This window comes from Phyllobates terribilis, unplaced genomic scaffold (genome assembly GCF_046119375.1).
Source record: "Phyllobates terribilis strain yellow unplaced genomic scaffold, ASM4611937v1 Scaffold_12__6_contigs__length_324123572, whole genome shotgun sequence".
Lineage (NCBI taxonomy): Eukaryota > Metazoa > Chordata > Amphibia > Anura > Dendrobatidae > Phyllobates > Phyllobates terribilis.
Genome location: NW_027362772.1, coordinates 50,584,709 through 50,656,797, shown reverse-complemented (window position 1 = coordinate 50,656,797; position 72,089 = coordinate 50,584,709). Strand labels below are relative to the sequence as shown.

General features: G+C 42.9%; 2 protein-coding genes across 2 annotated transcripts; both read right to left on the bottom strand.

Moving 5' to 3' along the window:
- Window positions 1-16,135: 16,135 nt before the first annotated feature.
- LOC141172027 (ly6/PLAUR domain-containing protein 5-like) lies at window positions 16,136-27,389 on the bottom strand. The gene is made up of 5 exons (XM_073655806.1): window positions 27,199-27,389; window positions 23,951-24,076; window positions 23,015-23,188; window positions 18,519-18,656; window positions 16,136-16,860 (listed from the first exon to the last, which is right to left on the bottom strand). The coding sequence occupies exons 1-5, from the start codon at window positions 27,254-27,256 to the stop codon at window positions 16,475-16,477; spliced, it is 882 nt and encodes a 293-aa protein (XP_073511907.1). The 5' UTR covers window positions 27,257-27,389; the 3' UTR covers window positions 16,136-16,474.
- Window positions 27,390-31,477: 4,088 nt separating this feature from the next.
- Window positions 31,478-56,118, bottom strand: LOC141172026 (uncharacterized). Its single transcript, XM_073655805.1, has 7 exons — window positions 55,977-56,118; window positions 51,689-51,805; window positions 50,459-50,608; window positions 48,536-48,676; window positions 48,114-48,245; window positions 38,981-39,133; window positions 31,478-38,869 (listed from the first exon to the last, which is right to left on the bottom strand). Exons 1-7 carry the CDS (start codon window positions 56,104-56,106, stop codon window positions 32,235-32,237), a joined length of 7,458 nt encoding a protein of 2,485 aa, XP_073511906.1. The 5' UTR covers window positions 56,107-56,118; the 3' UTR covers window positions 31,478-32,234.
- Between the last annotated feature and the right edge of the window lie 15,971 nt (window positions 56,119-72,089).

Below are 72,089 nucleotides of genomic sequence, written 5' to 3'. Positions count from 1 at the left end.
CAGGCAATGTGTGTCAAAGGATCCTCTGTCCCAAATCAGTTTCTTCGGTGGTCAGCTCTGAAGCACGTGATGCCACACAAACTGGTGGGTGAGGAGACTTTACTGCTCCTGAAAGTTCTGGTTATGTTGGTGGCAAGTCTTATGTGTGGGCTTTTTGCGTTTTTTTGCATGTTGCCTTTAGAAAATTCTTTGGCAGTCTGCAGGCTCTGCAAGAGGAAAATAAGCTGAAGACTCCTTGCTCACATAGACTAGGAACTATGGCTCTACATCAGCACATGAAGCAACAACACCTGCTCATTTAGAAAAGTCAAGCCGGTCAGCAATCAGAGCAAGTCTCAAGCTTTCCTTTCTCCCTCCTGACCATGCTTGTCTTTCTGTCAGCCAAGCGATATCATTATGTGTTAACTGACCGGTGTCATCATCACCATTATTGTCATCCACCACTGCTGCATCTCGTAAAATGATCAGAGTTTGATCAGAGTTTGATTAGCATAATCGGACAGATTTTTTCAGCTGAGAAAAAGAACAGTAGTGTGATCCTAGCTGAAGGATGGTAATTCAGGTTACAAGACCCTTTTTTGGGCTGGGGGGTGTGGATTCAATGATACGGCCACTTTACGCTTGTGTGAATCAGCCCTTAAGAATGACTTCTATGTATATAGGTCCACTTGAGGACCACTAGTTCTAACATACCTAAGTCCAATGTTGTATGCATAAAAAAAATCTAAAAAGTTTGCCAAGAAAGATCTTGGTACAGTACATGCAGGCTTAGTGTCACGTCTGTCTGAGACCACAAGTTCGAAATTGCTACCTTGATCATACTTGGCACAAGCCACTGTGTGACAGATTCCAGAGGAACCCCAACCTTTACCCTTTAATCCTTGTACAGGGATCTGGTCTTACAAAGGGACCTCTGGATTGCTTCCACAGAAGGGCTGCTGTATGGAGGAGTGAACCAGAGGCAGGAAAGGTCATCAAGCAGCGTCAAAGCAAGGAGGTCATGTCAGGAACAGAATCATAAAAAAAGAGGATGGTCAAAATACACACCACGGTCAAAGAATGGGAATAATCAGAATAAACAAACAGGAGCACAGCAGTATATACCAGGACAGCAACGCTATTGACTGGCAGTGGGAGTCAGAAATTCAGGGGTTTAAATAGTTGACTGTCCAACCAGGGTTCTCAGGAAGGAATGATAAAACCTAGACGAAAATTTACCCCATAGCTCCCTTATATAGCAGCAACAAAAGTTCTAGGGAAAAATAGGACTGGCATTGTCATGCGTTGCAAGCAATAAAGATCCGCTGCTGCCAAAGTTGCTTAAAACTTCATAGACTCAATCCAGCTCAGCAATTATTTAACCAATATGGCACTGGCTTTGTAAACTTTGGAAGATCAGATAATCCTAGCTGGGCAACACAGCCATCAGAAAATTCCTTGTCTCAGTAAGATGAGGATTTTGCTAGTATGTCGTGATTAGTGTTGAGCCACCCCCGTAGTGTTCGAGTTCAGTTCAGTTCGTCGAACACCCGTGTGTTCGCCGAACTGTTCGTCGAACTGTTCGTCGAACACCTTCGAACACCGTTAAAACCAATGGCAGGCAAACAAAAACACATAGAAACACATAGAAAACACCTTCAAAGGTGTCCAAAAGCTGACAAACTGCTCAGAAGACACAACTAACACATGGAAAAGTGACAAGTACATATAGTCATGCGAAAAGAAAAGAGGTGGAGGAGTAAAAGGAGGGGGAGACACAGATATAGGCATGTCATGCCCTTCTAAAATCCAAAAAGTGAGAAGCCGACACGTTCAGTCCGCTCCTGCCCGTGCCACCTCCGTGTCACCGGGTTTGTGCCAGAGCCGCGGTGAACCCTGACGGCCAGCCCCCCTCTCCCAATACTGGTGCCTGTCCGCTGGTGGGTCGAGCGAGCCCCCCTGTGGTGGAGGCAGCTCTAAGCTTTTTAATTTAAATTGTCTCTCTAATTTGAATGAATACACTTTAAATCCATTTACAAGGATCTATTGGAGGGCAAGTCTCATGCCAGCAGCCGCGTAATTCCAGCTCCAGTAGCGTCCACTAAAGCTGCTGCAGTTAAAAAGCTTTTATAAGGATCGAGCTCGGCTGTCCACCGCAAGGCATCCTACTGCCAGTCCCAGCCCCTATGCCTTGGGGTGCCTCCTGATGCTCTTCACTGAGTATCCCGTGGTCCCGAAGCATTTCCTTTGAAAAAATTAAGTGTCCAAACTACAGGTGGTGTAGCTTGCTTAACAGCAGGGATAATCCGCTGACTAGCAGACACTGCTACTAGGCACAAAGTATTTCCTGGGCTAGATGCAGTTAAAAAATTTGTAATTAGATACTCTCGTTGGATGCTGAGAAAGCATTCCATAGAGTCTCCTGGCACGCCATATATGATTCTCTTAAAAAGCTTGGGGTAGGGGTCTATGGGACCCTTTTATCGCCAAAATCACGGCCCTGTATCACAATACGTCACCTAGGCTGAAGATAAATGGAACTGCAGCACCTTGAGGGCTCAGTTGCTACAGAGGTATTGCACCTCACCCAGAGGTGTGATATCTCACTCTCAGGTAAGGATGGAGTGTGGATCAGGACCCAACACCTGCATGCATTACACCATATTGCCTTGGGGCAGGGCGACCAATATGCCTCTGAGATGGGCACGACAGTCCCTGTCCCTGGCTGCAGTGGGGGGAGGGAACACTGAGGAAGGGGAACCCTGTAGTGCAGGAGCAGGGAGGAAGCAGTTCCTGGGTGCATTGAGAAGGGAGAATAAAAGGTGGGCACCATCTTAGTTCAGTGCAGAGAAGTCTGAGCAGAAGTGGCAGGGAGCAGGGCTCTGCATGAGCTCTGCTCCGGAGGCGGGCCGAGTAACAGAGGCCCAGGCCTGGAAGAGGGAGAAGGAAGGAAGAGGAGCGGAGAAGGCTCCAGGAACGAGGAATGAAGGGATCCCAGGGGTGCGGACGGGCGAGTCGCCACCGCACGCCCGAATCCACCTGCGTGGAGGGGTCAGGCCAAAGAGGGAGACCGGTCCCCGAAACTAGTGGAGGCAGGAAACGACCTTCAGCTAGAAACCGGAGGCTGTAACATTTTATGTGGCGCAGCCCCTCACTACACCCGCTAGGAAGGCACCACATAGGGTCAGGGAAACTGGCGCCAAGTTTACCAAGAGGAGGCCCGAGGCAGCCAGACAGAAGGGTTGGTAAGAAAGGCCAGACAAAGGACACACAAAGGGGGTCCTGTGAAGCGCTCCAAAGTTATCTGGGAGTTGTCTGAGCCCCTCACCTGGTGAGCACAGTACGACGTGGGCAGCCGTTACCTGCAGACGTGGTCTGGATAATAAGAACTGTGAGTAAAGGCCCTGGACTGCATGACTGACTCCGTGTCATTACTGCTGCTGCCCTGCACCATCACCCCCATCCTCCGCATACACTGCCCTGAGGCTATACTCCTCCCGTGGGGAGTTATGCTATGCTCTGCTGCACCCACAACACCAGCCTCAGCGGTCTGACCTGGAGCGGCGGTTCACTCTGACCGCAATCCACGGGTGGCGTAGTCGGACATTTAAACATCAAAACCACATAAATAGTTCCGCCACTGGTTTGACCACCCTGAGCCACGGAACCGGGTCGCCGCCACGAAGACTACAACCACCAGCATCCACCAAAAAGGGTCCGGCTCCGGGTGTCCCAAGGCCCAGGGGGTGCATCAGAACATTTTCATCACCTTTCACAATCACCAATGGGACAAGGCAGGGATGTCCTCTGTCCCCTCTCTTATACATCCTAGTGAAGGAGCACCTGCTCTCAGCAATTCTTCATAACCCCAATATTAGGTGGATTGAGGTGGGAGGCACCGAGTACAAGTGCTCTCTATTTGCTGATGATGTCCTAGTATATATCACTCAATCACATATATCCATCCATGCTGTTATGGCTGAAATAGATCACTTTGTTACATGGTCAAATTTTAAAATCAATGCAGCGAAGTCTGAGGCCCTCGATGTCTCCCTCCCCAAATCCATATAGGATTCCATCCAGTCCAACTTTCCCTTTGCCTGGCCCTCACAGGGTATCAAATACTTAGGAATTCCTATTCATAGAGACCTCTCCCATCTATGTTATCTTAATTTTGGGCCCTTTATTGAACAACTCCATACAGACCACGGTTGGCAAGTTAGAACTGTAAGATTCACTACGTGAACCACTGGTGTTTTGTGGAAAAGCACATGTACACTGTGTTCCAAATTATTATGCAAAAAGTGTTTAGGAGTGATAAGGGAAGAATTTGTTTGTTTGTCAGTTAAACTCATTGATGGTGATGTGTGTCAGGGCTCTTTATATCACTGTAAGCAATTGCAGACACCTGTGCTAATTAGTTTGGCAGGTGTGTCCAATGAAAGGCAAGACTACTTAAGAAGGCTGTCTCACATTATTAAGCAGCCTACATTTTCTGCCAAAATGGGAAAGAAAAAGGATGTGTCGGCTGCTGAGAAGCAACAAATTGTGGAGTGTTTAGGTCAAGGCATGACTACAATCAACATTGTGCGATGATCAGGATGAAGTGTCTTGGCAATCAAGAAGTATGTAGCTGATTCACAGTACACACGTGTGCGTGCTGATAAGGGCAAATTGAGGACTCTTTCCTACAGGCAATTACGTCAGGTTAAAAGAGCAGCGGCAAAAAAGCCTTGTCATAGCAGCAGACAAGTTCTTGAAGATGCTGGTGCCTCCAACGTCCCCCGAACAACAAGATGCAGGGTCCTTCAGAGGTTTGCAGCTGTGCATACGCCATCCTGTCGACCTCCTCTATCCACTTCACACAAGCAGAAACAGCTCCAGTGGGCCAAACATTACATGAAGACTGATTTCAAAACTGTTTTGTTCACAGTTGAGTGCCGTGCAGCGTCCGATGGTCCAGATGGATGGAGTGGAGGATGGCTGGTTGATGGACACCCCACGCAAACACGGCTACAGCACCAACAAGGAGGAAGTGGAGTAATGTTTTGGGCTGGAATCATGGGTAGAGAGATTGTCGGCCCCTTTAGGATCCCTGAAGGCGCTAAAGATGAACTCCATAATGTATGTGGATTTTCTCAAACAGCACTTCCTGCCATGGTTCAAGAAGAAGAACCGTGTATTTCACAGCAAGATCATTTTTTTGCATGATAATGCACCATCTCATGCTGCACATAAAACATCTGCATCTCTGGCTGATATGGGCATAAAAGGGGACAAACTTATGGTGTGACCCCCATGCTCCCCTGACCTCTACCCCATTCAGAACCTCTGGGGCATCATCAAAAGGAGTGTCTATGATGGCGGGAGGCAGTTCACATCTAAGCAACAGCTCTGGGAGGGTATTCTGTCCTCATGCAAAACAATTGAAGCAGAAACCATCCAAAACCTGACAAATTCAATGGACGAGAGAGTTCAGAAGCTCCTTTCGAACAAGGGGTCCTATGTGAAAATGTAACATCACCTAGAATAAAGTTTTGAGTTGAAAACTGTTTGATTTCAGTTTCTAATAACCTGCTAATGCTTATAATTTCAAAAATGACCATTTTTTTGGTCTTTATTAAAATGAAAAGGTTGATCGAAAAGTTTGGGGGATCTAAGAGTGTGGCAACCCAGTAGTCATGATTACTTCGAATTCTGACAATATGAGGGTCATGTTGCAGGTAGTGCAGCAAGAAGGTACTTATGTGCCTTGCGCATCTCGGAGCCCCAAAATTATTTTCCGGGCTAGATGCAGCTAAAAATTATTATTAATTTTAAATCTGGTGGAGCTTAGTATAGATGGCCTAATAGGATCAGTGCTGCACACTGCTACAAAGCCCAAATTATTTTCCAGTCAAGATACAGATAAACATGATTAGTAATTTTAAATCTGGTGGAGCTTATTATAGATGGCCTAATAGAATCAGTGCTGCACGCTGCTACAAAGCCCAAATTATTTTCCAGCCAAGATACAGATAAACATGATTAGTAATTTGAAAGCTTAAAACGGTTGGTAGGGTGATTTTAACCAATCATCAAGCTTTTACTCTCCCCAGGATGACACAGGGGTAGAAAAGTCGTTTCGGATCCATGATTTGTTCATCTTTATGAACGTGAGTCTGTCTACATTATCAGTGGAGAGCCGCGTGCGCTTATCTGTCAGCACACCACCAGCAGCGCTGAACACACATTCAGACAGATCGCTGGCTACGGGGCATGACAAGATCTCCAAGGTGTAAGTGGCTAGCTCCGGCCATTTATACAGATTGGAAGCCCAAAAAGAGCAAGGGTCCAGTGACACAGTCACGGCTTCAATGTTTACTTGGAGATACTCCTGTACCATCGTCTTTAGGCGTTGACTATGTGTCAGACTTCTTGTCTCCTGTGGCCTTGCAAAGGATGGGCTAAAAAAGTGGTGAAATGATTCCGCAAAATTGATGTTACCAGCAGATACTGTGGTTCTGTTACGGTTTGAGTGCTGAACACTTGACGGTCCCACGGTTGGCAAGTTGTAACTGTGAGATTCACTACGTGAACCACTGGTGTTTTGTGGAAAAGCACATGTAAGATTCTGCAACAGTCTCTGCTGATACTCCTGCATGCGTGCATCCCTTTCTATGGCAGGAATAATTTCTGCAAATTTACTTTTGTACCGGGGATCTAACAGTGTGGCAACCCAGTAGTCAGGATTATTTCTAATTCTCACAATTCGAGGGTCATGTTGCAGGTAGTGCAGCAAGGAGGCACTCATGTGTGTTGCGCATCCAGGAGCACCAAGTCCCTGTTGTGTTGGTGGCGAGGTAACAATCATGCTTCCTTCCTCTGTCCTCTCCCCCCAACCTCACACAACAGAAATGTGATCAAGGTCTCCCTCATCTGATGAGTCTTCCATCAGTTCGTCCTCCACTGCTTCCTGGGCTCCTGCACCTTCCTCACTAGTTTGGCTGCTACCATGCGCCCTGGTAAAACCATCTCCCCCACCCTCACATGCCTGCCGCCTTGGTGCTGCCGACCGTCTGGACCTTGCAGATGTTAGCCCTTCCGCATACAACTCCTCCTCCTCTACTTCCTCCACCTCCTCTTGTGCCACCACCTGACTCCGAATTCTGTTTAACATGTGCTCCAGCATGTAAATCACCGGAATAGTCATTCTGATAATGGCATCGTCAGCACTAAACATCTTCGTCGCCATTTCAAAACTGTGCAGAAGGGTGCATAGGTCCCTGATCTGAGACCACTCCTCCAGAGTGATTTGCCCCACCTCTGGATCTCGTTGGCCCAGACTATACGTCAGAACGTATTGCAAGAGGGCTTGTCGGTGCTGCCACAGTCGCTGCAACATGTGCAGAGTTGAATTCCACTGGGTAGGCACATCGCATTTTAGCCGGTGAAGTGGCAGGCCCAACGACTTCTGTAGAGATGTAAGTCGCTGAGCTGCGGGATGCGAACGGCGGAAGTGAGCACACAGCGACCGTGCCCTCTGCAGAAGGCCATCTAGTCTGGGATAGTGGGCTAAAAATTGCTGGACAACCAGGTTCAACACGTGAGCCATACAAGGCACGTGTGTGACATTGCCCCGGCGAAGGGCCGCACCCAGGTTTGCAGCATTGTCGCACACGGCCTTCCCTGGTTTCAGGTCCAGTGGAGACAGCCATTCATTAAATTGGTTCTCCAGAGCTGACCACAACTCCTCAGCTGTGTGACTCACATTTCCCAGACATTTCAAAGTAAAAACCGCCTGATGACGTTGAGCCCTACTGCCAGCATAGTAAGGAGGTGTGCAGGATCCCTTCTGCGCAGTTAGAAAGCTTGTGGCATGACCAGACAGGCTTTGGGTGCAGGTGGAAGACCGAGAGGAGGTTGAGGAGGCAGAAGCAGTGGAGGAACTTTGACATAAAGAGGATTGACGCACAACTCGTGGGGACAGCAAGACTTGGACAGCAGCCCCTTGTCCTGCTGTCACCATAGTTACCCAGTGCCCAGTCAGCGACATGTAACGCCTCTGTCCATGCCTACTCGTCCAAGTGTCTGTGGTGAAATGCACCCTGTCACACACAGAGTTTCTCAAAGAAGCGGTGATGTTGTGTGCGACATGCTGGTGGAGCGCAGGCACACCTTTCTTTGAGAAGTAGTGCCGACTGGGCATCTGGTACTGGGGCACTGCGACGGACATAAGGTCTCGAAAATCCTCTGTGTCCACCAGGCGGAAAGGCAGCATTTCTGTAGCCAAGAGCTTGCAGATGGTGAAATTCAACCTCTTAGCTTTCTCATGGCTAGGAGGAAATGGTCTTTTACTTGTCCACATCTGAGGGACCGAGGGCTGGCTATTGTGCTTAGACGGGGTTGATAAGGGTGTCCCTGGCAAACTGCCGGTCTGTGAGGAAGATGCAGGCGGACATGTTAGGTTGCCTTGATCCAAAGGTGGTGCTATCGATGTCGGACAGCGCTCAACACTAGCTGGTGTTACCACTTCCAAAGAAAATGATGACCTGCCAATCACGCTGGCTGTTGCGGGTAAAGAGGTGGCAGGTCTGCGCCCCAAAACAGGTGTGACTGCTGTCCCCCCAGTCACAGAGGATGAAGAGGCCGCGGATGCACAAGATATGGCAGACGGTGGTTGGCCCGGCCGGCTAGGCCGCATTGTAGCACACTGAGCTTCCCACTGCAACTTATGCTTCATGTCCATGTGCCGGTTCATGCATGAAGTACTCAAACTATGTATTTTTTGGCCTCTACTTAGCTTTTGCTGACAAATGTTACAGATAACACGAGTTGGGTCATCTTTATCGATCTGAAAAAATGCCCAGGCTATGCAAGGCTTAGCACCCATGCGACCTGAAGAGCCACCACGACTTGTGGTGAGAGGAAGAGTTGTGTTTGAGGATGCAGTTGTTGACGTGCTTCCAGTACTACGTCTCTGTCCAGGAAGGCGCAACCTGACCTCGTCGTCACTAGCATCTTCCTCCACCTCTTCTGCTGACCTCATCTCTTGGCTGACTGTGGGTTGACAGTAAGTGGGATCTCCAACCTCATCATCATCACCCTGTGCTTTATCACACCCGTCGTCCTCAGAGCCAACCTGTTCCTGCCCTGACAAAAAACTAAAGTTGTCGCTCCAATCAGGTATTTGAGTCTCATCATCGTCTTCCTCATTGTCTCCACCAACAGGAGTTAGAGTTTGGGAATGAGGGTCTACATTATAGTCAGAACCTTCTGCGTCTGGTCCTGGATCCGACTCATAAAGATTCTGGGCATCAGTGCAGATCATTTCCTCGTCTGGATTCACAGAAGCGCTGGAGTCGACCTCTGATTCCCAGGCTATAGTATGAGTAAACAGCTCTGCAGACTCAACCATCTGTTCTACCTCATACTCAGACGGGCAGCTGGAGATTTGGGAGCTGTGAGGAAGCAAGTGCGATTGGGGTGACACCTTTCAGGACTCGAGTATTTGTGATGTTGAAGTTGATGTGGAGGAGAGCCCACTTAAAGGAGCAATTGATATCCGTTGAAGCACCTGCTGTTTTTGTGCCTCATCTGGAATTTGTAGCAATTGGCGTGGCCGTAAGAAAGGGATCTTATCACATTGTCCGCTAAAAGAAGTAGACATTTTAGTTTGGCTGGAAGATGGTCTTTCTTCTGCAGATGATACTGTTGCTTTAACATCTACCCCACGGACACAACCTTTTTTCCCCTTCCCAACACGCCTATTCCCCTTTCCACCAGCAGCAGGCCTTTTTCCACTCATTTTGGTGGTTAACTAATTCACAACTCTGGAGTTGTTTGCACAAAAAAACAATGGATGGGAACCGAGCAGAGCTGAGTGGCCAAACTGTGGTATTAGGCCAAAACTATTGGCTGGGTTAGATGCAGAAAAAAATTATATTCAATTTGCAACCTGATGGAGGTCAGTATAGATGGACTAATAGAACAAGTCCCACACACAGCTAGAAGCCCAAATATTTTTTCAGAGGTAGATGTAGAAAAAAATTGTATTCAGTTTGCAACCTGATGGAGGTCAGTATAGATGGACTAATAGAACAAGTCCTACACACAGCTAGAAGCCGAAATATTTTTTCAGAGGTAGATGCAGAAAAAAAATATATTCAGTTTGCAACCTGATGGAGGTCAGTATAGATGGACTAATAGAGAAAGTCCCATACACTGCTAGAAGGCCAAATATTTTTTCAGAGCTAGATGCAGACAAAAAATTATTTTTAATTTGCAACCTGATGGAGGTCAGTATAGATGGACTAATAGAGAAAGTCCCACACACTGCTAGAAGGCCAAATATTTTTTCAGAGCAAGTTGCAGATATAAATTATTTTTAATTTGCAACCTGTTGGAGGTCAGTATAGATGGACTAATAGAGAAATTCCCACACACTGCTAGAAGGCCAAATATTTTTTCAGAGCTAGATGCAGAAAAAAATTATATTCAGTTTGCAACCTGACGGAGGTCAGTATAAATGGACTAATAGAACAAGTCACACACACAGCTAGAAGGCCAAATATTTTTTCAGAGGTAGATGCAGATAAAAATTATTTTTAATTTGCAGCCTGATGGAGGTCAGTATAGATGGACTAATAGAGAAAGTCCCACACACTGCTAGAAGGCCAAATATTTTTTCAGAGCTAGATGCAGACAAAAAATTATTTTTACTTTGCAACCTGATGGAGGTCAGTATAGATGGACTAATAGAGAAAGTCCCACACACTGCTAGAAGGCCAAATATTTTTCAGAGCTAGATGCAGATAAAAATTATTTTTAATTTGCAACCTGATGGAGGTCAGTATAGATGGACTAATAGAGAAAGTCCCACACACTGCTAGAAGGCCAAATATTTTTTCAGAGCTAGATGCAGAAAAAAATTATATTCAGTTTGCAACCTGATGGAGGTCAGTATAGATGGACTAATAGAACAAGTCCCACACACAGCTAGAAGCCCAAATATTTTTTCAGAGGTAGATGCAGAAAAAAATTATATTCAATTTGCAACCTCATGGAGGTCAGTACAGATGGACTAATAGAACAAGTCCCACACACAGCTAGAAGCCCAAATATTTTTTCAGAGGTAGATGCAGAAAAAAATTGTATTCAGTTTGCAACCTGATGGAGGTCAGTATAGATGGACTAATAGAGAAAGTCCCACACACTGCTAGAAGGCCAAATATTTTTTCAGAGCTAGATGCAGACAAAAAATTATTTTTAATTTGCAACCTGATGGAGGTCAGTATAGATGGACTAATAGAGAAAGTCCCACACACTGCTAGAAGGCCAAATATTTTTTCAGAGCAAGATGCAGATATAAATTATTTTTAATTTGCAACCTGATGGAGGTCAGTATAGATGGACTAATAGAGAAAGTCCCACACACTGCTAGAAGGCCAAATATTTTTTCAGAGCTAGATGCAGAAAAAAAATATATTCAGTTTGCAACCTGATGGAGGTCAGTATAGATGGACTAATAGAACAAGTCCCACACACAGCTAGAAGGCCAAATATTTTTTCAGAGGTAGATGCAGATAAAAATTATTTTTAATTTGCAGCCTGATGGAGGTCAGTATAGATGGACTAATAGAGAAAGTCCCACACACTGCTAGAAGGCCAAATATTTTTTCAGAGCTAGATGCAGACAAAAAATTATTTTTACTTTGCAACCTGATGGAGGTCAGTATAGATGGACTAATAGAGAAAGTCCCACACACTGCTAGAAGGCCAAATATTTTTCAGAGCTAGATGCAGATAAAAATTATTTTTAATTTGCAACCTGATGGAGGTCAGTATAGATGGACTAATAGAGAAAGTCCCACACACTGCTAGAAGGCCAAATATTTTTTCAGAGCTAGATGCAGAAAAAAATTATATTCAGTTTGCAACCTGATGGAGGTCAGTATAGATGGACTAATAGAACAAGTCCCACACACAGCTAGAAGCCCAAATATTTTTTCAGAGGTAGATGCAGAAAAAAATTATATTCAATTTGCAACCTCATGGAGGTCAGTACAGATGGACTAATAGAACAAGTCCCACACACAGCTAGAAGCCCAAATATTTTTTCAGAGGTAGATGCAGAAAAAAATTGTATTCAGTTTGCAACCTGATGGAGGTCAGTATAGATGGACTAATAGAGAAAGTCCCACACACTGCTAGAAGGCCAAATATTTTTTCAGAGCTAGATGCAGACAAAAAATTATTTTTAATTTGCAACCTGATGGAGGTCAGTATAGATGGACTAATAGAGAAAGTCCCACACACTGCTAGAAGGCCAAATATTTTTTCAGAGCAAGATGCAGATATAAATTATTTTTAATTTGCAACCTGATGGAGGTCAGTATAGATGGACTAATAGAGAAAGTCCCACACACTGCTAGAAGGCCAAATATTTTTTCAGAGCTAGATGCAGAAAAAAAATATATTCAGTTTGCAACCTGATGGAGGTCAGTATAGATGGACTAATAGAACAAGTCCCACACACAGCTAGAAGCCCAAATATTTTTTCAGAGGTAGATGCAGATAAAAATTATTTTTAATTTGCAGCCTGATGGAGGTCAGTATAGATGTACTAATAGAGAAAGTCCCACACACTGCTAGAAGGCCAAATATTTTTTCAGAGCTAGATGCAGACAAAAAATTATTTTTAATTTGCAACCTGATGGAGGTCAGTATAGATGGACTAATAGAGAAAGTCCCACACACTGCTAGAAGGCCAAATATTTTTTCAGAGCTAGATGCAGAAAAAAAATATATTCAGTTTGCAACCTGATGGAGGTCAGTATAGATGGACTAATAGAACAAGTCCCACACACAGCTAGAAGCCCAAATATTTTTTCAGAGGTAGATGCAGATAAAAATTATTTTTAATTTGCAGCCTGATGGAGGTCAGTATAGATGTACTAATAGAGAAAGTCCCACACACTGCTAGAAGGCCAAATATTTTTTCAGAGCTAGATGCAGACAAAAAATTATTTTTAATTTGCAACCTGATGGAGGTCAGTAAAGATGGACTAATAGAGAAAGTCCCACACACTGCTAGAAGGCCAAATATTTTTCAGAGCTAGATGCAGATAAAAATTATTTTTAATTTGCAACCTGATGGAGGTCAGTATAGATGGACTAATAGAGAAAGTCCCACACACTGCTAGAAGGCCAAATATTTTTTCAGAGCTAGATGCAGAAAAAAATTATATTCAGTTTCCAACCTGATGGAGGTCAGTATAGATGGACTAATACAACAAGTCCCACACACAGCTAGAAGCCCAAATATTTTTTCAGAGGTAGATGCAGAAAAAAATTATATTCAGTTTGCAACCTGATGGAGGTCAGTATAGATGGACTAATAGAACAAGTCCCACACACAGCTAGAAGCCCAATATTTTTTCAGAGGAAATGCAGAAAAAAATATATTCAGTTTGCAACCTGATGGAGGTCAGTATAGATGGACTAATAGAGAAAGTCCCACACACTGCTAGAAGGCCAAATATTTTTTCAGAGCTAGATGCAGACAAAAAATTATTTTTAATTTGCAACCTGATGGAGGTCAGTATAGATGGACTAATAGAGAAAGTCCCACACACTGCTAGAAGGCCAAATATTTTTTCAGAGCTAGATGCAGATATAAATTATTTTTAATTTGCAACCTGATGGAGGTCAGTATAGATGGACTAATAGAGATATTCCCACACACTGCTAGAAGGCCAAATATTTTTTCAGAGCTAGATGCAGATATAAATTATTTTTAATTTGCAACCTGATGGAGGTCAGTATAGATGGACTAATAGAGAAAGTCCCACACACTGCTAGAAGGCCAAATATTTTTTCAGAGCTAGATGCAGAAAAAAATTATATTCAGTTTGCAACCTGATGGAGGTCAGTATAGATGGACTAATAGAACAAGTCCCACACACAGCTAGAAGCCCAAATATTTTTTCAGAGGTAGATGCAGAAAAAAATTATATTCAGTTTGCAACCTGATGGAGGTCTGTATAGATGGATTAATAGAACAAGTCCCACACACAGCTAGAAGCCCAATATTTTTTCAGAGGTAGATGCAGAAAAAAAATATATTCAGTTTGCAACCTGATGGAGGTCAGTATAGATGGACTAATAGAGAAAGTCCCACACACTGCTTGAAGGCCAAATATTTTTTCAGAGCTAGATGCAGACAAAAAAATATTTTTAATTTGCAACCTGATGGAGGTCAGTATAGATGGACTAATAGAGAAAGTCCCACACACTGCTAGAAGGCCAAATATTTTTTCAGAGCTAGATGCAGATATAAATTATTTTTAATTTGCAACCTGATGGAGGTCAGTATAGATGGACTAATAGAGAAAGTCCCACACACTGCTAGAAGGCCAAATATTTTTTCAGAGCTAGATGCAGATATAAATTATTTTTAATTTGCAACCTGATGGAGGTCAGTATAGATGGACTAATAGAGAAAGTCCCACACACTGCTAGAAGGCCAAATATTTTTTCAGAGCTAGATGCAGACAAAAAATTATTTTGAATTTGCAGCGTGATGGAGGTCAGTATAGATGGACTAATAGAACAAGTCCCACACACTGCTAGAAGGCCAAATATTTTTTCAGAGCTAGATGCAGAAAAAAATTATATTCAGTTTGCAACCTGATGGAGGTCAGTATAGATGGACTAATAGAACAAGTCCCACACACTGCTAGAAGCCCAAATATTTTTTCAGAGCTAGATGCAGAAAAAAATTATATTCAATTTGCAACCTGATGGAGGTCAGTATAGATGGACTAGTAGAATGATGCTATGCCCAAAAGATTTTACTTCACTAGGTGCAGTAAAAAAATTGGTATTCTATACACAGGTGGTATATCTTGCAATACAGATAGGCTACTCCACTGACTAACACACTCTGCAATAGGCCAAAAAGGATTAGCTTTGCTAGATTCAGCCAAATGCTGTGAAAAAAACTTGCACAGCACTGGCACAGACCTGCCTGGCAAAAACTGATAGGAACTGATGTAACCTAGTCCTGAAAAGGACTGCAATTACAATTAGTCTTTACTCCCACAATCTATCTATTTAAGAGCACAGACCTGCCTGATAAAAGTCGTAGGAAATGCTGTAACCTAGTCCTTAAAAGGACTGCAATCACAACTATTCCCTACTCCCAAGCTATCTGTAGATTTGTGCGAAAATTGGCTTGAAATTAACAAGGTATAGCGCACACAGCAACAGCGGTGCCGTCTAACACGCAGCTGCAGCAGTGAGAAAATGGTGGCGACGGGGAAAATGGCTTGGTCTTATAGGGCAAGGACATGTGACATACACTGCCAATGACACATGCCCTTGCTTGTGTGAAAAAAAGCACTTCGCTCCGTGTGTGCGCTGCTGATAGGCTGACAGATTGCACCTCCCCACTGTAAATGCGGGAAAGAGAAAAAAAAATGGAGATCTTCATTATTCCTGCAGAGATCCATCCCCTGCCCCTCCCCCCACCCCGCTGTACACTCAAACTGCGTATTAACATAAATTTTCATCATTACTGAGAAAAAATCCAGTTATGATTTTGGTGCACGAACAGTTATCGAACATAACCTCGAACAGCCGAATTTTTCTCAAATCGTTCGTGTTCGCCGAACGGCTCGAACACCGCCCAAAACAGCTCGAATTTGAGATTGGCGAACAGTTCGAGTCGAACAATGCTCATCTCTAGTCGTGATATTGTATTTGATTTTTATTGTGAGAAATTGGTCTTCTTAACTAAATTTGGGAAAAATTAAGGGTCGATGCGTCTCAAAGGAATGCTTTACCATGTAATACATATCAAGGTCTTTGAAACTGATTCATTTCCGTGACGTTTTTAGAGCATGTTTGGCAAAATGTCGTAAAAATTTGCTCAAAAAATTCGGTTATACATAAAATCACTCAAGGGAAGGAGGATTGGAGTACATTGGCAACAAATTTTGCAAATTTTTTGATCAGTAGCAAATGATGAATTGGACAAGAACATCTGGAAACCTTTAACCCCAACCAAACTAAAAAAGAATCAGGAAATCCTATATAAAATAGACTTAAAAAAAAGGCACAAATGGAAAGATGAATTTGATGCAAACAAAAAAAGGCGCAAAACACCAAAAACTCGACAAAAAAAACAAAACAGGTAATAATTTATTATCCTTTGCTTAAATAATGCCATCATGTTCCATAGCGTCTTACATACATTGTCATCCCTGTCCTCATTGGGGCTCACAATGTGTTCTTTATCAGTATACCTGTGGATTGTAAGAAGAAAAACAGAGAAAACCCAGAAAATGGGCAGAACATACAAACTCCTTGCAGATGTTGTCCTTGGTGAGATTTGAACCCAGGACCCCGAGCTGTAAGGCTACAGTTCTACCCTACACAATGAGCAAATGTCCTATCATTAGGTCTACATTAGATCCTATCGTTAGGTTCATAGAATCACATTTAGTAGAAGTTACAAGATAAATTTCATAGTGATTAACATGAGCATGACCAAGTAGCACGGACATATTCTCCCAACGCCACTAGTAGTTTTCTTGGTGGTAGAGGTCACAGGCTTGGCTTTAGGAGTAGTGGCTTTGGAAGCTTCTGTTTCAGTTTCATTGGTGGAAGGGGTAGTGAAAGCTTCAGTTTCAGTTTCATTGGTGGAAGGGGTAGTGTACGTTTCAGTTTCAATGGGGGTAACCGTTGTTTTTGATACCAGAAGCTTCTCATTGCAGAGGTTTTCTGAACAAAATGCAACATCAAAGGATAGGCTATACACATCGATATCGATGTTGATGGTGGTGTCGTTAGTAAGAAAAGAACATTGCTTAATAAAGATGGGAAAAGAGATTTCTCCTGGAAGACAAGGAAGGAGAGAACACAAGTTTTTAATAACAGCCTAAAAGGGTCATCTGTTTTATCAATTAGGGTTTAAAAGAGGAACATGAGAACCTTGATATTAGACATAAAAATGTTTTCTAAGACTTAGGTTTATTTTAAGTGAAACAAAATGGCAGCTACTTACCAATCGAATCGCCCACTGTTGCACCACTAACACCCCTAACTACTGGAGCCACTGATTGGCTGATGAATTAAACGTCAGCCCATCTGAAGTGATGACATCCTGTCCATCAGTCATTTAACTGCTGCAGCCAATCAGTAATCTCAGCGGCCAGGTGCTTGATGGATGAGACGTTATTATCGCTTATGGTCCAATGGAGACCACCAAATTGACCATGCTGGCAGTGTGGGAAATTCAAATAATAGGCAAAAAAAAATTCTTCCAGGTCTTGTGAAACTAAAAGGACATGCTTGGTATATAGTTTCACAACAGCTGTGATTGAGAACCATTGAAAGCAGCTATAGAATGTGTCATCATCAGTCATTTAGCTATGGCTTTGAGTTTGAAACTGAACTGCTTAAAATAAATCTGTCAGGTTTTTTTGCCACATAATCTAAGAAAAGCTTAATGTAGAGACAGAGACCCCAATTCCAGTGATACATCACATGTAGGGCTGCTTGCTGTAGTTTTCATAAAATCAGCTTTATCTGCAGGAAATTATCACTAGAGGACTAGTAAACCTACTACCAAGTAGTCCAACCACACCCCAACATTGATTGGAAGCTTATACACAGTCTACACCATTCAGAGAACTGCTGAATACTTTTTCATCAAAACTGCAACCCCCAGTAAAGTTAGTGACACATCACTGTAATCAGGACCTCTGCACCTACATCATGCTGCTTTCAGATGGGATAGAGAAAAACATGACAGAAAAAGGGTCAGTGACCTTTAACAGATTTGTTTTTACTACAATGTAATAAAATATAAAGCATTATAGCAAAAATTATTGGCAAAAATTCTTCTGCAATTCTGTGTCTACAATCCCTACACTGACCTCCATGGTAACAGTCTACTAAAAAACCCTGTGTAGTCAGTTTTAGCAGTCAAACTGTACTTTTATTTGCCACTTATTCTTACTTTTTCTTACTAGCAAACTTTAGGTAAGTTTGATTTGCTAGGGCGTATAATTGAAAGATCAGACTACACGGGGTTTGTTTGTAGTCTGTTACCATGGAAGGAGATGTTGTATTTAGATTAATGTAGTACCAGCTTATTTTTTTTATTTCAGATGCATTTTTTTGGAAAAAATAAGGCTCCAAAGTGGAGCTGCCCTTTAATAAATTAGATATTAAGCAAGAAAAGGTGTCATCTGCTTATTACCATTATTTTATAATAACTATAAATTATTATCAAGTAAATCACTTGCTTAGTACCATTTTGGCTTCATTATATTAACATACTCTACATCTATTGATCTTTTTTCGTGAAATTTCCTGTACAGTAGTTCTGCAGTACCTGCTAATGCCAAAAGATAATAAGCAAGTTTCAGAAAAGTCACTCGCTAATTATCATCAGACACTCGTATAATAATTAACGGTAAGAAACAAATATCACATTGGCCAAAATTACATGTTTACAGCTCCATGACACAAAGTTAGAGGCTACTCACTTATAGTGATGGTTCCTGCAGCTTCGTAACAAGTATTGAGATCCAATGGACACCTCACTTTCTCAGCTGATTCCGCAGAGCATTGTGATTTATTTGTGCTGAGGCAAGAGTAACATTCCAGGTCACTGGTTTCATTGACTGAAAATATTAAGTATGAAAACATATGACACTAATAACATAATTATATTATACTTTAATAGGATGCAGTCACTTCTGAGCCCATCATATCCTTCTCGGCAAATCTTATAGTTCTCTGCGGAGGGCACTAGTGTTATATGTGGGTGTTCAATATGGAGAATTGTAATAGTTGAGGCTGATGTACACCCAAGAGCATTCATAGAAACTCATGACTGTCCTGTTGGCCAATTTCCAGACCTTTCTTCCAATAAAAATCAGCTTGTTGAGTAACTGAGGATCGATGGTTGGCTTAAAAAAAACATAGATAACCACATGGTCAGGCACCCAATGCTGTTGTAGATATCAAGAAGAAGATTATGACTTAGAACCCTGAGGTTCTCCTCAATGCTAGAATGATCCCAACAGGTGGACATCAGCAGAAGAACATTTCATCGTGTACTAAAATTGCTTCACCTGAAGCCACCGAAGGGCAAGAGTTAAAGAAGGGAGATAAAGAGAAGTGTGTATGGTAATCTGCCTATTGTTTATGATCATGGTGGCCCTTTTAACTCCTTTCAATTAGGGACACTTCTGGTGCCAAGTAGACCTCTGATATCACTGTGTGGCATCACGATGATAAAACGTATCATAGTCATATATCACCGAAACACCAACGGATAATACATATCTATCCTAGGTGTATTAAGAGATTCCAGAAGTAAGGTTAAAATATATTTTATTAAGGTAATGCATAAAAACATGTATGGAATTGAATGAAAGGGAAAGAAAAAACCTCCTAAAGAGAGACACAGAAATGACCACAAAAGTAGAAAAAACAAAAGAAAGGTCCATATAGATAGGAGAGAGAAGAGTATGGATTCGTAAAAGTGCCAGTGCTGTGGTTTTAGAATACGGTAAATTAATCTCACCTTACTTGCAGTGACCTAATATGTTGAGTTGTTTCAGGGTAGCATACATATAAGCAATTTTTAAACGGCATATTATCGGTAGCAAATGTGCCACCTAAGAGGTTCAAAGGCTCTGTGTCCCACCACCCCAACGCCATTTCGCCTCACTTCTTCCGGGGCATAATTGATTGAGTCATAGTCATCAGGGATGTCAGAGGTTTACTCGGCACCTGAAGCACCGACATAGAGTGAAGAAAGCCAAAGAGAAGGTGTCCAATGGGAAAAGGACAAAAAAAGAGATGTCGAGGACCAGATGGCGGGCTACTGGGGTAGCAGGACAGGTGAGCAGTAAGGTGAGTATTATTATTTTCTTTTTTCTACCATTTTCTGGCATTCTACGATTCAGCAAAATGGCAGCTGCCATTTTGCTGAATTTGTGTGAAGGAAACTGAAAAAAAATCCACATTCTGGAGAATATGATTTTTTGTAAAATTGGGGGAGAATTTAGTTCTACTCCAAAAAATTGCTACTTTCTAGCGGCAATACATCAGCAGTTCAGACCCACAAAGGAATTTGTTTTTTTTTAAGTGGTAACCCTTTAGAATTCAATGTAGTGGCATCCTAGGACACGATCTCACAGACACAAAAACAAAATATGGGATTTTAAGGAAACGTACATTTTTTTAAGGCTTAGGCAGTTGGCAGAGTTCCTATGATTCATCCTCTTCCTACCCATAAAACCTGTTTTGCTTCTTTCGCTCATTTGATGTGAGATCTGACATTTGTTACTGTGTCATGAGGCTGTTTGTCTTGATTTTTACTAGGGAACATTTACTTGGCTTTTTTCCATTCTCATTAACATTGCTTTATTGCTAAGATCAAGGTGACTTTTCTCATTTCAATAAATTCTATTACGTATCAGTCTATGGTCTTTGACACAAAGGTAGGCTACCATAAACGGCCACCAAAGCCAAGCCCAAATGTTGTGTCAACTGGCTTTCTATGGACCCTGGAAGGCCAGGCCTACTAATCAAAAGAAGACTCAAGGATGCCAGTAGGTAGGACAAAGTTTTCAGGGCCCCTGTCCATCAGACAAAGATTATTATCGGAGTGGCTGTTGAACTGAGACCTGCAAATTGACTCACACCATCTCTAGGAGGCACCTTTTCTTACTAAGTGTAATTTTGCCCTGGCTCTGTCGTAGTTCAAACCAACATCTTTTTGGGACATTGAACTCCTATCTGAGTAGTGTCAGCTGGGCTCATAAATGATGTGATGCCCCTTTTCCCAGAGCAAATGACTGGGAAGAGGCTACTTATGGTTTGCCCTCATACATGGCTTCTATTTATGAGCTGTATATGAGCCATGTGTGCATGTACAACTGTACTAATTTATCCATCCTTAATTTTCTATACATTTTTTTTCAATATTTTATCATGACATGCTAATAAAAAATTTTCCAGAGTGCAATTCACACCTTAACCACTAGGTGGCCACATAAAGATACATGCTGTATAGCATAGACATCTCTTGACAGAATATCAAAAAGTTATATTTTTTGTTTCACAGCTGATATTTATCTTGGCTGAGCTATAAGGAATGGTAAGGAAAGACACATATATGTGGAATATAACCCTAGGTAATAATGAGATCCCAATAGAATGTATTATTAAGTACAATAACGTGGACAGAGACAACTCTGGACTCTCCAGCGAAAACAAATGATTTCACTAAACCTTAGTGCCCCTGTAACTAGGAACCAGTATATGGCGAGGGGACATTTACAACAGTCAAAGTGAATCACCACCTTTTACTGCTTATAGGACCTAAATTCTGTCCTGATTATTTTTTTTCATATATAACTGTTAGTGATTTTGTTTTTCTCATGCAAAGCTCCAAATCCTCTGCATAAACATAAAGGGCCCAATTCATTATTGCATTTGCACCTGCTTTTTATCTATATTTTGGTATTTTGTGCCTTTTTTTATCCCTTGCACCAAATTCATATTTCCATTTGCACCCTTTTTTAAGTCTGTGTCACTGTGGGCGTGATTTAGGGTTTTTAGATATTTTTAGATATTTTCACCTGATTTGGAACTGTTCAAAAAGTTGCAAAATTTATTGCACTTTTACTTCAGTCCCCCAATGAAATGACTCTATGAACGTCAAAAAATTTGGTGTATATAGATTAGATCTGTGTATAAAGATTAGCACGCACTTACCCTGCTTCCTTCTCCATACACAGTGATCATGTGATCACTAAGTGTCATGAGGAAACAAGAGATGCTGGGTTCTAGGAAACTCAGGCAGCTCTATTATGCAGCCAAGAGGCTTAAATTCCATTGTAGCTGGGGCTAATATAACATCACTAGGTACAGGGGAAATCAGCAAAAAAAAAGAATGTATTGATGTGTTAAAATGTTCCCTCCCACCAAATTTTTTTTAACACTTTTAAGACCTTCTGGGTGGTGTAGGGGGTGCACAGTATATAAAATAAATGACAAAATAAATAGGAATAGCAAAAATAAAATAGTAAAAAAGCAAAAAGAAAAAAAAAAAAAAAACACTGCCAGTCTAAATCCATTTTTCTGGTCCCGCCCTCAAAATACGTCTAATATCTAAAAATAATTTCTATAGATGGGTATCACAATTTAAATTTTTTTTTAGCAGTCCTTTATCGTCGTAATTAAAAATAAAGAAGTGAAAAATAGACACGCATTTCCTATTTTCTCCCAATATCAGCAAAAAAATAAAAGAAATATAAAAATAGCATAAAACGAAGCCCCATGTGTTGCAAAAAAAAAGAGGCAAAAATTATTTGGATACCTTGATTAGAAAAAAAATGATGCAGCCATGAAAAACGCATATGCGATAAAATGTGAAAATTTACTTAAGAAGGAGTAAATTGCATGGTTAAAGACAATAAAAAAAGACAATTTTTGACTTTGCACAAAATTCCTGAACAACATGATGACTTTGGCACAAAAAATTTAACCGAATATCACCAAGCAAAAAAAAAAAGGAAAAGTAACTTAAAAAATGCACAAATGACGAATTGGGCCAAAAAGTGATATGTCAGCCGGCAGCCACAAATACAGAGAGCTCACGAGCTTACCGCATACAATTTATGTATTGAAGTCAGGAAAATATTAAGCTCTCATCCCCTGATGAAGCTTGATGCGAAACGCACTTCAGGTGCATTTTCTTTAATAGGTAAAGTATACTCCATACCATTGTACAATACTATCATTATGTGATATCACTCTCCCTGTTTATTTGTATGTACGTCATGTAACAGAAGGGTCCCCAATAGAGAAAGATAAAGTTTCTTTGTTCTACTTTTGGTATTCAGCTCATAGCGGGTGGCCTCGAGTGTAATTTTTTAAGAAGAAGTCTTTAAGGTTTATGCTCATTTTATCCCAACACCATAATGAATGCCCAAATGTTTCTACTCAATGACAGCAATATTACCTTCAACATCAGGGAATTTGCTACTTAAGTCAAGGATATCTTCATTGCATTTTGGCAAGTCACAGAGAATCCTCGAAGCAAGGATTTGTACGCCAAAAGGATTTGATGAAATAATGGAAGTCATTGGGAAACCTTTGTCACATCCCTTCACTATCAGGTTCTCGGTCAGGTTTCCTGATGAAAAACAAGGAGATTGGTTACAATCTGGTGACTCTATGACATTGTTACTTTATTAATGACCAACCCCAACGCAACGAAGCCTAACTCTACCCAACTGTGGTAGATTGCAGAGGTTGCATATCCCCCTTCATAGATCCTTGTGCTTGGTGGTTGCTCTGCCATGTCAGACAACAGAGTTACTATAAGTTGCAAAAAATATTTCCTACATGTCCGATTTGATATTTAGCAAAGCTGATCATGAAGTGGTTGCGTTACTTTTACTTAAAGGTTTATTACCATCTTAACCCCCATTGATTCCAAGAATGTTCTTTGAAATTCCCCATGTGCCCCAGCACTCCATTAATAGCCTAGACTAATCCTCAGCTCCAGAAGACAATGAATGGAAAGGTGGTGTCATGAATCCTTCAATTCCGGAGGGGCAATTTGGAGACCCCCCATTGTGGCACACGCACTGCTCCATCGACCACTTTTACTGTAGATCTTGGTATTATTTGGGGTACCAGCAATGGGACCTCCGAGATATCAGCAAGTTATCATCTTTACAGTGGAAAAATAATAATATTTGTAAGATGGGAATAATCCTTCAATGGTCAGGTAATAAAAAAGCAACAAATACAAGAAATAATACATTTTCTTTTTGGAGAACCATTTAAATTTTAAATATTTTTACAATCCAAGAGAAGGTCATGTGGGATTGATTCCTCTGCCTCAGATTTTACTCTCTAGTAATAGAAATCACATTTTTGTTATTTTTACCTAATTTTGCAGAGAATGAAACTGCTGTACAGGCGTCATCATCTGCAGCACAGGCGATTGTACTCAACCTGGAGCAGCTGATATCCGAAGGCTCATTACAGGCAAAACACCCCAAACTGCCGCAACCTGCAACAGCAAGAACATTATTAGTCTGTCTATTATCTATCTATTATCTATCCATCTATCTATCTATTATCTATCATCTATCTATTATCTATTATCTATCTATTATCTATCATCTATCTATTATCTATCATCTATCTATCTATTATCTATCTATTATCTATCATCTATCTATTATCTATTATCTATCTATTATCTATCTATCATCTATCTATCTATTATCTATCATCTATCTATTTATCTATCAATCTATTTTCTATTATCTATTATCTATCTATTATCTATCTATTATCTATCCATCTATCTATCTATTATCTATTATCTATCTATTATCTATCCATCTATCTATTATCTATCATCTATCTATCATCTATTATCTATCTATTATCGATCTATTATCTATCATCTATCTATTATCTATCATCTATCTATCATCTATCTATCTATTATCTATTATCTATTTTCTATCTATTATCTATCTATCATCTATCTATCATCTATCTATCTATTATCTATCATCTATCTATCTATTATCTATCATCTATCTATTTATCTATCTATCTATCTATTTTCTATTATCTATTATCTATCTATTATCTATCTATTATCTATATATCATCTATTATCTATCTATTATCTCTCTATTATCTATCTATCTGTCTGCTATCATCTATCTATTATCTGTCTATTATCTATCCATTATCTATTATCTATCTATTATATATCTATCATCTATCAATCTATCTATTATCTATCTATCTATCTATTATATATCTATCATCTATCTATCTATTATCTATCTATTATCTATCTATTATCTATTATCTATCTATTATCTATCTGTTATCTATCTATCTGTTATCTATCTATCATCTATCTATTATCTGTCCATTATCTATTATCTATCTATTATATATCTATCATCTATCAATCTATCTATTATCTATCTATCTATCTATTATATATCTATCATCTATCTATCTATTATCGATTATCTATTATCTATCATCTATCATCTATCTATCTATTATTTATTATCTATCTATTATCTATTTTCTATCTATTATCTATCTATTATCTATCTATCATCTATCTATTATCTATCATCTATCTATCTATCTATTTTCTATTATCTATATATCATCTATTATCTATCTATTATCTCTCTATTATCTATTTATCTCTTATCTATCTATCTATCTATCATCTATCTATTATCTGTCTATTATCTATCTATTATCTATTATCTATCTATTATCTATCTATTATATATCCATCATCTATCTATCTATTATATATCTATCATCTATCTATCTATTATCTATCTATCATCTATCTATTATCTATCTATTATATATCCATCATCTATCTATCTATTATATATCTATCATCTATCTATCTATTATCTATCTATCATCTATCTATCATCTATCTATCTATTATCTATCTATCATCTATCTATTATCTATCTATTATCTATTCATCTATCTATCTATCCATCTATCTATCTATCTATTATCTATCATCTATCTATTATATATCTATCATCTATCTATCAATTATCTATCTATCATCTATCTATTATCTATTCATCTATCTATCTATCATCCATCTATCTATCTATCTATTATCTATCATCTATCTATTATATATCTATCATCTATCTATCTATTATATATCTAACATCTATCTATCTATTATCTATCTATCTATTATATATCTATCATCTATCTATTATCTATTATCTATCTATTATCTATTATCTATTTTCTATCTATTATCTATCTATCTATCTATTATCTATCTATCATCTATCTATCTATTATCTATCTACTATCTATCATCTATCTATTTATCTATCTATCTATTTTCTATGATCTATTATCTATCTATTTATCTATTATCTATTATCTATATATCATCTATTATCTATCTATTATCTCTCTATTATCTATCTATCTGTTATCTATCTATCTATCTGTCATCTATCTATTATCTGTCTATTATCTATCTATTATCTATCTATTATCTATTATCTATCTATTTTCTATCTATTATCTATCTAATATCTATTATCTATCTATTATGTATCTATCATCTATCTATTATCTATCTATTATCTATATATCATCTATTATCTATCTATCTATTATCTATCTATCATCTATCTATTTATTATCTATCTATCTATCTATCTATCATCTGTCTATCATGTATCTATGTATTATCTAACTATTATCTATATATTATCTATCTTTCTACTATCTATCTATTATCTATCTATCTATTATCTATATATTATCTATCTTTCTATTATCTATCTATTATCTATATAATATTCAAACATTCTATGCATTTATTCATCTACTGAACAATGTGTTTAATTTTTATCTGTATGCTGTTCATTTTGCAAATCTTTTTCTTTCCTTTTCTTTCTTTACATCTTACTCTCTCTGTCTCTTACTTTCATTCTCTCTCCTGTTTCTCGTTTCTGTCATTCATTATTTCCCTTTCTTTCTTTCTTTCTTTCTTTCTTTCTTTCTTTCTTTCTTTCTTTCTTTCTTTCTTTCTTTCTTTCTCTCTTTCTTCCTATCTTACTTTCTCTCTCTTCTTCTTACTTTATTTCACTCTTTCTTTCTCTCTTCCCTTCTGTCTCTCCTTTCTATCATTCGTTCTTTCTTTTTCTTCCTTCCTTTCTCTCTTTCTTACTTTCTTTACTTCTTCTCTCTTACTTTATTTCACTCTTCCCTTCTGTCAATCGCTTTCTTTCTTTCTTTACTTCTTTCTCTCTCTCTTTCTTACTTTCTCTCTTTGTTTCTTACTTTCTATACTGTCTTTCTTTTCTCCTCTATCCCTCTCTCTTTCTTCCTTTCTCCATCTATAAATAGTGGTAGATTCTTTCGTTATTTAGTATGAAAAACAAGTGAATTCCATTTTGAAATTTATCAGAAATAAAAACAACTTAAAAGGAAAACAGAATCTTCTAGCAATGAATTCTGGAGGTAATCTGTGTGGTACACATGTTCCAGTTTCAAACTGTAATTAAACCCTTAACTCCTCAATCTCTTACCTTCACCCAGAATATACTATCACTATTATGTGCTAGAAAAACATTAAGAAATTACCGGTCACAAAAAGGAAGCTGGTGATCAAACCCAAGAAAATAGCAACGGTCGATGGCATTGCTGGAAGCTCAGTGGTGAGATGGTTCCTACAGGAGAACAATGGTCGCTAGTTAGGTTCCCCGAGAGTCTAACAATGTTCTTGATTCGGAAGCTCCACCCAATGGATCACACTTTATCTCTGGGTGAAATGTGTTATTGGCCACTTAAAATTTTATAGTGTCAGTGCAAAAAATGTGCAGAGTGGTGAAACATTCACAGTTTTAATTGAGTGTTTAGATTTACGACAGGTCATGGAGGATTGCGAGATTTTGTTAGCTTCAAAAGTGTTACATTTTTAAAATTGTAAGTTCACACAACGTTGGGAAACTTAATACGTAAGCCATACAATTCTTTTGCTAACTTCACAGAAAAAGTGAGATACATCTGAAGAATGGATGTCAGTAGACACTGTGGACGTGTTTAGAAATGGCCTCACGGGGGTTCATCTATAGGAGTTACAAGGAAAAGTCTCACTGAGGTATTAGTGGTTTAGGAGGACCATTAACATATATAAAATTGAAGGTCAAAAATACAGATTTTGCACTCCAAGATTTTTCTGATTTTGGGACCCAATAGCTTCAAGTTACATCTCTGCAGAGATGGTTAAATCTTTCACAACTTTTCCTATGAAGTCTAGTAAGAAACTTCGTCCCATACTATCTCTTGTAGTTGAAAAATTCTTCATGCTCTTCAGGCCAGTTCCTTGGACCCATGAAGCCTCAAACAAGTTGAAACTCTTCCCTTCAAAATCGATTTTCTGTTTTGACATTTAGTAGGGTTTTTTTACTCCCCTTTTTTCCCCAAGAAACACATATTTTTTATTATTTAATCAGTTCAGCCATATGAGGGTTATATTTTTGCAGTTATTCATTTTTCCATACAATGTACAGAAAAATTCTAATCAGGGTGAAATCGTAAAAAAATGCATGACTGCCATTGTTTATCTTTTTTTGGAGGGGGATTGATTTTATAGGACCTGATAATATGATACTTTTGGTCAGTACAATTAATGTCAGTATAAAATACCAAATTTTTCATATTTTACTAGTTTTAAAAAAAATGGGGTTGTGTTCCCATTTTCTGAGACCAATCATTTTTTTTTCCGACGATGAAGCTTCACGAGGAACCAAAAAAAAAAAAGTATATATATAGAAAAGCCTCATTGTGTAGTAGATAAAGCGGCAGCTCCCGAATTATGTTGCTTGGATTCCATACCGTTGACCACTGGTAGAATCACAGAGAAAGTAAAAAATAAAAGGATCCATGCAGTCCAAAATATTTAGAAAGTTTTTGTCTTTATTCCATCTCATTTAAAAATATAGGAATATCCATATATACAAAAAAGATTAATCCATTCTGACGCGTTTCTGGCCGAAGCCCTTAGTCATAGAATGCATGGATCCTTTTGCTTTTTTCTTTCTCTGAAGCTTCTTGAGGGCTTGTTTTTTATTAATCAGTTTTTATGGTGCAGGAGGTGGGGGTGGGGTGACCAAAAAAAACACAAAAAAACAATTCTGCAGTTTTGATATTTTTTTCTTTATTGAGTGCACTGGATGAGTTGAATAATTTTATATTTTGACAGATATTTTTTGCAATGAGAAAGGTTCGTTTAATCTTTTAACTATTTTTACCCTTTTTTAGGTTTCTAAACTATCATTTACATATTTTTTTACATTTTTTTTTAGACTTCAGCCTGCAATTGTTTGATCACTTACACACTCCACAATTCTGAATACTTTAGTATTGTAGTACATGGAGAGCTTAAAACAATCGGGTGACAATCTTCCTGGAAGTACCAATATGTTGGTGAAGGGAGGTTCACAGAAAAAAATGCCACACTCTCCAATACTTGTCACAAAACCAAGATACTGCAGGATGCAGACAGGTCCCAGTGATAGAGTTGGCTGAATTTATTGGAAATTGAATTCAACTAGAATTTTACAAAAATCCGTATTTTTCATTTTTTTGTAATTTGCTCTATGTGAATTCAGCAAAATGGAGGTACTAGGCATCTTTACGCTATGCCGGGAGTTTCAGCTTGGCCTATCTGAAGCCTGAAGTGCCGGACTACATCGTGTGTCGTAGGGTCTTGGCACAGGTTGGGACGTCTCGATGTGCACCACCATCTTAGGATGCACAATTTGGACTTGGAATTCGGGCCACAATAAGGCCCAAGATCTCCCTGCACCACAACCTTACGTGTGCTATAGGCACCAGGATTTCCAGGTGCAACTAGGGCTGGGACATCTTTGAGAGCCTTGTCACAGTTGGAGGTTCAGACTGTGAACCATGCTGGGTTACAGTCTATTAGACAAGAACATACTTGGGACTACCCAGCAGAACATCAAAGGAGAGCTTCAGTAGGTTTCTAGCTGCCATGATAATCCATCACAACTGACTGCATTGTAAAAGGACAAATGGCACCTTAACTCACACCCTATGGTTTGAAATGAATTAATTGCTGCTATAAGAGATTAACAAAGGAGTCAGGTGTTTAACCAGCTACATACAACTAGGTCCTGATAAGTGAGAAGAAAACAATCTACCAGATATTTTATAAGACCTTCTGCCAAATTGAAAAGGAGACATCTGTAGAAGCCATTAGGTTACATGTCTTTGTAGGTCCACCTGATGGACCTCACCACTAGATTTCCCAACTCTTGGGAGGACATTGATAAATAAGTCCAGTTTTTGGTTGAGTTTTTCAAGATTTTCTGAGTGTGTGTTCCAAGTTTGGGCTTTGAGGCTAAAGAAAAACAGTGATTCATAGGGTAGTAGAGTTGGGCAAGAAGAACTTGTCTGGAAAGGTTGTCGAAGGAATAGATAATAGACAGTCTGATAGACTGTGTACTGTACAGTTCTTACACTTTTACCTGCTTTTATGTTTTATTAGTTTGCAGAGCTCACACGTAAAAATAGTAGAATAATGCCAATTTCCTCAATTTGTCTGTCATTTCACACACAGTAGCTCCTGGCACTGCTTGTATAATGATATCATTACACAGGAGTTGTGGAGTTTATAGTTAATTAGTCATCAGGGCCAAACCCAAGGGGAAAAAAATGCATTTTATGGGACTTTTTGTTATGTACGCAGATGAAATTCATCAACTATATACTGTATGTGTCATCAGAGTGGCTGCTGTAGCCCTGCAATTAATGACCACACTAATGAATCCAAAAAAGAACCCCCTCATTCCTGTTGGCTGTCTGTCAAAATACAGCAGTCACATCCAGGAATTTATTCGAGTAAAATGAATTATTTTTGAATTTTACAAAAACTAGTAAAATTTGGATTATTTGCTTTACACTAATTCATCAAAATGGCAGACAGCTGTTGCATCCATTTTGATGAACGGTAGAAACTCCAGGCCTCTTCTATGCCCATTGAACATATCAGCCACTACAGTTGGATGGCCAAGCACCACAGATAAGCACTTCCGGCCGGCGGTCATCGCCGCCTCCACCAGTAACAACTGATCGGCGGGTGTGCCATGTTCAGGACCCCAGCAAATCATACATTGATAGTGGGGGTGCTGCTTGCGGGACCCCGGCTGATCATACATTGATTCCCTATCCTACAGATAGGGCATCAATGTGAAAGTAGTGGACACCTCCTTTAATTTTTCTTTATTTCATGGCTGAAAAGTTGAGACATCAGATGAGACAGTACGATCTCCAAGTCTCCTAGCAGGAAGTCCTAGAGGAATTGCAAGAACCAATTAACAGGCAGACAAAGACATTCATCCTACAACTGCCACTTGGACTCTGCACTAATTTGCACTGATTAAATAAGTATGTGTACCTCCTTTGAATCTGTGGCCAATGGACGAGAATCCTCAGAACTTTTCTTACCTGATGGCATCCTTGGCTCTTCTCTTGACTAGCTAGCCTGGCGCTGCATCAAGGTTATGTTGTGACATCATGCGAAGCTGGTTAATCAAAATTAGATCATGGGTGCCATAGGTAAGAGCCAGTTCTCAGGCCTCACACTCAGTGGCCATAGATTACCGACATAGCCAATGGACCTTTTCCTACTAATCGATTTGCACTAACTCTAAAATATATAATTTAGTCTATTAAAATGTTGACTTGCACTCAATGTCTCATCACATTTGGCCAAACTACAGATACAAACCAACGTGGTCTCTACCAAAACAACTGTCAGCAGATCAACAAGGTTATTTTCTTGAGTCCTGGGGTCCTAGTTTTACATTTTACAAAAACAAGTCAGACACCAGTCTTTTTTTTGTATTTATTTACACATTTTATTATTTCAAAAAGGTCAAAATCATTCATTTTATTTAACATAAACAAAATATATAGTCTTTTTTACATCAGATATGAACTTGGGTTAAGGTATTAGTTGCCAGAATAAAAGTTGTAGGCTTGACGTGGAGGTGGGTTGAGGTTCTTCCAACTGAGAAGTAATTCCACCAGAGGATGGTGATTGTTGGACATATGGCCATCAATATGGGTCCTTATGAATTTTGTGCATTTTACGGCTTTGAATATGTTTTGCACAAATGTGTCTACCCTTACATTTCCTCGAATGTTGCTAAGAACAAAACTTTATCATATTACAAACTCAAAACATTATCACGACATGTTAGAAAAATACATCACATCACAACCACTTTGTAGTCACATATAAACATATATACCATAATTATCTCGTGACAGAGTACTCTGAAATCATGTTTTTATTTTCTTCCAAAGCTGATTATCTAATGACACTCATCTTTAGATATATTAAGCCGAGAAGAAATTTAAAAATGGACACATCTGTATATTAGTATTATTCTAGGGGCAATATGCTTTTTCCAGTTGCAATATAAAAAAATAGAAGATATCCTTCAAAACAACAATGGTAGTCTATAAAAATGGATCATACAATAAAATCAAACATACATGTAATGAACATACTAAAGACATAATAAGTTATAAAAACAAAAAACTAGCGATCTTAACCCTTGCTCTGTAATTAGTGAGGTCTGCATTCAGTTCAGTACGACCAGAGCCAAGGCTGAGAAGATGACAAAGTGCCCCGATTTTGTCCAGAGAGAGGTGGCACTATTTAACATGGTACCGTTTTTACCTCCAGATCCATTGCTAGCACCATCACTGGAGGAATCATTTGTACTTCTACCTGGAACCAGCACGTCTGTGTTATGGCCAGACGAATTTGTATTGTAAACATTGCCATTACCATCTGTATTGGTACCACCATAGGATGATCCACCACTACCTACTCCAGGCACCATCATATTTGAGTTATGGCTACTGTTATTTATGCTTTCATGGCCCATGTTATTTCCAGCGCCAGGGTTGTTTTCACCAGAAGGCATTAGATTTGAGTTATGTCCATTGACATTGTAGGAACCATTACTATAGCCCCCAGGGATCTTGGCATTTGGGTTGTTTGGTTGGCCATTGGATCCTGACCCCCATAAAAAGCTATTTGTGTTGGAAGAACCATTGTTATTTGGAGAATCTGGAGATATAAAGTTTGGGATTTGAATATTGCCATAAGATCCAATATTGGAAGGAATTGGTCCTGAACCATTTGCATGTGGGTTTTTTAAATTTGGATTATACATAATATTGCTCCATCCACTACCAAAATTACTAATGTTACCACTAGGGAATATAGAAGGTATGTTGGGAATATTAGTGTTGTTCGATGAAATGCCCAGACTTTTAAAATAGTCACTTAGAGATATAGAACTTGCATTATAAATATAGCCATTATTCACACCGGGGGGCATCAAATTTGATAAGAAACTATTGTTTTGGATCCATTCATTGATTTTGTTGCTGCCATTGCTATGAATAGAGCCATTCAATTTTGAGAGAAAATGCTGGATATTATTGTAGTAGCTGGAAGTATCATTATTTTTATTGTTGGTCATCATATTTGGATTATAGTTACTGCCAAAACTCCAATCTGTTTCATTGCTATAGCTAGATCCTCCTGGTAGCAAATCATGTGTCCAGGAGCTAATGTTGGGGAATGACCCATTGTTATTTGCCCCTGAGGACGTATAGTTTAGATAAGATTTAATAGTATCCCATGGACCATCATAGTTGCTGCCATTTCCACGAGTGGGTCCATTGTTTGGGATCAAAAAGTTGGAGCTATAGTTGGTATCTGACAAATGGCTACTGCCATTGCTATTGAAAGACCCATAATCTCCACCTGGTGATGTCATATTATGGTAAGATCCATTGATAGTAATCCATTCATTGGTTATTCCAGTTCCATTGCTAGAACTGGTATAAGACGTTGAGGAACCATTACTTCCGGTGACATTGTCATTCGCCTCCGGTACCAACATACTATGATTCGAAGAACTATTGCCATTGCTAAACTCAGTTCCACCTCCAGGACTGGCATAAAAAGTTGAAGAGCCATTACCTCCAGTGACATTGAAGTGCCCTGCAGATACATCTACATTATGGTAAGAGCTATTGTTGATGATCCCATTTCCATTACCAGGACTAGAATAAGATGTTGAAGAGCCATTACCTTCAGTGATATTGGCATGACCTTCAGGTACCACCATACTATGGTTAGAGTTATTACTATTATTCATCCCAGTCCCATTATCAGAACTTCCATAAGAAGTTGAAGAGTCATTACTGCCAGACACATTAGTATATCCCCCTGGCACCGACATATTAGGTTTAGAGCTATTGCTAGTACTAAAGTCATTGGAAATTCCAGTTCCATTACCAGAACTTGTGTAGGAAGTAGTTGAGCCATTATTTCCATGAATATTTGTATACCCCACATGTTCTGTCATATTAGAGTTAGAACTATTGCCCCATGAGGAGTCATTATTTTCATGACCACTGTACATCACAGTGTCAAGCCAATCAGAACTTAGCCTAGTCTCATTACTAAAACTGCTGTTAGAAGGTGAGGAGTTGTTATTTCCAGGGATATTGGTATTCCCTACAGGCATTGCGTTATTGTGGTTGGAATAATTATTGCTGTTGTTCCATTCATTGGTCATTCCAGTTCCATTTCCCGAATTGATGTACCCACCAAGTGAAGAGGACCCAGAATTGCTGGCAATAGAGCTGTTTCCACTTCCTGCTGTGTTGTTTCCTGATGAAGAGATATAATTTCCAGAACCATTATTGTTAGCAATACCTGTATTATGAATGTTAGCAGCATGCCCTGAAATATGTTGTTTAATACCAGAATTGTGGGTCTTTGTTTTGACGGTGTCAGCTGAGTGTCCACCGGTGTCATTGTTGCTAGTTAATAAAATGGAATCTGGATTATAGGCGCTACTGGTATCACTACCAGAATTACCAACAATATCTTGACTATTAGGACCTACGCTATCTGGAGCCTCTGTGGGAGAATTGGATTGATCCTCATTCCAGCCTAAATGTGTGTATACTACATCCGTAAAGCCGGCATTTTCGGAGCCGCTAAAATCATTACTATTCGGGAAGTCTACGTCTGTGTAAGATATTTCTGTGAAACCACCATTGTCATGGCTGTTATATTCATTACTATCTGGGAAATTCACATCATTGTCAGAATTTGAGTTGGGAAAAAAACTGTCCTCCCCATAGTTGCTAAAAGCTGGAAAAGTTGGGAGTGTGCCCGGGATGGAGCTACCATGGCTGGTGCTATTGTTATTATAGTTTGATAGAACATCTCCAAGTGTTGATGGTCTTGATGATAATACACTGAGATTGTTTTCACCTGATGAATAATGAATTGGACTGGAGACATTATTTTCAGAGCCGTTATTACTAGCAGTGGCAATATTATTTATATTAGTTCCATATGTTGAAATTTGCTGATTAGAATCAGAATTGTGAGGTTTGGGTGTTGTGAGGTTCAGATTATGTACACTGCAATTATTTCCTTGCACATTCACATTACCACCATTATTCACTGTATTTGTTGAGTGTCCACCAGTCTCATTGTTATTAGTTACTACAATGTCATTTGGATTATAGGCAGAACTACCAACAATATCATGACTATTAGGACCTACGCTATCTGGACCCACCGTGGGAGAATTGGATGGATCCTCATTGATGTCTAAGTCTGTGCAAACTACATCCGTGAAGCCGGCATTCTCATAGTTGCTTAAGTCATTACTATTTGGGAAGTCTATGTCTGTGTAAGATATTTCTGTAAAGCCACCATTGTCATAGCTGTTATATTCATTATTATTTGGAAAATTCACATCATTGTCATAATTTGAGTTGGGAAAAAAACTGTCCTCCCCGTAATTGCTAAAATCTGGAAAAGTTGGTTGTGCGTCCGGGATGGAGCTACCATCACTGGTACTATTGTTATTATAGTTTGATAGGACATCTCCTCCAAGTGTTGATGGTTCTGATGATGATACACTTAGATTGTTTTCCCCTGATGAATAATGAATTGGACTAGAGAAGTTATTTTCAGCCCCATTATTATTAGCATTACCAATATTATGGATGTTAGTTCCATTTTCTGAAATGTGCTGATTAGAATCATAAATGTGAGGTTTTGGTGTTGTAGGGTTCAGATTCTGAATATAATTGTTAGTTCCTGGAACATTCACATTACTACCATTATTCACTGTATTTGTTGAGTGTCCACCAGTCTCATTGTTATTAGTTACTACAATGTCATTTGGATTATAGGCAGAACTACCAACAATATCATGACTATTAGGACCTACGCTATCTGGAGCCACTGTGGGAGAATTGGATGGACCCACATTCCAGTCTAAGTCTGTGTAAACTACATCTGTGAAGCCGGCACTCTCATAGCTGTTAAAGTCATTACTATTTGGGAAGTCTATGTCTGTGTAAGATATTTCTGTGAAGCCACCATTGTCATAGCTGTTATATTCATTATTATCTGGGAAGTTCATATCATTGTCATAATTTGAGTTGGGAAAAAAACTGTCCTCCCCATAAGTGCTAAAATCTGGAAAAGTTGGGTGGGCGTCCGGTATGGAGCTACCATCACTGTTACTATAGCTAGAGTTTGGTGCACTTTCTCCTCCAAGTGTTGATGATCCTGTTGGTAATACACTGAGATTATTTTCCCCTGATGAATAATGAATTGGACTGGAGATATTATTTCCAGAGCCATTATTGTTACTAGCATCCATATTATAAGTGTTAGCGCCATATCCTGAAATTTGCAGATTGAGATCAGAATTGTGGGTCTTTGGTGTTGTGGATGTCAGATTTTGCACGTTGCCATTATTTCCTTGCACATTCACGTTACTACCACTATTCACTGTATTTGTTGAGTGTCCACCAGTCTCATTGTTATTAGTTACTACAATGTCATTTGGATTATAGGCAGAACTACCAACAATATCATGACTATTAGGACCTACGCTATCTGGAGCCACTGTGGGAGAATTGGATGGACCTACATTCCAGTCTAAGTCTGTGTAAACTACATCCGTGAAGCCGGCATTCTCATAATTGCTAAAGTCATTACTATTTGGGAAGTCTATCTCTGTGTAAGATATTTCTGTGAAGCCACCATTGTCATAGTTGTTATATTCATTATTATATGGGAAGTTCATTTCATTGTCATAATTTGAGTTGGGAAAAAAACTGTCCTCCCCATAATTGCTAAAATCTGGAAAAGTTGGGAGTGCATCCGGGATGGAGCTACCATCACTGGTACTATTATTATTATAGTTTGATAGAACATCTCCTCCAAGTGTTGATGGTCCTGATGATGATACACTAAGATTGTTTTCCCCTGATGAATAATGACTTGGACTAGAGAAGTTATTTTCAGATCCATTATTGTTAGCAGTGCCAATATTATGGATGTTAGTTCCATTTTCTGAAATATGCTGATTAGAATCAGAAATGTGAGGTTTTGGTGTTGTAGGGTTCAGATTATGCATATAATTGTTAGTTCCTGTTACATTCACATTACTACCATTATTCACTGTATTTGTTGAGTGTCCACCAGTCTCATTGTTATTAGTTACTACAATGTCAATTGGATTATAGGCAGAACTACCAACAATATCATGACTATTAGGACCTACGCTATCTGGAGCCACTGTGGGAGAATTGGATGGACCCACATTCCAGTCTAAGTCTGTGTAAACTACATCTGTGAAGCCGGCACTCTCATAGCTGTTAAAGTCATTACTATTTGGGAAGTCTATCTCTGTGTAAGATATTTCTGTGAAGCCACCATTGTCATAGCTGTTAAATTCATTATTAGCTGGGAAGTTCATATCATTGTCATAATTTGAGTTGGGGAAAAAACTGTCCTCCCCATAATTGCTAAAATCTGGAAAAGTTGGGTGGGTGTCCGGTATGGAGCTACCATCACTGTTACTATAGCTAGAGTTTGGTGCACCTTCTCCTCCAAGTGTTGATGATCCTGGTGGTAATACACTGAGATTATTTTCCCCTGATGAATAATGAATAGGACTAGAGATATTATTTCCAGAGGCATTATTGTTACTAGCATCCGTATTATAAGTGTTAGCGCCATATCCTGAAATTTGCAGATTGAGATCAGAATTGTGGGTCTTTGGTGTTGTGGATGTCAGATTTTGCACGTTGCCATTATTTCCTTGCACATTCACGTTACTACCACTATTCACTGTATTTGTTGAGTGTCCACCAGTCTCATTGTTATTAGCTGATAAAATGGCATTTGGGTTATAGGAAGAACTACCAACAATATCATAACTATTAGGACCTACGCTATCTGGAGTCACCGTGGGAGAACTGGATGGATCCTCATTCCAGTCTAAGTCTGTGTAAACTACATCCGTGAAGCCGGCACTCTCATAGCTCCCAAAGTCATTACTATTTGGGAAGTTCATGTCTGTGTAAGATATTTCTGTGAAGCCACCATTGTCATAGCTGTTATATTCATTATTATATGGGAAGTTCATATCATTGTCATAATTTGAGTTGGGAAAAAAACTGTCCTCCCCATAATTGCTAAAATCTGGAAAAGTTGGGTGTGCATCCGGGATGGAGCTACCATCACTGTTGCTATGGTTAGCGTTTGGTGCACCTTCTCCTACAAGTGTTGATGGTCCTGGTGATAATATGCTGTCATAGGTGTGCCCGGGTGGATAATTAATAGGGTTGGACACCGTGTTACCTTCACTATCAATAAAGGTACTATCGTTTTCTGTAGTTTCATCACCATTTGGGAAGATATTACAGCCAAAAAATAAATTTAGGTTTCCTACAGATAATTCATTGTATGTGTTGCTTTGGTCACCTTGGATTGGTATATTCGGATCATATACAGAACCAGAGTTGCTAAACTCTTCATAGGAGTTAAAATAGGGTTCAGTATAGCCATTATTACTGTGTGAACTGGTGCTATATTTGGTAGTGACGTGGTGTCCCATTTCTACTGGGTTGCCTCCAGAAGCAGCATCAGTAGAAGGTTGGTTTTGGATACCTGTTCCTGGAGAAGCATTTCCTTCGGGAAAATAGCCACTGGCTTGAAGACCCCTCTCAGAAAATTGGTTGTTGCAGAGACTTCCGTTGCAGCACTTTACAGTTGGGGTGCCCAACTTTTGTAACAAGGGTAGGATAGGTGTGTCGCACATTGATGGTGTAGCACAACCTTTGATCACAGTGGGTAAAGTTTGTCCATCTAGGAAAAAAGCAGAGCATGGAATCAAATAGGAAGTCTACTTATCAGCTAAACCTTCTGTGAATAATGTTTAAAGGCTGCAATCATATAGTTGAAGATCTATCCAGTTACCTTTAACATATGTTCCTTCAATTTCTAAGCAAGAGGTTAGGGCTCCATAGCATTGGGCTTTGACTACCGACTCAGTTGAGCAACTTGATCCATCAAGTGTATTACAGCTGTAGCATTGCACTCCATTTGGTGTTTTGTCCTCAGAATCAGAATCTACACAGAAGAAATAATGGATTAGTATCTGAATTGCACTGTATTATTTTTATATATGGCTTTCATGGTTCAAAATTCTTCTAGATGTGAATCATTCATTTTTCGATTTCCTATTTTGTGTTACGAATATGAGGTTCAAGAACACTTGGTGACTCCATCTACTTTAGTTGGGACTGAATCAGGAGGCCATGAACACTGCTATGATTAGTCCATCTCATGTTGAACTTAAAAGCTCAGTTTCAAGAGTTGTATGGCATGTTACAGTCCATCAAATGCTAACCAATATTATAACATAAAAACATCCAAATTTACAAAAAAGAAAAAACCTGATGTGCCCCTTCCAATCTCCCACAACTGTAATAATTCTAGTTTTCCTTAGTTTGCTTGAAGTAAAAACCCTTCAAAGAAAATCCTGAAGAAGATCATTAAATATTCTCCACACAGCAATATTTTTAGAAATATTTTTGGCAGTAGGATATTGAGAAATTCGTAAATAGTGTTGAGCCACCCCCGTAGTGTTTGGGTTTGGTTCCTCGAACATCGGTATGTTAGCTGAACGGTTCGTCGAACACCGTTAAAACCAATGGCAGGCAAACAAAAACACATAGAAACACATAGAAAACACATAGAAAACACATTCAAAGATGTCCAAAAGCTGACAAACTGCTCAGAAGACGCAACTAACACATGGAAAAGTGACAAGTACATATAGTCATGTGAAAAGAAAAGAGGTGGAGGAGTAAAAGGAGGAGGAGACACAGATATAAGCATGTCATGCCCTTCTAAAATCAAGAAAGGCTGGAGTAAAAATCTAAAATGAGCCTACCATCACCCAGACGTCGTGACAAGAAAATTAAAAAAAGAAATATCTTTAGGTAGAATGGCGGTTCCATTCAGAACCTTACAAGACATAGTGGTATCCCCGTTGGGAGTCGTGCCAAAAACGGAACCCAATACATTTGGACTAATCCACCATTTGTCATATCCAAGGGCAGGTCAGTAAGCGACAACATTGACGCGGAACCAAGTACAGTAGTATATACTGTACATCCTTGGACAAGGCAATCAGCCAGGTCAAGAAGTTGGGAAGGGGCACCCTAATGGCCAAAACAGACATTAAGGGGGCATTCCGGTTACTTACTACCTGTGCCTCCGAATAGTGTCCGCCTATTGGGCTGCTTCTGGGAAGGAGCATACTATATAGATCGCTGTTTGCCCATGGGGTGCTCTATATCCTGCTCACTATTTGAGGCGTTTAGTTGCTTGCTCGAATGGGTCGTCATGGACGTTTCTAAGGGGGCACATATTATCCATTACCTCGACGACTTCTTATGCCTGGGCCCAAAAAAATTTGCCACAGTGTGAATACATGCGGTAGTCCACCTGTGAGAAGGAGAGAGCTGGAGGGAAAGCGGACACCACAGAGCTGAGGGGTTAGATGGAGAACGGAAGAAGGAAAGAGAGCAAAGGAGGTAAGAGAGTACGGTGGAAGGCCGAACTGAGCTCCCCCACGTTCCTGCTGGGCGGGGAACAGCCCTGGGAAGAAAAGCCGTTTGCGCATCCCTTTGAGGTTATGGGCGCGAGCGGGCAGAGGGACTGCACTGGAGTTCGTATCCGACACGGCCAGGCCGTTCATGCCCGTGCTACCTACGTGTCACCAGGTTTGTGCCAGAGCCGCGGTGGACCCTGACGGCCAGCCTCCCTCTCCCAATACTGGTGCCTGTCCCCTGGTGGGTCGAGACCCCCCGCGGTGGAGGCAGGTCTAAGCTCTGTAATTTGAATGAGTACACTTTAAATCCTTTTACAAGGATCTATTGGAGGGCAAGTCTGGTGCCAGTAGCCACGGTAATTCCAGCTCCAGTAGCATCCACTAAAGCTGCTGCAGTTAAAAAGATTTTATAAGGATTGAGCTTGGGGGTCAGCCGCAAGGCGTGCTACCGCCAGTCCCAGCCCCTTGGTCTTGGGGCGCATCGCCGATGCTGTTGACTGAGTGTCCTGGGGGCCCGAAGCGTTTCCTTTGAAAAAATTAAGTGTCCAAACCACAGGTGGTGTAGCTTGCTTAACAGCTGGGCTGCTCCACTGACTAGCAGACACTGCTACTAGGCTCTAAGTATTGCCTGGGCTAGATGCAGTTAAAAATTTGAAATTAGATCTACAGGCGGTGTAGCTTGCTTAACAGCTGGGCTACTCGGCTGACTAGCAGACACTGAAGCTCTGGAGCAGACCTCTGATTCCCAGGCTATAGTATGAGTAAACAGCACTGCAGGCTCAACCATCTGTGGTACCCCAAACCATAGTGTATGTAGTTTCTTACGGTTAAAAGGAGGGGGGGAGACCCGACCCACCTGGAATTGATGATGCCAACGTTATGAAAAACACAGCAAGGGGACTCCAAAAACAGTCTCCATTTTTTGCAAAAATTGTGGCACCGACACCACTTAAGTGGCATCAATTGCCCCAGAGTTACTTAAAATGGTTGGTGAGGTGATTTTCCAAAATCCTCAAGCTTTTAGTCTCCCCAGGATGACAGAGGTGGGGCAGACGGTGGTTGGCCCGGCCCGCTAGGCCGCATTGTAGCACAGTGAGCTTCCCACTGCAACTTATGCTTCATATCCATGTGACGGTTCATGCATGAAGTACTCAAACTATTGATTTTTGGCCTCTACTTAGCTTTTGGTGACAAATGTTACAGCTAACATGAGTTGGGTCATCCTGTGCGATCTCAAAAAACTGCCCAGGCTATGCAAGGCTTAGAGTCCATGCGACCTGAAGAGCCACCAGGACTTGTGGTTAGAGGCAGAGTTGTGGTTGAGGATGCAGTTGTTGACGTGCTTCCAGTACTCTGTCTCTGTCCAGGAAGGCATAACCTAACCTCGTCGTCACTAGCATCCTCCTCCACCTCCTCTGCTGACCTCATCGACTGGCTGACTGTGGGTTGACAGTAAGTGGGATCTCCAACCTCGTCATCATCACCCTGTGTGTTCTCACACCCGTCGTCCTCAGAGCCAACCTCTTCCTTCCCTGACCGAAAAGTCAAGTTGTCACTTCAATCAGGTATCTGAGTCTCATCATTGTCTTCCTCATTATGCTCAGAACCTTCTTCATCTGGTCCTGGATCCGACTCATAAAGATTCTGGGCATCAGTGCAGATCATTTCCTCATCTGGATTCACAGAAGCTCTGGAGCAGACCTCTGATTCCCAGGCTATAGTATGAGTAAACAGCTCTGCAGACTCAACTTTCTGTGTTACCCCATACTCAGACGGGCAGCTGAAGACTTGGGAGCTGTGAGGAAGCAAGTGCGATTGGGGTGACACCTCTGAGGATTGGAGTATTTGTGATGTTGAAGTTGAGGTGGAGGAGAGCTCACTTGAAGTAGCACTTGATATCCATTGAAGCACCTGCTGTTTTTGTGCCTCATCTGGAATTTGTAGCGATGGGCGTGTCTGTAAGAAGGGATCATATCACATTGTCCACAAAAAGAAGTAGATATCTTAGTTTGGCTGGAAGATGGTCTTTCTTCTGCAGATGTTACTGTTGCTTTACCGCCTACCCCATGGACACAACCTTTTTTTCCCTTTCCAACATGCCTATTCCCCTTTCCGCTAGCAGCAGGCCTTTTGCCACTCATTTTGGTGGTTAATTAATTGGCAACTCTGTAGTTGTTTGCACAAAAAATGATCGATGGAAACCGAGCAGAGCTGAGTGGCCAAATTGTGGTACTAGCCCAAAAGGATTGGCTGGGTTAGATGCAGTAATACAATTTTATCATATACACAGGTGGTGTAGCTTGCTTCACAGGTGGGCTACTCCAATGACTACGAGACACTGCTACTAGGTAAAAAAAGGATTTCCTGGGTTAGAAGCAGTAAAAAATTAGAATTAGAAGCACAGGCGGTGTAGCTTCCTTCACAGATGGGCTACTCCGCTGACTAGCAGACCCTGCTACTAGGCCCAAAAGGATTTCCTGGGTTAGATGCAGTAAAAAATTAGAATTAGATACACAGGTGGTGTAGCTTCCTTCACAGGTGGGCTACTCCGCTGACTAGCAGACACTGCTACTAGGCCGAAAAAGATTTCCTGGGCTAGATGCAGTTAAAAATTGTTATTAGATACAAAGACCGTGTAGCTTGCCTCTGATGGGCTACTACGCTGACTATGAGACACTGCTACTAGCCCAAAATGATTGGCTGGGTTAAATGCAGTAAAAAATTGTTATTAGATACACAGGTAGTGTAGCTTGCTTTACAGCTGGACTACTATGCCCAAAGTATTGCCTGGGCTAGATGCAGTTAAAAATTGTTATTAGATACACAGGCGGTGTAGCTTGCTTCACAGCTGGGCAACTACACTGACTAGCAGGCACTGAAGCTTTGGAGCAGACCTCTGATTCCCAGGCTATAGTATGAGTAAACAGCTCTGCAGACTCAACCATCTGTGTTACCCCAAGCCATAGTGTATGTAGTTTCTTACAGTTAAAAGGGGAAGGAGCGACCCGACCCACCTGGAATTGACAATGCCAACGTCATGTAAAACACAGCAAGGGGACTCCAAAAAGAGTCTCCATTTTTTCCAAAAATTGTAGCACAGACACCACTTAAGTGGGAACAATTGCCCCAGAGTTGCTTAAAATGGCTGGTGAGGTGATTTTCCAAAATCCTCAAGCTTTTAGTCTCCCCAGGAAAACACAGGGGTAGAAAGGTCCTTTCAGATCCATGATTTGTAAATCTTTATGAATGTGAGTCTGTCTACATTGTCAGTGGACTGCCACGTGTGCTTATCTGTCAGCACACCACCAGCAGCACTGAACACACATTCAGAAAGAACGCTGGCTGCGGGGCACAACAAGATATCCAAGGCGGAAGTGGCAAGCTCAGGCCATTTTTCCAGATTGGAAGCCCAAAATGAGCAAGGGTCCAGTGACACAGTCATGGCTTCGATGTTCACTTTGAGATACTCCTGTGCCATCCTCTCTAGGCGTTGACTATGTGTCAGACTTCTTGTCTCCTGTGGCCTTGCAAAGGATGGTCTAAAAAATTGGTGAAACGATTCCACAAAATTGCTGTTACCAGCAGATACGGTGTTACTGTAACGGTTTGAGTGATGAAGACTCGACAGTCCCACGGTTGGAAAGTTAGAACTGTGAGATTCACTACGTGCACCACTGGTGTTTTGTGGAAAAGCAGATGTAAGATTCTGTAACAGCCTGTGCTGATACTCCTGCATGCGTGAATCCCTTTCTATGGCAGGAATTATTTCGGCAAATTTACTTTTGTACAAGGGATCTAAGAGTGTGGCAACCCAGTACTCGGGATTACTTCGAATTCTGACAATCCAAGGGTCATGTTGCAGGTAGTGCAGCAAGAAGGTACTCATGTGTCTTCCGCATCCAGGAGGACCAAGTCCTTGTTGTGTTGGTGGCGAGGTAAGAATCATGCTTCCTTCCTCTGCCCTCTCCCCCCAACCTCGCACAACAGAAATGTAATCAAGGTCTCCCTCATCTGATGAGACTTCCATGCCCATCACCAGTTCGTCCTCCACTTCTTCCTTGGCTCCTGCACCTTCCTCAACAGTTTGGCTGTTACCATGCGCCCTCGTTAATCCCTCTCCCCCACCCTCCCATGCCTGCCGCCTTAGTGCTGCTGACCATCTGGACCTTGGAGATGTTTTCCCTTCTGCATACGACTCCTCCTGTACTTCCTTCCCCTCCTCTTGTCCCACCACCTGACTCCGAATTCTGTTTAAAGTGTGCTCCAGCATATAAATCACGGGAATAGTCATGCTGATAATGGCATCGTCAGCACTAAACATCTTCGTCGCCATTTCAAAACTGTGCAGAAGGGTGCATAGGTCCCTGATCCGAGACCACTCCTTCAGCGTGATTTGCCCCACCTCTGGATCTCGTTGGCCCAGGCTATACGTCATAACGTATTGCACCAGGGCTGACTACCAGACACTGCTACTAGGCCCAAAAGGATTTCCTTGGTCAGATGCAGTAAAAATTTGGTATTAGATACACAGGTGGTGTAGCTTGGTTCAGATGGGCTACTCCACTGACTACCAGACCCTGCTACAGGCCAAAAAGTATTTACTAGGCTAGATGCAGTAAAAATTGTTATTAGATACACAGGTGGTGTAGCTTGGTTCAGATGGGCTACTCCACTGACTGCCAGACACTGCTACAAGCCATAAAGGATTTACTGGGCTAGATGCAGTAAAAAATTGTTATTAGATACACAAGTGGTGTAGCTTGCTTCAGATGGGCTACTTCACTGACTGCCAGACACTGCTACTATGCCCAAAAGTATTTACTAGGCTAGATGCAGTAAAAAATTCATATTAGATACACAGGTGGTGTAGCTTGGTTCAGATGGGCTACTCCACTGACTACCAGACACTGCTACAGGCCCAAAAGGATTTACTTGGCTAGATGCAATAAAAAAAATTGTTATTAGATACACAGGTGGTGTAGCTTGGTTCAGATGGGCTACTCCACTGACTACCAGACACTGCTACTATGCCCAAAAGGATTAACTGGGTTAGATGCAGTAAAAAATGTTATTAGATACACAGGTGGTGTAGCTTGGTTCAGATGGTCTACTCCAATGACTACAGGACACTGCTACTATGCCTAAAATATTTACTGGGCTAGATGCAGTAAAAAATTGTTATTAGATACACAGATGGTGTAGCTTGGTTCAGATGGGCTACTCCACTGACTACCAGACACTGCTACAGGCCCAAAAGGTTTGGCTTAGCTACATTTAGCCAAATGCTATGAAAAACACTTGCACAGCACTGACACAGACCTGGCTGAAAAAAAGTGGTAGGAACTGCTGTAACCTAGCCCTCAAAAGGGTTGCAATTACAACTAGTCCCTACTCCAAAAACCTATCTCTCTATGTAACTGAAAATTCGCTCGCAATTCACACAGTTATACTGTATAGCACCCACAGCAGCAGCAGTGCTGTTTAACACTCAGCTGTAGCAGTGAGAAAATGGTGGCGATGGGGAAAATGGCTGGGTCTTATAGGGCAAGGACATGTGACATACACAGCCAATGACACATGCCCTTGCTTGTGTGAAAAAAAAGCACTTTGCTGTGTGTATGCACTGCTGATAGGCTGACAGACTGCACCGCCCCACTGTAAATGCGGGAAAGAAAAAAAAAATGGAGATCGGCATTATTTCTGCAGAAATCCATCCCCTGCCCCTCCCCCCGCCCACTCTACACTGAAACTGTCTATTAACATTGATTAACAGTATTACTGTGAAAAAATCCAGTTACGCTTTTGGCGCACGAACAGTTATCGAACATAACCTCGAACAGCCGAATTTTTTGCAAATCGTTCGGGTTCGTCGAACGGCTCGAACACCACCCAAAGCAGCTCGAATTTGAGATTGGAGAATATTTTGAGTCGAACACCGCTCATCTCTATTCGTAAAGTCACCTACCATATTTGATTTTCACTCCTTAATGAAAAACTGATGTATAGGTACATCACTTTGGGGTTTCCTTTGTATGGAGATGGCTCAGGAGCTGAGCCCGTTCCACTCATGGTACATGCTGGCTAATATTAAATGGGTGGCGTCTGTGTTAAACAGCAGTGACTTGAGCTGAGTTTTGATTGCTGCTGCTAACCATATAGATCTCTGTTATTGGCATTAAAATAGTGTGGTTGCCGCTGCTCGTGCGCACCAGCTCCAATCGCCCCCCCACATGATGCCTACTAAATGCTCCTGTTGATACCATCTTTCTACTGCAAAGCTCAGCAACAGGCTACACTTTATGGGAGACCTCGATTTTCTCTATATACTTCGACACCATATTATAAGTGATCAGAAGATAGCAGCCCCTAAAGATACTAAAAAAAGTTAAGTAAAAATAAGAAAGTTTGAAAACACATTTAAAAAATTAAAACTTATCAAATTTTGAATCCCTCTTTCCACTATTAATAATAAACAAATTAAAAAAAGTAAAAAAAAAATTAAATTACATATATAAAAGTTTAGTCTTTCAAGATATAAATTAATTAATCCATTTGGTAATGGAAATCAAAACGCAAGTATAGCTGTTTTTTTGGCCACCAGACCTCCAAAACAAAAATGCAATAAAACACGATCAAAATGTTGAATATACCCCATATTGGTAGCAATAAAATTGTCAACTTGGGACCCAAAAAACTAGCCCTTACATAGCTCTATTGATGGAAAAATAAAAATGTTATAGGTCTCGGAAAATAGCATTACAAATCCAAAAAAAAATGTTTGACAAAAATGTAACTTTTTTTTCACTAAGTAAACAAAAAAAATATATACAAATTTGATGTCACCATTATTGTACTGACCTGGGGAATCATGCTGTCAGATCATTTTTACTACACAATGAACACTGTATATACAAAACCCAAAAAACAATGGTGGAATTGCAATTTTTTTCCTCATTTCATTCCACTTACAATTTTTTCTTTGTTTTTAGTTCATCCTGCAATAAACATGTCCTCATGAGCGGACCCGTGGAAGTTTGGATTCTGGTACATGACCCGAACTTTAGTCCAAAGTTCAGTTTGAGTACCAAAACTGTACCCGAATTTGAACCAGAACCCAAGCCCCATTGAAAATAATAAGAACCTGAACTTTGGAACTGGAAAATTCTCTCTCTCCCACGGACTTCCCCCGGAACGCTGAACATTAAAATGGACTTCCGGAAGAAGTGTTTTGCACCGGACACTGAGTGTTCGGTACAAAAGCCGAACTTGTAATTTCGGGTTCGCTCATCTCTAGTTATGACTCTTGTAAGAAGGCAAGGACATGACCATGGTCTATATGTCATCTCTATGCTGCCGGCAGGGTTTCCTTGTGGGTGCGTCTGGGACAGGAATTTTTCTAGACTAGACCATGTGCTTCTTAAAGTTTTCCTACTTGATTATTACTGATCATAAGATTCCTTCGATCCCTTTGTCTTCTATATCGGACATTACCTGTACCACTGTTGCAGACATTTCCATTACAGCACTGAACTGACACAGAAGATGTTTGACTGGAGAAAGCAAAGTTCTGGGTACAAGATGGAATCTCTCCGCATCCTTTTATGTTGACATCTGCTATGTCACCTTTTGTTAGATAAGAAAAGACAATGGTGTTAGGGGGAGAAAGGGCTAAAAATTAGGACTCAAAATTTTAATGCAATTTTGTAAGTTTTGAAGTAAAATTGGATTGAAAAAACTTGTGAGCTCCTTTCTATTTTAATCATCATTTTTGTTGATCGAGTGGTATTGATTGATTGCAAAAACTTCCTCTATATTTCTTTTTTTACTGATCATGAGTCATTTTCATCAATTAAAATATATTTTAGCTGTGTATACTTTTCATATACAACCCTTCCAGCTATCCATCTACTCACCAAAGGAACCTATGACTTTCATATCTACACACAGTTTCTGTTCTCCCATGCATCGCATTGTCGTCACTGTATCACTGTTGCAGGTGGTGCCAGGAGATATGCACGAGTGACAGTAGAGATCATTTTTAGTTTTATTAGGACCTGAAAATAATAAAATGATAGTCAAAGCTGACAAAAAGTTATTAATTAATTATTACCTGAACCACCAAGTTATCTCATGCCCAGTATGCTTGGACCAGCTATTGCAGATCTTGTTGATCTGACTTAGGAAAAAAATTGCAAACCTAAACATTTCAACCAAAATTTGAAAATTGGTAAAGAACACTGAATCTGTTTTTTTCCAATATGGTCATTATGATCCATGTAATCATGAAAATAATTCTGATAGGATCACACAAACTCCTAGGGCTATTTAATTAAAAATCAGCCAGTCCAATTTCCATAAAACAAACCTTCTCTGGGTAGCTTAGAAACCCATGATCTTATTGGAATACAAGATGGTAAGTTTAGCTAATACCCGTTTACATGGCCTGATAATGGGTGAAACTTCTCAGTCATCACTAATCAAATGTAAACATAACAGTAATCAACCAGCAAACAACTTAAATTCTTATTTGTGGGCTGATTTGATAATTTATGCAGGCCTAAAAATTATTGTCGTCATCATCAGCACATTTCCTAGTGTTAACAAGGGATGTGCTTATTGTTAATGTACTGTATGATTCTTCATCCCCATAAACATTGAATTAGCCTGTGTTATGGAGCCTTATACAAAAGATGATTGGCTTAGTTATATCATTGAGTTGATTTCATTGGCTTGGTTTTATCAGCTTAGTTGTAACGTTAGGTTGGTTGTATTGGCTTGGTTATATCAGCTTAGTTGTATCGTTGAGTTGGTTTTATTAGTTTGTTGGTATCAGCTTAGTTGTATCTTCGAGTTGGTTTTATTGGCTTGGCTGTATGGGCTTAGCTGTATCGTTGAGTTGGTTATATTGATTTGGTTAAATCTGCTTGGTTGTATCATTGACTTGGTTATATTGGCTTGGTTATGTTGGCTTGGGTGTATCAGCTTTGTTGCATCATTGAGTTGGTTATGTTGGCTTGGTTTTATCGGCTTGAATGTATCGTTGAGTTGGCTATACTGGTTTGGTTATATCGGCTTGGTTGTATTGTTCAGTTGGTTATATTGGCTTGGTTGGATCAGCTTGGTTGTATCAATGAGTTGGTTATATTGGTTTGGTTGTATCAGCTTGGTTGTATTGTTGAGTTGGTTATATTGGCTTAGTTGTATCGTTGTGTGGCTATATTGACTTGGTTGTGTCAGATTGGTTGTATTGTTGGGCTGGTTATATTGGCTTGATTTCATTAGCTTCTTTGTATCGTTGAGTTGATTATATTGACTTGGTTGTATCAGCTTGGTTGCATCATTGAGTTGGTTATATATTGGCTTGGCTGTATCAGCTTGGGTGTATCTTTAAGTACAGAAATCTGATAGTCAAGAACCCTGATGCCAATTTATTAAGACTTCTGTTGTACATGACAGTCTTGTACATTCAGTCTTTAATTAACTTCTAATAAAGCCAACTTGGAGAAACTGGACATACAATGACATCCAGGGATCTCCAAAATATGAGTTAGGTCACATGCATTCTACAATAGTCGTGTCGATTGTGGTGTATTCAATGTTGACGTTTGGCTACATCCTCATGGGTTGTACCCACCATAATGAAAAACACTCATCTGTTGCTCATGGAACCCAATATTAGGTTGTCAAATGGCCAACTTTTCAAGTTGACAAAACAAGGCTCAGAAATTAAACCCAACCTAAACCTGTCAATGGAACAAATTCAGTTATTTTGATATTTAATGATGTTAAATCCCAATACACTAAGAACATAACCTAAAAATATTACGTTACTGTACCTGGGATTTCTTTACTGTTACAAAGATCTGCGTCGCATAACTTCTGCTGCAGGGATAAGGTAATCCGCTCATTTGGGGATATTGATATTTTTTGGGAACTTGTAGTTGAGTTAATGCAGCCCTTAAAAACTTTCTGCACCTTACAAGGAACTTCGTAAAAAAAAAGAAATGTTATATCAATTGTCCACAACAGCTATGAAGAATAGGCAATAACATTTTCCAAATTTACATTTTTGGCTATGATCATGATGATACCATGCTTATATAGCACACATAGTCCCTGAAGGTCAATGTTCTTCTAGTTCTTTTAGCATCTTAAATAATATGTACTTCAATGAGCAAAGAAGAAAGAAGCTCCACAGGTCAAAATGTGAAATCTGTACACCACCCTGAGACCTGATGGGAGACATATTTTTGCTTATGGTTGAACTAAAAAAATATTTTTAGATTTTTTTATGTATTGTTATGAGAATATGGACCAATTAGTCATCACATTAAACTAAAGGTGAATATCATTGATTTTCTGATGACAATGGCACCAGTTGATGAGGAGGAAAACTGGGCAAATATCAAAACAGGACCATGGAGCAATGGATAAAGGTGACCTACTATGATTAATGACATTTTCTTACACTATCTGGACAGCTGGTGTATGTGCATCACTTACCTGGGGAAGAAATAGCAGCAGGATGCACTATGGGAAGAAGACAAGTCAGCGGTGGTCGTGTGATAGAGGGCCATGTTCTATTGGAAATCTCGTGTCTTGACATCATGGAGATGTGACACCTACCTAACATTGTAAAGACCAAGAACCCCCTTTGTAGCAGTGATATCCCCTAATGTCAATGCCTATTTAAGCACATAATGGTGGGTCAGCAAAGGAGGAACATGACAAGGATCAAGGTGATTACTTGTCCCCAAATTCCCAGATCACAGGTCAAGTTGACCATCTGTGGGATGTCCTAGAAAAACAAGTCTGATCTGATACAAGGAGGCCGAACTATGTGCTGCTATCGACTTGGTGCCAGATATCACTGGACAATTCAGAGGTCTTGTGGACTTCAGGCATTTACAAGTCAGAGGTGTTTTGGTGGCAAAAGTGGTTTTAATGTTATGGCTGATTGGTGTCTTCTGCTAACGTATCTGTGTGTCTTATAAGGTTGGACTGATTTTTTCATTCTAAAACCCAAACCCAGTGGTACATCAATACCATAATAAGTGGCTACTTACAGGAGTCTATGTACAAGGCGGTGGTGGAACACTTGTCATTGTCTCCAGGACATGTCACTTCGGTTGGACTGCACCCATTTTCACTATCTACGCACGTGTGACACTTCAAGGAGTGGGCTTGAAAAAAAAGAAAACAGACAGAAAATAGTTCAGAAGATTTGACCATAAAGTCACAGAATTTTATACATAACGTGTCCATATTTGTGCCATATTGATATGAGGTTTGGTTTTCATTATAGATTTATCTATATTCATCTGACACTTTTAAAAGGAATCTGTTTTTACCGCTTAATCTAAGCACAGCATAATGTTGGGGCAAAGACCCTGATTCCAGCAATGTGTCACTTACTGGACTGCTTGCTGTAATTTGTAAATTAGCACTAGAGGACTAGATGTCTTGTACCTCCTGGTCCAACCCCTCCCTCAACACTGATTGGCAGCATTCTGGCTATGCACAGGTTTGGAAATTATCACTAGAGGACTAGGTGTCTCGTACCTCCTGGTCCAACCCCACCCTCAGCACTGATTGGCAGCATTCTGGCTATGCACAGGTTTGGAAATTATCACTAGAGGACTAGGTTCCTCATACCTCCTGGTCCAACCCCACCCTCAGCACTGATTGGCAGCTTTCTGGCTATGCACAGGTTTGAAAATTATCACTACAGGACTAGGTGCCTCGTACCTCCTGGTCCAACCCCGCACTCAGTACAGTACAGTATAAATAGAAATCAGCCAATCAGTGGTATCTACTATATTGTCTCACTCTTATTTTAAAAGTTACAAGTACCAAAGGGATTCAAGTGAATTACAAGCAATGATCCTCCACTGTTCAGGGCATCGATGTGTCCTATTTCGAAGCCATGTACTAATAACATCCTCTTTCATGTCGAAAAAAATTAATTTACATGGGAAATCCCTATAATGTTTTTCCTGTGAACAACTAATATCAAAAGTACTAAAAAGTTTCCAAAAACTACCTCCAAACTGTATAATTCTGATTATCTTTCCGGGACTAGAAGACAACAAACTTATCCTGAAATTTTTACAAGGGTTTGAAAACTTTTGCAAGCTATTTTTTAAATTTTATTTGTTTATTATTTTGCTTTTATCTGTTACATTGTGTGTAGTCTTATATCAGTTGTATTATATAGGGCAGGTACATATTTCTCTTGTAAGGTTTATTTACACAGAGCTCATAAATGCGGTAGAACATATATAATTATAGAAGAGCCTTTGTTTTTTCTATATATATTCCTGTAATTCTTGCCGCGTAGGTGACATTGAATTTAGTTGTATAGCAGGTGTGTCATGTCATAGTAGATCACCTGAGCATTCTGTTTTTTTTTTGTTGTTTTTTTTTTTTTAATCTAGCATACGGTTCCAGTGATAAGGACTTTTTTATTTAGTGCTAATTTTATGGTCTTTACCAAGGGGCGGTGCTCAAAGGGTAACAATGCAGAGGAGCCTAAAGGCATGCCCAAGAGGATGCATTAATTATTTTTTGGCTATTTTTTGGTGTTCTTAGTCAACTTTTAATTTGCACCAAATTCCTTTTTTAATTTGAACCTTGTTTTAAGTCTATTTTTTGTGGTCGACTTGTTTTTTCTTTATGTTTTCCAATGTGGGCGTAATTTTTGATTTCCTGATGTTCGTGGCCGATTATATTAATCAATTCCGACTTTTGAAATAGTCTCAAATTTTTTTCACAAATGTTCTCCAAAAAACAAAAGTCCCATTTTCCACTAAATATGCCATAAAATTTGCGCAAACAATTTCAAGCATGAATATTATCATTCCAGAGGAGGAACTGAAGAACATTTATGCAAAAAATGTGCTACTTTTTGCAAAGTCACAATTGATGAATAGGCTGTGAACATCTGGAAAACAAAAACCTTGCCGGCATTGGTGAACATAAATAAAAGAAACAAACAAGCATATAAAATAGACTTAAAAAAGTGCAAATTAAACTAAGAATAAGGTGCAAAAAAAGGTGAAAAAGAACAAAAACTCAACAAAGGGTGAAAATACAATAATGCATATGTGGAAAGCACTGTAAAGGATTCCAGTAAATGCCAAGATCTTTAGCTTTTCCCACCTCTAAATATTGAATAAGAAAATCCAAAATCACATCTACCCCCAAAGTTGTAACAAAGAAAACTACAACTCAACATGAAAATGTAAATGCTAGTTTACTGATTCAAAGACTAAACAGAAGATTGATCTAAAGATCGATCTAACACCAAAGAGAAGACTCATCTGAAGAACAATCTAAATACCAAACAAAAGATTGATCTGAAGCCTGATCCAAAGACTGAACAGACGATTAATGTGAAGATTGATCCAGAGACCGTAAGAGATGACTGATGTGAAGACTGATCCAAAAACTGAATAGAAGATTGATCTGAAGACTAATCCAAAGACCAAACAGAAGACTGATCCAAAGACTATAAGAGATGACTAATCCATTGACCAAAGAGAATATTGTACTCAAGACTGATCCAAAGATTGAAGAAAAGACTGATTTGAAGACTGATCCAGAGACCAACCAGAAGACTTACATGAAGACTGATCCAAAGACCATAAGAGATGACTGATCTGAAGACTGCTCCAAAGACTAAACAGAAGATTGTCTAAAGAACAATCCAAACACGAAGGAGAAGACTCATCTGAAAACCAATCTGGATACCAAACAGAAGACTGATACAAAGACTGAATAGAAGATTGATCTAAAGACTAATCCCAACACCAAGGAGAACACTCATCTGAAAACCAATCTAAATATGAAACAGAAGACTGATTTGAAGACTAATCCAAAGACTGAACAGAAGATTGATCTAAAGACCAATCCAAACACCAAAGAGAAGACTCATCGGAAGACCAATCTAAATACCAAACAGAAGACTGATCTGAAGACTGATCCAAAGACCGAACAGAAGACTACTCAGAAGACTGATCCATAGACCATAAGAGATAACTGATCTGAAGACTAATCCATTGGCCAAAGAGAAGAATGTACTCTAGACCGATCCAAAGAGAGACCTTAAAAGAATGATGAACTTTTTTTGAAAAAACAATTTTGGGTGATTCCCCCATCTCTAATCCTTACAACACTACTGAAGAAAATAATTAAAATTATTTTTGGACCAGGATTTTGAAAAGGGGAATCCAAAAGGACAATTCCTTTGAGGGACTAATGGGAGAAGAGGATATTAATTTACAGTATATTGTAGTTGATTAAAGTTAATTTTTTCTCTGTGCGAGGTGTGGTAGTTGAGTTATCATACATGTGCTGCTCTTATGCACCCAGCCCTGGCCGATGTCTAATAATACCACTAATTACAGTCTCAGATCATCAGGACTTTCTCTTCTTCCAGGATGAAAAATTATCTTTCTTCTTTCACGAAGCCTCCCAGCCCCTTCCTGCTCATTCTTACACCCTAAAGTTTATCACCCGCGCCCATAACTTCTGCCTTAATTACATTTTCACCTTTGATACCGTCATGAATATTATTCAGTGTTGTGTTTTCCCATCCTGCCCAATGTGTAGAAATTGCAAGTTTTAATTTATACAGGTAATTAGAATTTTTCTTACTAGTATCTATCAGGAAGGCAGATGCACATGATAGATGTCACAATATCAAGCACATATAAATGTAGCAAAGCCAAGTTTGTTATTCAGAGTGAAAATAATTCAAATGTGAAAAATATTTCAAAATTATGATTTTTTATATAGAACTGCAAAAATATCCCATTTTTTGCGGAACAAGTGGTTGGTGAAATTCGTGGAGACATGTCCAATATTGATCCAAGTGTCGGATAAAAGTCGGCAATGCAAGTCTATGGGTCCGTGAAAAAAAATGGTCAGCTCTCAGATGCCATCTGTATGCTGACCGTTTTTCATTAACTGCTAGATAGGAGACGGTCGTGAACATTTTTTTTTGCTTCTCATCTGAAAATTTTTTGGGAAACTTGGACCAAACAAAGATGAAAACCTGAAGAAAGCCACTGGAGATACTAGGCTCATTTTTCTCGAATTTGAAAAAAAAATGTTTTTTTTTCCGCACAAAAATCTAGATCTAGATTTTATCCTATTACTCAAATCCTTATTATGGCGCAATTATTATGCACACAACAAACTCCAGCATCTAAAACTCCAGACATTCAGATAATTTTTTTTTCAAACATCTCAAAATCCACCATTAATTCCAGGACTTGCACATTTTCCATATTTTTGGTGGCATAAATTGCATATTATTTTCTCCGCAAATTAATCAATACTGGATCTTACCTGGAATAACCAAAGCCACAAGGCAAACCAGCAGCAGGGACCTCTCCGCTATGTGTGCACCCATCCTGAGTTTTCCCCCTTGTGCCATGAGCCAGGGCACAGCGTGAAGTATATATACCTGTGCCATCATTCATCACCCATCAGAAACGCCCGTGAACCTCCACTCCCTGAATGATGATGATGAGTAACATGTAAAAACCATGCAAAGCACTAATTAATATTTTGGTACAGAAAGAGAGAATCATTATCAGCCTGGAGATTGCTGCAAACATTTCCATAGCAAAAGTGCATCGTCCCTTCCTTCAATCCTTTAATAGGGGCAAGAAAATATTTTCATATATTCTTAAGAATATCTGAAGTAGGAAAACACAAAGGGCTCAAGTAGATAAAGAAAAACTCCACGGCAAAAAAACTTTAATTGCAATAATTAGTGGCTTTTATCAACTGTCAAGGACTATTTTTATTTATTAGGGAATTTTATTAATTATCAGTAATTATTATTCTTTATTAGGGACTATTACTAACAGCGTTGTACATAGAAATCATGGGTCTCCACAGTAGAATTCCTAATTGCACCCAGCCCCTAAAGAGTAAAAAAAATAATATTCAGATATTCGGCAGGGTCACAGTAGGGCATATCCCACAACTTTGCAGCCGTTACAAAGTATATTGCCCCTATTGAAGCCCCTTAATGTTGCCACACAATATGATACCCCTTTCATGGCCCTTATAAAGTATGATGGCAAGAAAAGTGCACACAAATATTTTTTTGCAAGATACTGTCCACTGTGTATTTCTACACAGTGTCCTCCACACAAAGTATGATGACCCGACAGTACCCACCGCAAAGTATGATACCCACACAGTAACCCCCAACACAGTATGATCCGCACAGTATAGTGACCCACACGTAACACTCCACAATGCATAATCGACTGCGCACATCATAATGTCCCTAACTAGCCCTCCAAGCAGTATAATGGCCTCATATAGCCCTCCAAGCAGTATAATGGCCCCATATAGCCCTCCAAGCAGTATAATGGCCTCCATATAGCCATGAAAGCAGTATAAAGGCCTCCCATATAACCCTCCAAACAGTATAAAGGCCCACCATATATCCCTACAAACAGTATAATGTCCTCCCATATAGCCCACCAAACAGTATAATGGTCCCCATATAGCCCTCCAAACAGTATAATGGCCTCCCAAATAGCCCTCCAAACAGTATAATAGCCCCCATATAGCCATTCCACCAGTAAAAGGGCCTCTCAAACAGTATAATCACCTCCCATATAGCCCTCCAAACAGTATAAGGGCCTCTCACAGCCGTCCAAATAGTATAATGGCCTCCCATATAGCATCCAAACAGTATAATATCCTCCCATACAGCCCTCCAAACAGTATAATGGCCTCCCATATAGCCCTCCAAACAGTATAATGGCACCCTATATAGCCCTCCAAACAGTATAATGTCCTCCCATATAGCCCTCCAAATAGTGTAATGGCACCCCATGTAGCCCTCCAAACAGTATAATGGCCCCAATAAAGCCATACAACCAGTATAAGGGCCTCACAAACAGTATAATGGACTCCTATAAAGCCATCCAAACAGTATAAGGGTCTCTCATACAGCCCTCCAAACAGTATAATGGCCCCCCATATAGCCCTCCAAGCAGTATAATGTACTCCCATAAAGCCCTCCCAACAGTATAATGGCCTCCCATATAGCCCTCAAAACAGTTTAATGGCCCCCCATATAGACCTCCAAACAGTGTAATGGCCTCCCATAAAGCCCTACAAACAATATAATGGCCTCCCATGTTGCCCTCCAAATAGTAAAATGGCCTCCGATATATCCCTAAAAACAGTATAATGGCCTGCCATAAAGACCTCCAAACAGTATAATGGACTCCCATATAGCCCTCCAGACAGTATAATGGCCTCCCATATAGCACTCCAAACAGTATAACGGCCCCCATATAGCTCTCCAAACAGTATAATGGCCCATCATATAGCCCGCCAAACAGTATAAGGGCCCCCCATATAGCCCTCCAAGCAGTATAATGGCCTCCCATATAGCCCTCCAAACGGTATAATGGCCCCCATATAACTCTCCAAACAGAATAATGGCCTTCCATATAGCCCTACAAACAGTATAATGCCCCCCATATAGCCCTCCAAACAGTATAATAGCCTCCCTTATAGCCCTCCAAACAGTATAATGGCCTCCCATATAGCCCTCCAAAAAGTATAATGGCCTCCTTTATTGCCCTCCAAACAGAACATTGGCCTTCCATATAGCCCTCCAAACAGTATAATGGCCCCCCATATAGCTGTAGCATCGGCGTCCCTGCCTCCTGCTAGGCAGGGACGCCGTTCCCCTCACCTCTCCGCTCTGTGCCCGGCGTCTTCCTCCCGCTCTGCTGGCAGCGCGCGCTGCTTCCCGGCCACTGTGCTTAGGGCGCGCCCGCGCGCGCTCCCCCTCTCTTAAAGGGGCCGCGCACGCCGTCCTAAGGAGTCCCCGGCCAATGGCCGGAGGATCTCACCATATATAAGGCACCTCCTCCAAAATGGAGGTGCCCGAGAAATGTTGTTTGCAAAGCCTATCAACTCTGCTTCAGCCCTCAGGTCCCGTTACCAGATACCTGCCAGTTGCCTGCTTGATACCTGCCTGATACCTGTTTATCTGCTTGCATGCCTGCGGTCTGACAGTCTGCCTACCAGCACCTGCCAGTCTGTCTATGGATCAGTCTGCCCGCTCACCTGGGAGCGCCCACCTGCTACCTGCCTGCTAGCCTACCTGGAGGCTCTGCCGTCACTTGCCGTGACCACCTGCCAGCCAGCCATTAGACTCTTACCCGCTCACCTGGGAGCGCTCACCTGCTACCCGCCTGCTAGCCTACCTGGAGGCTTAGTCATCACTTGCTGTGACCACCTGCCTGTCCAGAAACTCTTGCCCGCTCACCTGGGAGCGCCCACCTGCTACCTGCCTGCTAGCCTACCTGGAGGCTCTGCCATCACTTGCTGTAACCACCTGCCTGTCCAGAGACTCTTGCCCGCTCACCTGGGAGCGTTCACCTGCTACCCACCTGCTAGCCTACCTGGAGGCTTAGCCGTCACTTGCTGTGACCACCTGCCTGTCCAGAGACTCTTGCCCGCTCACCAGGAGCGCCCACCTGCTACCTGCCTGCTAGCCTACCAGGAGGCTCTGCCGTCACTTGCTGTGACCACTTGCCTGTCCAGAGACTCTTGCCCGCTCACCTGGGAGCGCTCACCTGTTACCTGCCTGCTAGCCTACCTGGAGGCTCTGCTGTCACTTGCCGTGACCACCCGCCTGTCAAGAGACTGTTCCCGTCCGTTCTGTCCTTCTACCCTGAGACTGTTCTTGTCACCTTCCGTGTCTACCATCCCTCCTTCCCTGGGAGCCACCTGCCTCCTTACAAAGACTGCCCCTTTGTATAATTGCTCAGAGGTTCCACCTCCCAGACCCGTTACAGTTTGCTCGGGCCATGGAACCCGGTGGCACCCAAACTCCCTCACTCTCGGACCTATGCCATGAACTGTCCCGTCAGAGGTCCCAACAGGAGTCCATCCTGAGCCATCTGCGTAGTGTTAACTCCCGCCTGGACACACTGACTACCTCTTCGGGACCTGCTTCCAGTCGCACGACTCCAACCCCGGCAGCGTCGCTGCCCATCAATACCATGGCATCTCTTCCCGGTCCCCGCCTCTCCGCCCCGCCTCGTTTTGGCGGAGATCCTGGCCAGGCACGGGGCTTCATTAACCAGTGCACTCTGCACTTCGAACTGTTGGCACACCAGTTTTCCACCGACCAAGCCAAAGTAGCCTTCATCATGTCCCATCTCATGGGGGAGGCGCTGGCTTGGCTAAATCCTCTATGGGAGAGAGGAGACCCCCTGGTGTCCAACCTGCCAGCCTTTCTCACGGCTTTCCGGAAAGTCTTCGACGAACCAGGATGGAAGACCTCATCCGCCTCATCTCTGCTACGCCTCCGCCAAGGAAGTCTCACCGTGGGCCAATATGCCATACGGTTCCGTACCCTTGCTTCGGAGCTTGCCTGGGATAACGACGCCCTGGTGTCCGTCTTCTGGGAGGGTCTGTCCGGCCGTATTAAAGATGAACTCGCCGGTCGGGACATTCCTACCACTCTCGACGACTTAATAACACTTGCCACCCGGATTGACATCCGGTTCCAGTAGCGCACCAAAGAGGTCACCCGTGAGAGGAGGTTTCCACGCCTTGCCTCTACCTTCCAGAGACCTGTCACTTCCTCCGTTACTCCCCAGGCGCACTCACCCGAGCCTATGCAGGTCGACCAGACCAAGATGGTCAAAACCCGTCAAGTATTACGCCGTGCCGAGGGGAGATGCTTCTACTGTGGCACTAAGGAGCACCGGATCCGTTCCTGCCCGGAGAGGTTGGGAAACGCCTGTGTCTAGGATCGCTCAGAGAGGTCACCCTAGACAAAAGTAAACCCTCTCCATCTCTGATGCTGTCGGTCTTTATCATCTGCGGGGAGAACCGTTATTTTGAACTGGCTCAACTTGACTCTGGAGCTGCCGGAAATCTCATTTCTCAGTCCCTGGTAGAGAAATACCGCATTCCCACCAAACCTCTGGCTGTACCCTTATCTGTCGCCGCCGTGGATGGGGGTCTCTTACCACATCCCATCCAACTCATCACCGAATCCATAACTCTGCAGGTGGGAATGCTGCACTCTGAGAGCATCTTGTTCCATGTTCTGCTGGACTCTCTCACGCCCTCTTGCTAGGCCTACCTTGGCTCCAGAGACATGCACCCGTGCTTGATTGGCAGACCGAAGAAGTCCTTCGCTGGGGACAGGACTGCCATAAGACTTGTTTAGTTCCCGTTCATCCTGCTCGTCCTTCTCCTACTCCAGCCAATCTACCCGGACTACCGGTTCCCTACTGGTCTTATGCGGACGTCTTTAATAAAAGAGAAGCAGAGACATTACCCCCTCATAGACCATACGACTGCCCAATCGACCTGATGCCCGGCGCTACTCCTCCCCGTGGGCGTATTTACCCTTTGTCCGCTGCTGAGACCCGGTCCATGTCTGAATATATTGAGGAGAATCTGGCCCGGGGATTTATCCGGAAATCTACCTCCCCAGCGGGAGCAGGCTTCTTCTTCGTCAAAAAGAAGGACGGCTCACTCGGTCCCTGTATAGACTATAGAGGCCTTAACCAGATCACAGTGAAAAATAAATACCCCCTTCCGCTCATTCCTGAATTATTTGACCGTCTGAGGGAGGCTAGAATCTTCACCAAGCTGGACCTCCGTGGGGCGTATAACCTGGTCCGTATCCGTCAGGGGGATGAATGGAAGACGGCATTCAACACCCGGGACGGCTACTATGAATACCTTGTAATCCCTTCGGTCTCTGTAATGCTCCCGCCGTCTTCCAAGAGTTGGCCAATGACATCTTCCGTGATCTTCTCTACTCCTGCGTGGTGGTGTATGTAACGGGTCTGGGAGGCGGAACCTCTGAGCTACTATACAAGGGGGCGGTCCTTGTAAGGGAGCGGGTGGCGACCAGGGAAGACGGGCAGGAAGTCACAGCAAGTGACCGGGGCAGTCTCTGAATGAACGGGCAGATGGTCACGGCAAGTGACCGGGGCAGTCTCTGGATGAACGGGCAGATGGTCACGGCAAGTGACCGGGGCAGTCTCTGGGTAAAGGGTTGGTACGACCTGTGGCGGCTGATGATAGACGTGAGCTCCCAGGTGAGCAGGCGAGAGTCTCTGGATGAACGGGTGGTCACAGCATGTGACGGCGGAGCCTCCAGGAAGACCAACAGACAGGCGGCAGATGAGCGCTCCCAGGTGAGCGGGCAGAAGTCTCTGGACAGGCGGGTGGTCACAGCACGTGACGGCAGAGCCTCCAGGTAGGCTAGCAGACAGGCAGCAGATGAGCGCTCCCAGGTGAGTGGGCAGGAGTCACTGGACAGGCAGGTGGTCACAGCACGTGACGGCGGAGCCTCCAGGTAGGCTAGCAGGCAGGTAGCAGATGTGCGCTCCCAGGTGAGCAGGCAAGCTGGTCCATAGACAGACTGACAGGAGTTGGAAGGCAGACCGTCGGACCTCAGGCAAGCAGGCAGGTAACAGATAATCAGGCAGGAATAAGACAGCAAGCTGGCAGGAATCTGGCAGGAATCTGGCAACGGGACCTGAGGGCTGAAGCAGAGTAGTGAACAGTGCAACAACATTGCTCGGGCACCTCCATTTTGGAGGAGGTGCCTTATATATGGTGAAGTCCTCCGGCCATTGGCCGGGGACTCCTTAGGACGGCGTGCGCGGCCCCTTTAAGAGGGAGGGAGAGCGCGTGCGCGCGCCCTAAGCACAGTGGCCGGGAAGGAGCGCGCGCTGCCAGCAGAGCGGGAGGAGGGCGCCGGGCACGGAGCAGAGAGGTGAGGGGAACAGCGTCCCTGCCTAGCAGAGGGCAGGGACGCCGGCGCTACAGTACCCCCCCCTTTAGGCCCCCCCTTTTTCAGGCCAGACAGAAATTTAGCTAGGATAAGAGGGGCATGGATGTTCTCCCGGGGCTCCCACGTTCTCTCCTCAGGACCAAACCCCTTCCAATCTACTAGAAAAAAGGTCTTTCCTCTTACCCTTTTGGTGGCAAGAATGTTCTCTACCTCAAACTCGTCCTCAGCAGAAACCGGAGCAGGAGGCGTACCTGTAGACTTGGAAAAAGAGTTAAGTACCACAGGTTTGAGGAGAGATACATGGAAGGAGTTAGGGATCCGTAAGTTGGCCGGGAGTTTCAATTTATAAGCCACCGGGTTGATTTGACTGATGACCTCCAGAGGACCGATGAACCGAGGCCCTAACTTGTAAGAAGGTATCTTGAGTCGGACATATTTAGATGAGAGCCAGACTTTATCTCCAGGACGAAATTGTGGAGGATCCAGGCGTTTTTTGTCAGCGTGTCTTTTCATCCGTTCGGACGACTGAAGGAGTGCGGATCGGGTACTCTCCCAAATGGAGGAAAATTTGCTAATGAGAGATTCCGCAGCCGGGTTGTCCACAGAGGTGGAGACAGGAAAAGGAATCCGAGGATGCTGACCGAAGACTACAAAAAATGGGGATTTGGAGGAGGATTCGCTCTCGTGATTGTTATAAGAGAACTCGGCCCATGGTAGGAGATCCACCCAGTCTGAATGATGGGCATTAACGAAGTGCCGGAGGTAACTGGTCAGGTACTGATTGATCCGCTCCACTTGACCATTGGACTGTGGGTGGTAAGCGGAAGAGAAGTCCAGGGTGACGTCTAGCAGTTTACAAGTGGCTCTCCAGAAATGTGAGGTGAACTGTACCCCACGATCCGACACGATGTGGAGGGGCAGGCCATGAAGACGGAAGATGTGGCGGATAAAGTCTTTAGCTAGCTCGGGTGCAGACGGGAGGGCTGGCAGGGGAATAAAGTGAGCCATCTTGGAAAAGCGATCAGCGACCACCCAAATGACCGTACAACCGGCGGAGACGGGGAGATCAGTTATGAAGTCCATAGCAATATGCTGCCAGGGGGCAGCAGGCACAGGAAGCGGAAGGAGGCGACCGGCTGGCAGGTGTCTCGGGACTTTGTTGCGGGCGCAGGACACACAGGCAGAAACAAAGTCTATTACGTCCTTGTGCAGGGTAGGCCACCAGTAGTGCCGGGCAATAAGCTGGAGGGTCTTTTTCTGACCGGCGTGGCCAGCTAGTTTAGACGAATGGCCCCAGTGTAGGATCTTCTTCCGATCAGGTACTGAAACAAACGTCTTACCGGGAGGGAGACGATTTAGACTCACGGGAGCCACCTGCATTACTCTGGTGGGATCGATGATATGTTTAGGTTCTTCCTCGAGATCGGACACCAGAAAGGATCGGGACAAGGCGTCTGCTTTGACGTTTTTGTCAGCCGGGCGAAAATGAAGAACAAAATCAAAGCGAGCAAAAAACAAGGACCACCGGGCTTGGCGCGGGTTAAGTCTCTGGGCATGCTGGAGGTAAGCCAAGTTCTTGTGGTCAGTGTAAATTATTACCGGGTGAAGAGCCCCCTCGAGTAGGTAACGCCACTCCTCCAACGCCAGCTTGATGGCCAATAACTCTCGGTCTCCTATGGAATAGTTGCGCTCAGAAGAGGAGAAGAGTTTGGAGAAGAAGCCACAAGTTACCATTCTCCCGGAAGATGATTTTTGAGTAAGTACCGCTCCGGCTCCAGAGGAGGAGGCGTCAACTTCCAGGAAGAACTGCTTGTTGCCGTCCGGGCGATGCAGCACCGGGGCGGAAGAGAAGGCCTGTTTTAGGGAAAGAAAGGCCTCCTCTGCTTCGGGCGGCCACTCTTTGGGATTAGTACCCTTACGGGTGAGCGCGGAAATTGGGGCAGTCCGGGAAGAGAAGTGTGGTATGAAGAGGCGGTAGTAGTTAGCGAAGCCCAGGAATCGCTGAATGGCCTTCAACCCCTCGGGTCGAGGCCATTTCTCGATGGCAGACAGTTTCTCTGGATCCATTCGTAGGCCGGTCTGAGAAATAATGTAGCCCAAAAACGGAAGCGAGGTCTGCTCAAAGAGGCACTTCTCGTATTTAGCGAAGAGGTGATTCTGCCTGAGCCTGAGCAGGACCTGACGAACGTCCCTCCGGTGAGTCTGGAGATCCGGAGAGAAGACCAAGATGTCGTCCAGGTACACCACTACGCAGGAGTAGAGAAGGTCCCGGAAGATGTCATTGACCAACTCTTGAAAGACGGCAGGAGCGTTACAGAGACCAAAGGGCATTACCAGATATTCATAGTGGCCGTCCCGGGTGTTGAATGCCGTCTTCCATTCATCCCCCTGACGGATACGAACCAGGTTGTACGCCCCACGGAGGTCCAGTTTGGTGAAGATTCTAGCCCCCCTCAGACGATCAAATAACTCCGGAATGAGCGGAAGGGGGTACTTATTCTTCACCGTGATCTGGTTAAGGCCTCTATAGTCTATACAGGGACGGAGAGAGCCGTCCTTCTTTTTGACGAAAAAGAAGCCTGCTCCCGCCGGGGAGGTAGATTTCCGGATGAATCCCCTGGCCAGATTCTCCTCAATATATTCGGACATCGACCGGGTTTCAGCAGCGGATAATGGATAAATACGCCCACGGGGAGGAGTAGTACCAGGTAACAGGTCGATAGGGCAGTCGTATGGTCTATGAGGGGGTAGTGTCTCTGCTTCCTTTTTATTAAAGACATCAGCATAAGACCAATAAGGAATCGGAAGTCCAGGTAGATTAGCTGGGGTAGGAGAAGGACGGACGGGATGGACGGGAACCAGACAGGTCTTATGGCAGTCCTGTCCCCAGCGAAGGACTTCTCCGGTCTGCCAGTCAAGCACGGGTGCATGTCTCTGGAGCCAAGGTAGGCCTAGCAAGAGGGCGTGGGAGAGTCCAGGCAGAACATGAAAGGAGATACTCTCAGAATGCAGCATTCCCACCTGCAGAGTAATGGATTCGGTGATGAGTTGGATGGGGCGTGGTAAGAGACCCCCATCCACGGCAGCAACAGACAAGGGTACAGCCAGAGGTTTGGTGGGGATGCGGTATTTCTCTACCAGGGACTGTGAAATAAGATTCCCGGCCGCTCCAGAGTCAAGTTGGGCTAGTTCGAAATAACGGTTCTCCCCGCAGACGATTGAGACTGACAACAGCAGAGATGGAGAGGATTTATTCTTGTCTAGGTCGACCTCTCTGAGCGAACCTAGACACAGGCGTTTCCCGACCTCTCCGGGCAGGTACGGATCTGGTGCTCCTTACTGCCACAGTAGAAGCAGCTCCCCTCGACACGGCGTAAGTCCTGACGGGTTTTGACCATCTTGGTCTGGTCGACCTGCATAGGCTCAGGAGAGTGTACCTGGGTAGAAACGGAGGGAGTGACGGGTTTCTGAAAAGTAGGAGCTAGACGTGGTAACCTCCTCTCACGGGTGACCTCTTTGGCACGCTCCTGGAACCGTAGGTCAATCCGGGTGGCAAGAGTTATTAGGTCATCGAGAGTGGTAGGGATGTCCCGACCGGCAAGTTCATCTTTAATACGGCCGGACAGACCCTCCCAGAAGACGGATACCAGAGCGTCGTTATCCCAAGCCAGCTCCGAGGCAAGGGTACGGAACCGTATGGCATATTGGCCCACGGTGAGACTTCCCTGACGGAGGTGTAGCAGTGATGATGCGGATGAGGTCTTCCGTCCGGGTTCATCGAAGACTTTCCGGAAAGCCGTGAGAAAAGCAGGCAAGTTGGACACCAGGGGGTCTCCTCTCTCCCATAGAGGATTTAGCCAGGCCAGGGCCTCCCCGGAGAGATGGGACATGATGAATGCAATTTTGGCTCGGTCGGAGTTAAACTGGTGGGACAATAGTTCAAAGTGCAGGGTGCACTGATTTATGAAGCCCAGAGCCTGGGCGGAGTCGCCTCCGAAGCGAGGAGGTGCAGAAAGCCGGGGTCCGGGGTAGGATACCATGGTATTAGTGGGCAGCGGAGCTGCCGGATTGCGAGACATGGCACTGGCGGAGGTTGCTGGTGGAGCAGTCAGAGTGTCCAGGCGAGTATTGACATTCCGCAGGTGACCCAGGATGGACTCCTGTTGGGACCTTTGACGGGACAGTTCATGACACAGGTCCGAGAGCGAGGGAGCTTGGGTGCCACCGGGTTCCATGGCCCGAGCAAACTGTAATGGGTCTGGGAGGCGGAACCTCTGAGCTACTATTCAAGGGGGCGGTCCTTGTAAGGGAGCGGGTGGCGACCAGGGAAGACGGGCAGGAAGTCACAGCAAGTGACCGGGGCAGTCTCTGAATGAACGGGCAGATGGTCACGGCAAGTGACCGGGGCAGTCTCTGGATGAACGGGCAGATGGTCACGGCAAGTGACCGGGGCAGTCTCTGGGTAAAGGGTTGGTACGACCTGTGGCGGCTGATGATAGACGTGAGCTCCCAGGTGAGCAGGCGAGAGTCTCTGGATGAACGGGTGGTCACAGCATGTGACGGCGGAGCCTCCAGGAAGACCAACAGACAGGCGGCAGATGAGCGCTCCCAGGTGAGCGGGCAGAAGTCTCTTGACAGGCGGGTGGTCACAGCACGTGACGGCAGAGCCTCCAGGTAGGCTAGCAGACAGGCAGCAGATGAGCGCTCCCAGGTGAGCGGGCAGGAGTCACTGGACAGGCAGGTGGTCACAGCACGTGACGGCGGAGCCTCCAGGTAGGCTAGCAGGCAGGTAGCAGATGTGCGCTCCCAGGTGAGCAGGCAAGCTGGTCCATAGACAGACTGACAGGAGTTGGAAGGCAGACCGTCGGACCTCAGGCAAGCAGGCAGGTAACAGATAATCAGGCAGGAATAAGACAGCAAGCTGGCAGGAATCTGGCAGGAATCTGGCAGAAATCTGGCAACGGGACCTGAGGGCTGAAGCAGAGTAGTGAACAGTGCAACAACATTGCTCGGGCACCTCCATTTAGGAGGAGGTGCCTTATATATGGTGAAGTCCTCCGGCCATTGGCCGGGGACTCCTTAGGACGGCGCGCGCGGCCCCTTTAAGAGGGAGGGAGAGCGCGCGCGCGCGCCCTAAGCACAGTGGCCGGGAAGGAGCGCGCGCTGCCAGCAGAGCGGGAGGAGGACGCCGGGCACGGAGCAGAGAGGTGAGGGGAACAGCGTCCCTGCCTAGCAGAGGGCAGGGACGCCGGCGCTACAGTGTACCTGGACGACATCTTGGTCTTCTCTCCGGATCTTCTCACTCACCGGAGGGACGTTCGTCAGGTCCTGCTCAGGCTCAGGCAGAACCAGCTCTACGCTAAATATGAGAAGTGCCTCTTTGAGCAGACCTCGCTTCCGTTTCTGGGCTACATAATGTCTCAGACCGGCCTACGAATGGATCCAGAGAAACTGTCTGCCATCCAGAAGTGGCCCCGACCAGAGGGGTTGAAGGCTATTCAGCGGTTCCTGGGCTTCGCCAACTACTACCGACTCTTCATTCTGCACTTCTCTTCCCGGACTGCCCCTATCTCTGCGCTCACCCGTAAGGGCGCTAATCCCAGAGAATGGCCGCCCGAAGCAGAGGAGGCCTTCCTTTCCTTAAAACAAGCTTTCTCCTCCGCTTCTGTGCTGCATCGTCCGGACGGCAACAAACAATTCTTCCTAGAGGTTGACGCTTCCTCCTCCGGAGCCGGAGCGGTACTTACCCAAAAGTCGTCTTCCGGAAGAATGGTAACCTGCGGCTTCTTCTCCAAACTCTTCTCCTCTTCTGAGCGCAATTATTCTATAGGAGACCGAGAATTATTGGCCATTAAGCTGGCACTGGAGGAGTGGCGTTACCTGCTCGAGGGGGCTCTTCACCCGGTAATAATTTACACGGACCACAAGAACTTGGCTTACCTCAAGAGCGCCCAGAGACTTAACCCGCGCCAAGCCCGGTGGTCCTTGTTCTTCGCCCGCTTTGATTTCATTCTTCATTTTCGCCCGGCAGACAAAAACATCAAAGCTGATGCCTTGTCCCGATCCTTTTCGGTCTCTGATCTTGAGGAGGAGCCTAAGCACATCATCGACCCCGCCAGAGTAATGCAGGTGGCCCCCGTGAATCTAAATCGTCTTCCACCCGGAAAGACGTTCGTAACAGTACCTGATCGTGAGAAGGTCCAACACTGGAGACACTCGTCTAAGCTAGCTGGCCACACTGGTCAGAAGAAGACCCTCCAGCTTATTACCCGGCATTACTGGTGGCCTACCCTGCACATGGACGTAATAGATTTTGTTTCAGCCTGTGTGTCCTGCGCCCGCAACAAGGTTCCGAGACACCTGCCAGCTGGCCGCCTCCTTCCTCTTCCTGTACCTGCTGCCCCGTGGCAGCATATAGCTATGGACTTTATAACGGACCTCCCTGTCTCTGCCGGTTGTACGGTCATTTGGGTGGTCGCTGACCGCTTTTCCAAGATGGCTCACTTCATTCCCCTGCCGGGTCTCCCATCTGCATCTGAGTTAGCTAAAGACTTTACCATCATGTTTTCCGTCTTGATGGTCTTCCTCTCCACATTGTATCCGACCGAGGGGTTCAGTTCACCTCTCGCTTTTGGCGAGCCATGTGTAAATTGCTGGGGGTCACCTTGGACTTTTCTTCTGCTTATCACCCACAGTCCAAAGGCCAAGTAGAGCGGATCAACCAAATTTTAACCAGTTTCCTCCGGCACTTTGTTAATGCTCACCATTCCGATTGGGTGGATCTTTTACAGTGGGCCAAATTTTCCTACAATAATCACGAGAGCGAATCTTCCACCAAATCCCCATTTTTTGTAGTCTTCGGTCAGCATCCTCGGATCCCGTTTCCCGTCTCCACCTCGGTGGACAATCCGGCTGCGGAATCTCTCATTAGCGAATTTTCCTCCATTTGGGAGAGTACCCGATCCGCACTTCTTCGGTCATCCGAACGGATGAAAAAACAGGCTGACAAAAGACGTCTGGATCCACCACAATTCTGTCCTGGAGATAAAGTCTGGCTCTCGTCCAAATATGTCCGGCTCAAGAATCCTTCCTACAAGTTAGGGCCTCGGTTCATCGGCCCACTGGAAGTTATCAAACAAATCCACCCGGTGGCCTATAAATTGAAACTCCCGGCCAACTTGCGGATTCCTAACTCCTTCCATGTATCTCTACTCAAACCCGTGGTACTTAACTCTTTTTCCAAGTCTACAGGTATGCCTCCTGCTCCGGTTTCCGCTGAAAAGGAGTTTGAGGTAGAGAACATTCTGGCCACCAAAAGGGTAAGAGGAGAGTCCTTTTTTTTAGTGGATTGGAAGGGGTTTGGTCCTGAGGAGAGAACATGGGAGCCCCGGGAGAACATCCTTGATAAATTTCTCTCTGGCCTAAAAAAGGGGGGGCCTAAAGGGGGGGGTACTGTAGCGTCGGCGTCCCTGCCTCCTGCTAGGCAGGGACGCCGTTCCCCTCACCTCTCCACTCGGTGCCCGGCGTCTTCATCCCGCTCTGCTGGCAGCGCGCGCTGCTTCCCGGCCACTGTGCTTTGGGCGCGCGCACGTGCGCTCCCCCTCTCTTAAAGGGGCCGCGCGCGCCGTCCTAAGGAGTCCCCGGCCAATGGCTGGAGGATCTCGCCATATATAAGGCACCTCCTCCAAAATGGAGGTGCCCGAGCAATGTTGTTGCAAAGCCTATCAACTCTGCTTCAGCCCTCAGGTCCCGTTACCAGATACCTGCCAGTTACCTGCCAGATTCCTGCTTGATACCTGCCTGATACCTGTCTATCTGCTTGCATGCCTGCGGTCCGACAGTCTGCCTACAGCACCTGCCAGTCTGTCTATGGATCAGTCTGCCCGCTCACCTGGGAGCGCCCACCTGCTACCTGCCTGCTAGCCTACCTGGAGGCTCTGCCGTCACTTGCCGTGACCACCTGACAGCCAGACGTGAGACTCTTACCCGCTCACCTGGGAGCGCTCACCTGCTACCTGCCTGCTAGCCTACCTGGAGGCATAGCCGTCACTTGCTGTGACCACCTGCCTGTCCAGAGACTCTTGCCCGCTCACCTGGGAGCGCCCACCTGCTACCTGCCTGCTAGCCTACCTGGAGGCTCTGCCGTCACTTGCTGTAACCACCTGCCTGTCCAGAGACTCTTGCCCGCTCACCTGGGAGCGCTCACCTGCTACCCGCCTGCTAGCCTACCTGGAGGCTTAGCCGTCACTTGCTGTGACCACCTGCCTGTCCAGAGACTCTTGCCCGCTCACAAGGAGCGCCCACCTGCTACCTGCCTGCTAGCCTACCTGGAGGCTCTGCTGTCACTTGCCGTGACCACCCGCCTGTCAAGAGACTGTTCCCGTCACTTGCCGTGTCCGTTCTGTCCTTCTACCCTGAGACTGTTCTTGTCACCTGCCGTGTCTACCTTCCCGCCTTCCCTGGGAGCCACCTGCCTCCTTACAAAGACTGCCCCTTTGTATAATAGCTCAGAGGTTCCACCTCCCAGACCCTTACAATAGCCCTCCAAACAGTATAATGGCCAACCATAAAGCCCTCCAAACAGTATAATGGACCACCATATAGCCATTCAAACAGTATAAAGGACTTTCATAGAGCGCACCAAACAGTGTAAAGCCCCCATAAAGCCCTCCAAATAATATAATGTCCTCCGAATTAGCCCTCCAAACAGTATAATTGCCTCCCATATAGCCCTCCAAACAGTATAATGGCCTCTCATAAAGCCCTCCAAACAGTATAATGGCCCCATATATAGCCCTCCAAACAGTATAATAGCCCGCCATATAGCCCTTCAAACAGTAAAATAGCCCCCCATAAAGCACTCCAAACGGTAAAATGGCATCGCATATTGCCCTCTAAATGGTATAATGGCCCCCATATAGCACTTCAAACAGTATAATGGCCTCTCATATAGCACTCCAAACACTATAATGGGCTCCATATAGCACTCCAAACAGTATAATGGCCTCCCATATAGCCCTCCAAACAGTATAATGGCCTCCCTTATAGCCCACCAAACAGTATAATGGCCCCCATAAAGCCCTCCAAACAGTAAAATGGCCTTCCTTATATCCCTCCAAACAGTAAAATGGCCTCCCATAAAGCCCTCCAAACATTAAAATGGCCTCCCATATAGCCCTCCAAACAGTATAATGGCCTCCCCATATAGCCCTCCAAACAGTATAATGGCCTCCCTATACAGCCCTCCAAACTGTATATTGGCCCTTCATATAGCCATACAAATAGTATAAGAGCCTCCCAAACAGTATAATGGCCTCCCATATAGCCATCCAAACAGTATAAGGGCCTCTCATACAGCCCTTTAAACAGTATAATGGCCCCCCATATAGCCCTCATAACGGTGTAATGTCCTCCCATATAGCCATCCAAACAGTATAATGGCCTCCCATAAAGCCCTCCAAACAGTATAATGGCCTCCCATATAGCCCTCCAAAAAGTATAATGGCCTCCCATACAGCCCTCTAAAGAGTCTAATGCCCCCCATATAGCCCTCCAAACAGTATAATGGTCCCCATAAAGCCCTCCAAAAAGTATAATGGCCTCCCATATAGCCTTCCAAACAGTATAATGGCCCCACATATAGC

What these genes read in the sequence shown, in the direction of transcription:
- LOC141172027 (XM_073655806.1), bottom strand. Translation starts at nt 27,256, where the DNA reads ATGCCATCGACCGTTGCTATTTTCTTGGGTTTGATCACCAGCTTCCTT. An exon ending in CAAATTCCCTGATGTTGAAG is followed by an intron (nt 18,657 to 23,014) that starts GTAATATTGCTG and finishes TAATATTTTCAG; the next exon opens with TCAATGAAACCAGTGACCTG. An exon ending in TGCAGGAACCATCACTATAA is followed by an intron (nt 16,861 to 18,518) that starts GTGAGTAGCCTC and finishes CTTGTCTTCCAG; the next exon opens with GAGAAATCTCTTTTCCCATC.
- LOC141172026 (XM_073655805.1), bottom strand. Translation starts at nt 56,106, where the DNA reads ATGATGGCACAGGTATATATACTTCACGCTGTGCCCTGGCTCATGGCA. An exon ending in CGCCTTGTACATAGACTCCT is followed by an intron (nt 50,609 to 51,688) that starts GTAAGTAGCCAC and finishes TTTTTTACGAAG; the next exon opens with TTCCTTGTAAGGTGCAGAAA. An exon ending in TAACAGTAAAGAAATCCCAG is followed by an intron (nt 48,677 to 50,458) that starts GTACAGTAACGT and finishes TATTATTTTCAG; the next exon opens with GTCCTAATAAAACTAAAAAT.